At 41.3% G+C, this 72,089-nt stretch overlaps 1 protein-coding gene across 1 annotated transcript; it reads left to right on the top strand.

The window, feature by feature from the left end:
* Nucleotides 1-43,849: 43,849 nt before the first annotated feature.
* Nucleotides 43,850-45,873, top strand: LOC141148049 (posterior protein-like). Its single transcript, XM_073635202.1, has 2 exons — nt 43,850-45,292; nt 45,805-45,873. Exons 1-2 carry the CDS (start codon nt 44,012-44,014, stop codon nt 45,871-45,873), a joined length of 1,350 nt encoding a protein of 449 aa, XP_073491303.1. The 5' UTR covers nt 43,850-44,011.
* Nucleotides 45,874-72,089: the final 26,216 nt, after the last annotated feature.

The following is a 72,089-nucleotide window of genomic DNA, read 5'->3' as shown; positions in this document are numbered from 1 at the left end:
TAAGTGTCTGAGGCGTGGCTCAAGTGAAGTGTCCTGTTGTGAATGGAGTGAGGTGTGTGGAGTGTATGCAGTGTGTGGAATGTATGAAGTATTTTAATGGTTTCCTCTCCTGGTTGTTAATACCGTTCTGGACAATAAGCTCAAAAAAATTTTATTAAGCCTAGCCCAGAAGGTGGAACTTTGTATCATTGGTTCATGTGGCTAACTAGTAATTCCGTTATTTGATTAGGCATTGCCTCTCTTAGCCACCAAGTGTCATTCTAAGACCAGAGATATATTTGCTCTATATAACTTGTTGTAGGATTGTGCACTTTCTCATGATATAAGTCTGGCAATGTAATATTTCTAATATCTATATACAGTTGTGCTCATAAGTTTACATACCCTGGCAGAATTTCTGATTTCCTTGCCATTTTCAGAGAATATGAATGATAACACAAAAACTTTTCTTTCACTCATGGTTAGTGTTTGGCTGAAGCCATTTATTATCAATCAACAGTGTTTACTCTTTTGAAAACATAATGACAACAGAAATTACCTAAATGACCCCGATCAAAAATTAACATACCCTGGTGATTTTGGCCTGATAACATGCACACAAGTTAAAACAAAGGGGTTTGAATTGCTATTAAAGGTAACCATCCTCACATGTGATCTGTTTGCTTGTAATTAGTGTGTGTGTGTATAAAAAGGTCAATGAGTTTCTGGACTCCTGACAAACCATTGCATCTTTCATCCAGTGCTGCACTGACGTTTCTGGATTCTGAGTCATGAGGAAAGCAAAAGAATTGTCAAAGAACTGCGGAAAAGGGTAGTTGAACTGCATAAAACAGGAAAGGGATATAAAAAGATACCCAAGGAATTGAGAATGCCAATCAGCAGTGCTCCAACTCTAATCAAGAAGTGTAAAATGAGGGGTTCTGTTGAAACCAAATTTCGGTCAGGTAGACCAAATAAAATTTCAGCCACAACTGCCAGGAAAATTGTTTGAGATGCAAAGAAAAACCCAAAAATAACTTCAGGTGAAATATAGGACTCTCTGAAAACATGTGGTGTGGCTGTTTCAAGATGCAAAATAAGGAGGCACTTGAAGAAAGATGGGCTTATGGTCGAGTCACCAGAAGAAAGCCATTACTATGCAAATGCCACAAAGTATCCTGCTTACAATACACCAAACAGCACCAAGACAACCTTCAAACCTTCTGGCACAAAGTAATTTGGAGTGATGAGACCAAAATTGAGCTTTTTGCCACAACCATAAATGCTAAATTTGGAGAGGCATCAAAGGCACAGGAAATTTGGTCAAAATTGATGGCAAGATGGCAATCAAAGACTCCAGGCATGTAATAAATATTTTGTCTAATCACCCCTACTGCATCTACATGGTTGGTTACCGCAGACATAACATCCTTGTATACAATAATTCCTCATGATTTAGGCCTTTTTGCGGTTGAGTATTACCTCAGAAGAGATTCTGATTTGTTTGATGAGCAAATTAAATTTTATTATGGACCTTCTGAGGTATGCTGCTTCACATAACTATTTCTGGTTCGACAAGCAGTTCTACCACCAAGATCGCGGAGTGGCTATGGGGGCTAAATATGCCCCCAGCCTTGTGAACCTTTTTATGGCTCTGTGGGAGGAGGACGTCATCCATGTTTGCCGAAGGCCCCAACTCAAGTTGTGGGCCAGGTACATCGATGACGTCCTCCTCCTTTGGGACGGTTCTCGGAGTGACCTTGATCAATTTATGGAAGACCTTAACCACTTACCAACCGGCCCATAGCCGAATGACGGCTGCAGGGCGGTTGGATAACTCTGGGAGGACGTACTATGACGTCCTCCCAGAATTCCCCTCTCGCGCGCCCCCTGGGGCGCGCACCCGAACACATCCGTGACCGCTGGGTCCTCAGGACCCGGCGCATCACGGATCCCGGTAAATGGCCGCTGATCGCGGCCGTTTACCATGTGATCGCGCCGTCAAATGACGGCGCGATCACATGTAAACAGACCGGCGTCATCTGATGACGCCGGTTCCTCTCCTCCCCTCCTGTGTACCGATCGGTACACTGTGAGCGGAGAGGGGGATGGATGGATGGATGTCTGCAGCGCTGTGGGCTGGATGTGTAGTGCCCACAGCGCTGCACAGAGACATCCATCCATCCATGCTCAGCCATCCCTCACTACTATGCAATGCTGTGCAATACTCTGCAATACCCCCACAATACTCTGCAATGCTGTGCAATACTCTGCAATACCCCCACATTACTCTGCAATGCCCCCACAATACTCTGCAATGCCCCCACAATACTCTGCAATGCTGTGCAATACTCTGCAATGCCCCCACAATACTCTGCAATGCTGTGCAATACTCTGCAATGCCCCCACAATACTCTGCAATGCCCCCACAATACTCTGCAATGCTGTGCAATACTCTGCAATGCTGTGCAATACTCTGCAATGCCCCCACAATACTCTGCCATGCCCCCGCCATACTCTGCCATGCCCCCGCCATACCCCGCCATGCCCCCGCCATACCCCGCCATACTCCGCCATACCCCGCCATACTCTGCCATACCCTGCCATACCCCGCAATACCCCGCCATACCCTGCCATGCTGAGCCATGCTCAGCTGTACTCGCCCTCTGTATGTGGCCAGGCTGTGGAAGTCTCACACATGTGGTATCGCCGTACTCAGGAGGAGCAGGAGAATCTATTTTAGGGTGTCATTTTTGGTATGTACATGTTATGTGTTAGAAATATTGTATAAATGGACAACTTTGTGTTAAAAAAAAAAAGCGTTTTAACCACTTCCCGCCCGCCGGCCGTCATACAACGTCCTTGACTTTGTGCGGAGATATCTGAATGATGGTTGCAGCTACAGGCATCATTAAGATATCAGCTTTTTCAGCCAGCGATTCCCTACACCATGAGAATGATCATAGCAGCTGTTCCACTGTTTGATCGTTCTTACGGGAGGCGAGAGGGGATGTCCCCCCCCCCCATGCTTCTACCGACTCACCGCTACGATCGAAGCCAGGATCGTTGTTTTTTTTTTTTTTAATTTCAGGCTTCCCAGCCTAGAGGTGAGATGTGGGGTCTTATTGACCCCATATCTCACTGTAAAGAGGACCTGTCATGCCATATTCCTATTACAAGGATGTTTATATTCCTTGTAATAGGAATAAAAGTGGTCAAAAATTTTTTTTTTTTGGAAAAAAGCATCAAACTAAAATAAAGTAAAATGAACAATAAAGAAAAAAAAATGTTTTAAAGCGCCCCTGTCCCTGTGTGCTCGCATGCAGAAGTGAACGCATATGTAAGTCCCGCCCACATATGAAAACGGTGTTCAAACCACACATGTGAGGTATTGCTGCGATCGGTAGAGCGAGAGCAATAATTTTGGCTCTAGACCTCCTCTGTAACTCAAAACATGTAACCAGTAAAAAATTTTAAAGCGTCGCCTATGGGGATTTTTGAGTAGCAAAGTTTGGCGCCATTCCACAAGCGCGTGCAATTTTGAAAGGTGACATGTTGGGTATCTATTTACTCGGCGTAACTTCATCTTTCACATTATGCAAAAACATTAGGCTAACTTTACTGTTTTGGTTTTTGTAAAGCACAAAACAGTTTTTTTCCAAAAAAAACGCGTTAAAAAATTGCTGCGCAAATACTGTGCAAGATAAAAAGTTGCAACGACCGCCATTGTATTCTCTAGGGTCTTTGCTAAAAAAACATATATAATGTTTTGGGGTTCTATGTAATTTTCTAGCTAATAAATGATGATTTTTACATGTAGAAGAGAAATGTCAGAATTGGCCTGGGTGCTCCAGAACGCCTGAAGGTGCTCCCCTGCATGTTGGGCCTCTGTATGTGGCCACGCTGTGTAAAAGTCTCACACATGTGGTATCACCGTACTCGGGAGTAATAGCAGAATGTGTTTTGGGGTGTAATTTGTGGTATGCATATGCGGTGTGTGAGAAATAACCTGCTAATATGACAATTTTGTGGGAAAAAAAAAAAGTAAAAAAAAAACCTTGATTTTGCAAAGAATTGTGGGAAAAAATGACAACTTCAAAAAACTCACCATGCATCTTTCTAAATACCTTGGAATGTCTTCTTTCCAAAAAGGGGTCATTTGGGGGGTATTTGTACTTTTCTGGAATGTTAGGGTCTCAAGAAATTAGATAGGCCGTCAGTACTTCAGGTGTGATCAATTTTCAGATATTCGCACCATAGCTTTTGGACTCTATAACTTTCACAAAGACCAAATAATATCCACCAATTTGGGTTAATTTTACCAAAGATATGTAGTGGTATAAATTTTGGCCAAAATATATGAAGAAAAATTACTAATTTGCAAAATATTATAACAGAAATGAAGAAAAATGTATTTTTTTACAGATTTTTCGGTCTTTTTTCTTTTACGGCGCAAAAAATAAAGAACCCAGCGGTGATTAAATACCACCAAAAGAAAGCTCCATTTGTGTGAAAAAAAGGACAAAAATTTCATATAGATACAGTGTTGCATGACTGAGTAATTGTCATTCAAAATGTGAGAGCACCAAAAGCTGAAAATTGGTCTGGTTAGGAAGGGGGTTTAAGTGCCCAGTTGTCAAGTGGTTAATAAGAACGATAGAGGCATTGTTCTAAATTTTGAAGCTAGTCAGTCTGCCGTTAGTTTTTTGGATCTTAATATAGGTATCCGCCATAACCAGTTTAGTACCTCTACGTTTTTTAAAAGCACGGATCGAAACTCCTATATTTCTATGGATAGCTGTCACCATCAGGCCTGGCTTCGTTCTGTTCCTAAGAGCCAGTATATACGTTTGAGGCGTAATTGCTCTGACGTTACTGAGTTTTTGGAACAGGCGGATGTTCTCACTAAAAGATTTTTAGAGAAGGGTTATCCGCAAGATACTCTCAACTCCACTCTTCACTCAGTGGTAAATCTGGATAGGAGTGATTTGTTAAGGGACAGACCACCTCGTGAGCGGAATTCTGCTTTGGTCCCTTTCATCACTACCTATTCAGTACAGCATAACCAAATTAGGAATTTAGTGCAGAGACACTGGCATATTTTGAATAATGATCCTGTTCTCAGGTCCATTCTACCTGTTAGACCTCAAATGGTGTTTAGGGGAGCATCGTGTCTGAAAGACCGATTGGCCCCTAATGTTATTGACCCACCCATTACCAAATTAAGTTTTTTTGGTAATTTCACAGGATACTATAAGTGTGGCAGATGTAGGGTGTGCTCCATTAATAGGGGCATACAGAGACGTACCCATAAGTTTACTTCCCACACCACACAGAGGGAACATGTGATTGAGCCATTCATAACATGTTCGACGGAGGGGGTCGTCTACCTGCTACAGTGCCCCTGTGGGTTGCAGTATGTGGGCAGGACTAGGCGACCCCTTTCCATCAGATTGAATGAACATATCTCTAATATCAAGAATGGATTCCCAAAACACTCGGTCTCTAAACATTATTTGAATACTCACAACAAGGATCCCTCTAATATGATCTTTTTAGGGATAGATAAATACCGTCCCCATTGGAGGGGTAGTTCTCTGGTCAGGAGCATCTCCAGGCTTGAGATGCTATGGATCTATAAGGTCAAATGTTATACCCCCCATGGGTTAAACGTAGATGTAGATACTAATGCCTTCATAGATAACTCCTGAGAGTATGTATTTTTGTGGTTCTATTACTATTTTATTTCTAATGTTTTGGTTATCGAAGCTTTTTTTTTTTTTTTTTTTTTTTTTTTTGATTTGAGGTCTGTTTGGAATCTGACTCTTTGTGAACCTAAGGAAATCATCCCTATTTCACCTATAGTTTGATGATTGGGTACTTTATGTCAGGAAGGTTTCTGGTTATGATTAGGTGTAGAATATTTACCCCTACTTAAAGTGGGTGGATCCATTTTTGCTTGGAACGGCTGCACACTATTATATTAGGTATATGGTTCTCTGGTCTTTCCCAATTAATTGTTTTTTTTTTTTAACAATAAAAAAATTCTCTGTTCATTTTTATTTAATAAAAAATATTTTTTTAGATGTTGAGTAATGTTAGTTAAATTATTAATTTTTGTTTTAAGGCCTTAATTATTTATGTTCCACCATGATATAGGAGGCATAATTTGTCCCTTATTTATAGGTTGTGAGCATGGTGAGAACGTTTAATGTTCTTTTTTCTCATCTGGATATTTAGTTATGTATCCGGATCACTACATGGGATCCGTTTCCATTAGTTAAAATGGCCGCTATAGACTTCCGCTATATCGGGAGATGGAACGCGGATGATTTCCGGATCTGGTCTCACAACGAGGCTTGGTTTCTTTTAGTTTTCTATTTATACGCGACACGTCAATGCGTCGCCCGTGCCCAAGACGACGTCATTATATGATGAAACGCGCGTCGGGAGGAGCTGACGTGCTGACATCTCGCGTTTGTGTCCGAAGGGACGGGTGTTTGTACAAGCCGGCCGGCTGAACTGCTTTTAATTGCTACGATATACTGTAAGTGGCTTTCTTCTTTTATAATAAACTAAGTTTAAACGTGTTATGCTATGGTGATTCCTTTATATATTTTTGGAACGTCTGATCATCACCATAATTGATCTGGGAATGATCCTGGGTGACGAGTTTGGCGATCCCCTGCTGACCTCCTAGACGGGTTCTCCCTCAGACTTTTTGTGTCCTGATCTTGGAGAAAGGCCCTGGTCGGGTTTAGACCGCAAGCTCGAATTGCTTGCCATCTGGTAAGCGAGTATTCTTCTTATCACTGGAGGTGTGGTGGAGGTTGAATTCACTTACCGTGGACTATTACTACTTTTTTGCCAATTCTGTATGCACAGTTACATTGCTCCTTTATCATCAGTTGATGCTTGGCACTCTCTTTTTCACTGTGGAATTGAGAAGATGGACTTTAGTTTTGCTCTTGATCACAATTGATTTAATTAACGTTTATTTAATTTGTTATTTCTGTTTGATCTTCACTGTATTAATTTCTTAATTTTTGGGGGGTAGCGTTGCTCTGTATTGAAATTTATTAAAGATGAATGCAGTATGTTATCAAAAAATACTGGAGGAACATTTGCATTCATCAGCCAGGAAGCTGCGCATGGGATGTACTTGGACATTCCAGCATGACAATGATCCAAAACACAAGGCCAAGTAAACCTGTCACCAGAATAAAGTGAAGGTTCTGGAGTGACCATCTCAGTCTGCTGACCTCAATATCATTGAGCCACTCTGGGGAGATCTCAAAGGTGCAGTTCATGCAAGACAGCCCATGAATTTACAGGAACTGGAGGCTTTTTGCCAAAAGGAATGGGCAGATTTACCATCTGAGAAGATAAAGAGCCTCATCCACAAATACCACAAAAGACTTCAAGCTGTCATTGATGTTAAAGGGGGCAATACACGGTATTAAGAACTTTTAAACAGCGACATTTGGCTAGTTTCTGTTGCCATTATGATTTAAAAAGAGTAAACACAGTTGATTTATAATAAATGGCTTCAGCCAAACACTAACCATGAGTGAAAGAAAGGTTTTTGTGTTATAATTCATATTTTCTGAAAAATGGCCAAGAAATCATAAATTCTGCCAGGGTATGTAAACTTATGAGCACAACTGTATGTAATGTTAGAAGATCTGGTTAGAAGATCCCATAGATGAGTATACATTTCTAATGCAGTAATATTTCAAACACGATTATTTTGAATAAGAGATGTTTATAACTATATATATATATATATATATATATATATATATATATATATATATATATATATACACACACACAGTATCTCACAAAAGTGAGTACACCCTTCAGATTTTTGTAAATATTTTATTATATCTTTTCATGTGACAACACTGAAAAAATTACACTTTGCTACAATGTAAAGTAGTGAGTGTACAGCTTGTATAACAGTGTAAATCTGCTGGCCCCTCAAAATAACTCCACAGACAGCCATTAATTGCTTGCCGACCAGCCACGGTTGTCATACTGCAGCAGGTCGGCATGATCCCACAACCGTCGTAGCTGTACGTCGGTCCCTTTAAGCGGGATAGCAGGCATGTGCACGTGCCCGCTGCACTGTGGGGGTGCCGATTCGCCAGGCCGGCAGTTGCGAGGACCACCTGCCACACACGATCGTGGGCACGAGAGCCAGAACAGGGACATGTGTGTATGTACTGTAAACACACAAATCCCTGTTCTGTGAGGAGAGGAGAGACAAATTGTGAGTTCCTACTAGCTAGGAATAACAATCTGTCATTTCCTTCAGTCACTCCCATCCCCCTACAGTTAGAACACACACTAGGGAACACAGTTAACCCTTGATCGCCCCCTGGTGTTAACCCCTTCCCTACCAGTGACATTAATGCCGCGTACACACGACCGGACTTTACGGCATACTTGGTCCGGCGAACCAGAGTCCGTCGGACAATTCGATCATGTGTGGGCTCCAGTGGACTTTGTTTTCTCAAAAGTTTGACGGACCTAGAAATGAAACATGTTTCAAGTCTGTCCGAAGGACTCAGCTTTCTAGCGTACAAACTGGTCGTCTGTGTGCAAGTCCGATGGACCAAAACTGACGCATGCTCTGAAGCAAGTACAAGACGGAAGCGCTCGGTCTGGTAAAACTAGCCTTCGTATTAAAGCTAGCACATTCCTCTTCTGTGATCTTTTAATACAGCACATTCTTTTTTTCTTTATAATTCGAGAGGAATGAAGTTGTTTTGCTGCTTATATTCACACAGAGTTCTCACAAACTACTTTCTTCATGATTTATCCTCATGACATGACTAATATTATAGTTTTTAAAAGCCAGATCTCCAGAAATAATGTATAAAATAATTTTTTGGACTCATCTTTAGTATTTTTATATTTTTATAATTTCTCTTGCATATGATTGGATGATAAAATCAGCAGAGCTTCCCCTCATTTCAGATCTTCTCCTCAGACTTACAACGACTGCACTTCCAACAAGTGCACTTGCAGTTCAATTTATAAAGTGCACTTTGCACTTGTACTTTGCACTTGAATTGCAAAATGATTTAGCCTTTTGTAAATAACCCACATAGTCTTTTTGACATGTACCTGTCTACCCACAAACAAAATGTCCTTTTTGAATCAAAACACATTGGGGGTCATTTACTATAACTCCAGGAAGTACTGGGCACTATGGCAAATAATAGCGCCCATTTTAGCCAAATGGAAACAAAACAGGCGAATTTGTGCATGAAAATTAGCGATATAAGCGGGGAACAAATGTTTGTAAATTCTAAATTGCCACTAATTAGTGCTTCCGCGTATATACAAATGCCAATTCTTATCAAGTTGTTATATAGCACTGTACTGTAGCCATGATCCATGTATGTGAAAGAAACATTTTTATCAGAGATGTGCTCTAGTGCTCTATTGATTTATATTGCAATTAGTATTCCTAGGTTTTTTTTCCTTCTTTTGCTAACGAATGCAGTTCTGAATGATTATTACATAGTAATGTCTGCTATTCTGTAAATTTACATGTATTAATCATTTAGGTTACCTATTTGTATGTTGTTTTTTTCATGTTTTTGATTTATTATTTATTAATTTAGTTGACTATAAAGCAGTAATTATTTATGTTCATTCTTTAATAATACTACACTGTTATGCAGGTCTTGTACTTAGCACAATGGCTTAGTGGTCTGCTTGGATATCTCCACACCACTCATGGTATGAGTTCAAACAACAGCCAACCTACCATCCACCAGCTGTGTTTATTTTTTCAGTGCACAAGTGAATTAAAATAAACAAACAAAGAAATGTAAACTGCCCTTTAGCTAGTGTGTGGTGTTTGGAATGTCACATCATAATATAATTGAATACTTACATACCATTGCATGCATTTAAAGAGTTAATACAATAAAATCATTCACATTAAAGTGCATTGGCTATTTGGCAATTACCTATTTTCAGCATATATATATATATATATATATATATATATATATATATATATATATATATATATATATATATATATATTTGTGTTGCTTTGGCTAATTGGCATTCTCCTTTTCCCACCAATGCAATCTTTTAGGATTTTTCTGTGGGATTTGAACCCATGAGTCTTTCAATACCTGAAGGTTTGAAGGTAGAGGTGCTAACTGCTAGCCTATTGGGCTGAGCACAATTATACATACAAAATACTTTTACTAGTGTTTGATGTGTTATATACTATACAATAAAGTTTATCAAATGTAAATTGCTTGTTAGCTAGCGTGTGGTGTTAGGAGATTCACACCATATTAGTGAATACTTACATACCATTGCAAGCATTTGAAGAGTTAATACAATAATATCAACCACATTAAAGTGTATTGGCTACTTGGCATTCACTGTATGCTGCTTTGGCTAATTGGCTAACAGTAATTCTCCTTTTCTCCACCAATAGTAATCTTTTAGGATTCTTCTGTGGGATTTGAACCCATGAGTCTTTCAATACCTGAATTTTTGAAGGTAGAGGTGCCAACTGCTAGCCTATTGGGCTGAGCACAATTATATATACAAAATACTTTTACTAGTGTTTGATGGTTTATATACCATACAATAAAGTTTATCAAATGTAAACTGCTTGTTAGCTAGTGTATGGTGTTTTGGAGATTCACACCATAATATTAGCGAAGACTTATTTATTTTTATTTAAGGTACTTCTATAGTGCTGTCAATTTACGCAGTGCTTTACATATACATTATACACTCACATGGGCCCCTACCCTCAAGGAGCTTACAATCTAAGGTCCCTAACTCACATTCATATACTAGGGCCAATTTAGACAGAAGCCAATTAACCTACCAGCATGTCTTTGGAGTGTGGGAGGAAACCGGAGTACATGGAGGAAACCCACGCAGGCACAGGGAGAACATGCAAACTCCAGGCAGGTAGTCTTGTGGTGTGGTTGGGAATATGAACCAGGGACCCTTTTTACTGCTAGGTAGGGATGAGCCGAACACCCCCTGTTCGGTTCGCACCAGAACATGTGAACAGGAAAAAAGTTTGTTCGAGCACGCGAACACCGTTAAAGTCTATGGGGGTCATTTACTATAGCGCCAGGAAGTACTGGGCACTATGGTAAATAATAGCTCCCATTTTAGCCAAATAAAATTTCAACAGGCGAATGTGCGAATGAAAAATTAGCACTATTAGTGAGAAACACATGTTAGTAAATTCTAAGCTGGCGCTAATTAGCGCTTCCACGTATATGCAAATGCTAATTCCTACCAAGTTGTTATATAGTACTGCACTGTAACCATGATTCATGTATGTGAAAGAAATATTTTTATGTGAGATGTGCTCTATCTCGTGTGCATCTATTGATGTATGTTGCAATTAGAATTCCTAGTTTTTTCCTTCTTTTGCTAACTAATGCAGTTATGAATGATTATTACATAGTAATGTCTGCTATTCGGTAAAGTTACATGTATTAAACATTTAGGTTACCTATTTGTTGTATGTTGTTTTTTTATTTTTTATTTAGGTGACTATAAAGCGGTAATTATTTATATTCATTCTTTAATTATACTACACTATTATGCAAGTCTCCTACTTAGCACAATGGCTTAGTGGTCTGCTCAGATGTCTCCACAGTACTCACGGTACAAGTTCAAATACCAGCCAACCTACCATCCCCTAGCTGTATTTATTTTTTCAGTGCACAAGCGAATTAAAATAAACAAACAAAAAAATGTAATCTGCCCATTAGTTAGTGTGTGGTGTTTGGAATTTCACACCATAATAGTATTGAATACTTACATATCATTGCATGCATTTGAAGAGTTAATATAATAGAATCAGCCAAATTTAAAGTGCATTGGCTAATTGGCATTCACCATATGCTGCTTTGGCTAATTGGCCAATAGTCATTTGCTTTTTTTTTCACCAATTCAATCTTTTAGTATTTCTCTGTGGGATTTGAACGCATGAGTTCTTCAAGGTAGAAGTGCTGACCGCTAGCCTATTGGGTGTAGCACAGTCATACATAGAAAATACATAGAAAATACATTCACTAGTGTTTGATGTTTCTTCTCCCCGAGCTGTCTCTCCTGCTGCCACCATCTTCTCCCGCTGATGTGTTCTTCAGCGCAGCCAGTTACCCACTAATAAAAAAAAAAAACGCTCTTCTTGTGGCGGTCTTCTGTGGCCATCCGATAATGTCACCCGGAGAGTCAGCTCCTTGGCTATGTAAGAGACGCCACACAGCAGGTGACAACACAGCGGAGGAAGACCACCATGGAAGAAGAGCAGCTTTTTTTTTTATTAGCGGGTAACCAGTGGTGCAGAAGAACACAGCAGATGGAGAAGATGGCGGCGGCAGGAGAGACGGCTCTGGGAGAATACAGCTCGGGGAGAAGATGGAGGAGGGAGAGACAGCGTCTGGAGAAGATGGCTCAGGGAAGAAGACAGCTCGGAGCTATTTTACAATAAAGGACTTGTCAAAAACCGGCTATTGATTTTTTTACATTTCCCTGCTTTTTTTGGTGAATGGGTAGGGGTAAAATGTACTCCATACCTATTTACATAGGGGGCAGGATCTGGGAGCCCCCTTGTTAAAGGGGGCTTCCAGATTCTGATAAACCCCCTGCCCGCAGACCGACAACCACCGACCAGGGTTGTCGGGAAGAGGCCCTTGTCCCCATCAACACGGGGAAAAGGTTCTTTGGGGCATGTGGCCTGGTAAGGTTCAGAAGGGGAGGGTGCTCACTCGTCCCCCCCTATCCTGACCTCCAGGCTGCATGCTTGGATAAGGGTCTGGTATGGATTTTGGGGGGGCCCCAAATCAAATTTATTTTACATTGTGGTGTGGGGTTCCCCTTAAAGTCCATACCGAAGGGCCTGGTATGTACTGGGGGGACCCTACGACATTTTTTTCCTTGAATTTTGGAATTCCATACCATAATATTATTGAATAAGTACATACCATTGCATGCATTTGAAGAGTTAAAATATGGAATAAAGCAAGCTGATGTGCTTTGGCTAATTATGCTTCTGAGTACAATGCACACTTCTAGGAGGTGATGTTGTCAGTGGGATTTGAATTCATGGCTTGAACTTTTGGGGGCAGCAGGGTATACCACTATGCTACAGAGCTGAACACTTACCTACAGAGAAAATACATTTACAATGTTTGATTCTATACAATAATGTTTTGCATTTCAGGCATTAATATTATAGTAACAACCATGCTCATGCCGATGTGGCATTGGCTAATAGGCATTCGCCTCTTTCCAGCATATGCTGCTGAGTACAATGCAAGCTTTTAGTAGGTGATACCATCTGTGTGATTTTCAGCCATTTGAGCACAATTATATTGAGAACATACATTTACTAGTGTTTGATGGTGGAACTACTTTATATTCTAGGTATAAAATAGTACTCAGCACAGTGACTTAGGCACCTTTCACACTTGTGCGACCTGAAAGTTGCGAGATTTTAATGCGACTTTAATCAATGCCTGTGTAATCTTGAGGTCTATGGACGCAGGAGTCGCAGGGAAAGACACGCAACTTTCTCACGATTTTGCATCAGCGATTTTGCCGCAATTCCAGGGAATGCCTGTTTAAACTTGAGGTCTATGGACCTCAACTCGCATCAAAGTCAGACCAAAGTAGTACAGGGACTACGTTGAAGTCAGTGTTACTTGAAGTCGCACAGATATGAATGGTACACATTGAAAACCATGGGGTATGACTTGTAATGCGACTCTGATGTCCAAAGTTGCACAAGTGTGACTCAGCCCGACTTTGTCAGCGATTTCAGAGACATCAGTGCACTTTCCTGCACAGATGTCTAGTGAAATCACATAGGTCCCAACTGTTCTCCTTTAGGAAGGTGTCCAATGCCTACCTACTTTTGCTAATAGGGGTCCCTTATACCCTTCTCAAAAAGTTGGGAGGTAAGAAATCGCCCCCTGAAGTCACCCAAAGTAGTGCAGGAACTACTTTTGGGAATCGTTGTGGCGTCGCACCAATTCGGACAGTTCCATTGCCATCAATAGGCACCGATTTGGCCTACAATTTGACATGTCAATTCAGACCTATGTGAACATGGGTGAAGTTGCATAGATATTAGAGCTGCATGGCTCTGGCCAAAATGAGAATCACAATTTTTTTGCTTAGAATAAAAAGATCACGATTCGCGTGACGTAAAATCTTTAACATTATCCCACAAAAAATTGGGCTAACTTATCTTTTTTTTTTAATTTATTAAAGTAATTTTTTCCAAAAAAAATTGCATTTGAAAGGCGCAAATACAGTGTGACATAAAATATTGTAACAACTACCATTTTATTCTCTAGGGTCTCTACTAAAAAAATATATATAATGTTGGGGGGTTTTAAGTAATTTTCTAGCAAAAAAAATGATTTTAACCTGAAACCAACAAATGTCAGAAAAAGGTTTAGTGTTTAAGTGGTTAAACTTTCCTCACTTACACAGAAGTCTATTTCATTGAAAAATTGTTACAAGGTTTCTAGTTAAGTTCACTGATAAAGAATGTTCTAATTCTTGGCAGACTTCCTGGTTTTTCGGCTGTGGCTTCAGAAGAGCAGAAAGAGTTCTTTGCATAGCAAGAATCGTGAAACGCTTTTTTCAAGATCGTAAAGGGGAAAAAAAATCACGATGACGATTAATCGTGCAGCTCTAATAAATATGCATGGAAATCAAGGGGGACAACTTTTCATGTGACTCTGAGGTCCAAATCTCCATGAAAAGTCACCCAAGTGTGAAAGTAACCTAGTGCGATTAATTGATAACACCTTTGAATAAGGCCCCATTTGCACTTGTGCGACCTTAAAATTGCACAGCTTTGTCATGACTTGAAGCAATGTCTGTGTAATCTTGTGGTGTATGGACCTCAAATTGCATCAAAGTCAAACCAAGGTAGTGCAGGGATGAATTTGCTACACTTTCAGGATGCACAAGTGACAATAGGGCCAAATTCAAAAGGTGTTATCCTTGAATCTCATTCACACTGCTGCGACCTGAAAGTCACACTATTTTGCTGCCACTTTGCCACTGCAACTTGGCCCCAATTTCTGGGAATGCCTGTGTAATATTGTACCCGATATATCTCAAGTCACATGAAAGTCACACCAAAGTAGTACAGGGACTACTTTGAAGTTGGTGTGACTTAAAGTAGCACAGATATGAATGGTTATCATTGAGAATCATGGGGTACAACTTGTCATGCAACGCAGAGGTCCAAATTTGCTGGAAAATTCGCCCAGCTGTGAAACAAGTCATATATATTTTAATAAAAGGAGCTCTCATTTATACTTGCACAGTCCTTACTGATTTACATCAGCAGAACAAATGCAGGAAGTGATGTGTGAACATGGGACGGAAGTAAATGTGTGGTGATGCCAAACAAATCAATGAACCCTACCCACACCAAATCTAACTACCACATCCACCCCCGCATTGATTAAGTACAAGTACATATCCTACACTTACCCGGCCAATGAGCAGCACCTCCTCTTTGCTAAAGAGACCTCGCCATGTCCACCTAGATGGAGACCCTGACCAGCACAGGAACTTCCGGGTGCATACAATTACTAATTTCCAGGTCAGAAGGTGAAACCACGCCTTTGATTGCAGCTGCAAATATTTGATCTCAACCGTGATTAGTATTTTTTATTTTCAGATATGCAAATCTGTATTTCTACATATATTTGAAGGTAAACTTAAGGGAGTTTGATAAGAAATGGTGTCCCTGGGTTAGCAGCAGGTGAATTATAAAGACAAAAGGCCCAGTTTGAGCCCTGGTTCACACTGACAGAGGGAGGAAATTGTTCAGCTGAACTCCCACAATTTCATTCCTGCATGTCAGTCCCAACTGTGGGGGGAAACATCAGAGACATCGGTGCAGGTTTCTGCACCAATATCAATACAAATCGCACCAATTAGAACAGTGCAATTGCGACAGATTTGACATGTCAAATCACACCAATGTGAACCAGAGCTGACACATTCAAACACTGCCTATCCACCCAGCTGAATTCATTACCTGAAATTCTCCACAGCTGTTATATATAAAGATTCCACCTTTATCATTAACTTGCAGTTGTGCAGAAGCCTAGGTTTACATTGGAGCGATTGGTCATGCGATTTGAGAGATCAAATCGCATGACTATTGGCAATGGCACTGTTCCAATCGATGCAACATTTTTTTTGTGGCACCACACCAATTTGCTAAAGTAGTTCCTGCACTACTTTTGCCGATTTCAGGTGCAACTTCAATAGACATTTGTGTATGAAGCCACCTGAAATCACGCTGACCTTGCTACTTTGAAATCGTGCTACTTCAAGTGAAGTAGCGCAATTTCAAAGTAGCATCAATGTGAACCAGGGCAAAGAGATTAGTTTTTTGGTGCACAAATACATATTGAAATAAAAAATAAGAGATATTGCACTTTCCCAAAACCACCACTCACAAAAACTAAAGAGAAAGAAAAGTAGAAGAAAAAAAAAAAACACCACAACAAAAAGCTCAATAATGTACTTTTATTTTACCAGCAGAAAAAAAATAAATTTACATTCATTTACTAGCTTGGACAGGATATATGGTGCTACATTTAGCAATGGAATTTTAAGGGTCCTGCTCATAGGAGCTTACAATCTAAAATTAGACAAAACCTTAGAGTGGACACAGCTTTAATTTCAGTGTATAGCGGACAACACATCACATTATTATCTGCAAGATTATAGAAACATACTTAACAGTCATTCTTACAAAGCATTCCCACATAATATTACAAAAGACTTATTCAAAACACCCAACACCAGCCCACAATTCACACATACATACATTAGTGACCATGTTCTGCTGGAAGCTGCATTTCGGTGTACACGATTAAACAAGATCAAAAAGAGTAGGTCAGCAGATGCTTCCAAATGATGTTTGCATGATCAAACAGGAACAATACACACACAACATTGACAGCATGGCCACATAAAGCCACTTTTGATTGAAAAAATGCACAAGAGAAGGGGGGCAGGAGGCGGAGCCTAGCGGAGCAGACATGCATTGTTAGAGCTCCACACCGCTGAGGAGAGAAGAGAAGGACAAAGCGGAGCCTGCAGGCTCAAAAGGTATCCATTTGAACCTTTTTGCCCCTGGGAACAAACTGTGAAAGTTTGGGCAGGAAATATGGTACTGGGAGGAAACCGTGGCAGAAATAAAAATCATCTCACAAAGAGCTCACAGGCACTCACTGCAGCTGAAGCAGCTCCAGTCACCTCACAAGATACAGCATCAGGGCGCTCTCACAGACAGAAAATGTCACAGCAAGACTCTCAATTTGAGTCAGATACAGAACAAATCCTCTCACAAACTTCTCCACAAGCCTCCTCAGCATCCCCAGTAATATTATTACAATTTGAAAAGATGCTTCATAAGGCTTTAAAACAAACCTCAGACCAAATAACAAAAAGCCTAACCAAAGAAATAAGAGAGCTGGGAAACCGCACCGCAGCCCTAGAAATAAAAATGGATGAAATTGAAATTACAACCCAAGAAAATATAACAGAATTGGAACAATTAAAAAAAGAGAATTTAATACTTCAAACTAAGCTTGAAGATTACGAAAATAGAGCCAGACGTTCAAACTTGCGCATAAGGGGAATACCTGAAACTGTAACAGACCTGCAATCTACTATTACTGCTCTATTACAAGAACTATCCCTATTGAACGTTTAGAACTGGACAGAGTACACAGAGCCCTCACAGCCAAAAAGAAAGATGGACCCCCACGTGATATAATCACAAAATTTCATTATTACAGAACGAAAGAACAAATACTAATTGCTGCAAGAGAAAAAAAAGGAACTTAATTTTCAAGGACACAATTATCAAATTTTTGCTGACCTATCCCAACTTACTATTACTAAAAGACGATCCATGAAACCCCAACTAATGGAACTGCAATGCCACAACATTATGTATCAATGGGGCTTCCCCTTTTCAGTCAGATTTAACTACCAAGGTACAATTTACAGAAGCAGATCAGCAGATGAACTACAACAAACCCTTTTAAAATTAAATCTGACAGAACCCACAAGCAGCAACACTCCCACACGCAGAAGAATGGCATCATCTTCACCTTCAGGCAGCACCCAGAAAATTTCAGAACAAAATGGGAATCATCATTCTCACAAAAGAGGCCATTATGCCACATCATCCATGGACCAAGAAGATTCAATGGACTGACATCATAATTCCTGATATCTCTTCATTTATTATACTAAGAGATGGTTCTCTATAAAAAACCTATATTTATAACTGAATGTAACTGCATTCTGATAGTCACACACTGTGTGGGATCATGTTACATTCCAGTTATATTTCTTATTACTTCTGATTCATATAGCCTTAGAATATATAAGTGAAATAAGGAAATTCTTGTTCAGTTATATATTATCAGGTAATAACAATAGATTTATTACTTTTTAGGACAAATATGTTCAATAATCCAGAAGTAATGGAAGCTTTTTCTTTCTTTTCTTAAAACAAATATATTATTACCTAACTAGTTCCTAGAATTATGTTTTTGTTTATTCTAATCTGAAGCAATACAACCTCAATTTTATGAGTTAACATATCTAAACAGTTACATATGAATAAAATATGTAATTGTTTACTCTAAAAGGGTTAAAATCCCAAAATAATTCAAACTATCTTCATCAATACCAAAGTTATTAACAGTACCTTTCTAACTGAATTATTTAGCCTAGGGCAAGACTAACCATATACAACCACCCTGGAATAAATAATTTCAACAAAAACTATATTCTGCACTCCAATTAATGAAACATCATTTTGATGTCTTTTGACATAGCACTTCTCTCCTGTAAGCGGAAGATCCGTGTACCCCCATTAGCCCTCCTCATTCTCCCAACCATACTATGTGGGAGTGTGACGAAGGCACTTATTCCCCTGAGAGAGATATTTATTCTCTTTCACGGGTAAATTGTGATTATAAATAAATAATTTATACAATGTATCATCTAATCTCATATGTTTTTTGTTTACTCTTTACTCCAGAAATCACTGGTTTCTTTTCTATCTATTCATCTCTTCAGTCCACACAGGTTGATCTGCGCAGTCAGCTCTGCATAACAAAAAGTAAGTCAAAACTATTTGATCTGTTGCCATGGCACCACTGAATATACTTTCCCTGAATGTTCAGGGAATAAATGTCCCTCAAAAAAGGACCAAAGCCTTCCATACTTTCCATAACAAGAAGGCTCACATAGTATGCCTCCAAGAAACACACTTCACCAAAGATTCTACTCCAAAATATATTTCTCCTTTTTATCAACAAATTTACACGGCTTCTGCCTGTACCAAGCAAAGGGGAACTCTAATTGCATTTCAACGATCCACACCATTCACCTTATCATCAGAAATTAAAGACCCAGAAGGTAGATACCTGATACTCATGGGTTATATAATGGATACAGCAATCACAGTGATTTCCTACTACGCTCCTAACAAACAACCTACACCATTCCTCTCACGTATATTACAAGTGATTAATACACACAAAATAGGAACAGTGATAATGTGTGGGGATTCGAACCAGGTCCTCCTCCCATTTCTAGATAAATCACCTTTTACACCATCCAAAATAACCTCTAGATTACCTTTTTCTCAACTTCTTTCCAAATACAATCTGGTAGATTCGTGGAGAGAAAGTAACCCAATGAAAAAGAAATTCACTTATTTCTCGCACCCTCATCAAACCTTCACCAGAATAGATCATATTTTTCTAACAATAGGAATGATACCAGAAATTATTGCATCAGATATAATTCCGATTCCGTGGTCTGACCATAATGCAGTATACACTACTATAGCCTCAGCCATACCAAAAGCGCATGACCCAACGTGGTACTTACCGGACATAATGCTCAAACACCCACTACATCAGATGGCCATTGAACAAGCTTTAAAGGAATACATATCAATTAATAATACAACAGACATCTCCCCAATAACACTGTGGGAAGCTCATAAGCCTGTCTTGCGTGGTACAATACAAAGACAAATGGCACTATTTAAACGGGAACGCAAAAATCTAGCAAAAAAACTAGAACTCAATTTTAATGCAGCCTACATATCATTTCAAGATAATCCATCTCAGAGTACAAAATCTCATCTGGAAAAATCTAGATTGGAATACGATCTATTTCTCACTGAGTCAGTTGATAAATCCCTCAAACGCTCCAAACACAATTTCTACATGAATACAAACAAACCAGGTACATATTTGGCTCGGGCATTAAATTCAACTAACAAATCTTTCAAACCAATACGTTTGAAATTATCAAAAAATGTTTACACTTGTAATCCAGTTAAAATAGTCCATAAATTTCACTCACATCTCGCAACTTTATACAAGACAAACAATGAATTTAATCCTACAGAGGCTGAATCCTTCTTCTCAAAAATAACCTCACCTGAGTTATCTCAGAATCAAAAAAGCAGTTTGGATGAGCCTATAACTATAGATGAAGTTGCTAACGCCATAAAAGACCTCAAACTTAACAAAAGACCAGGCCCAGATGGCTACTCGGCTTTATACTATAAAACATTCTCAGAAATACTCTCTCCCATTCTCACTGAAACTTTTAACAAACTTCTAGATGGACATTCTTTTCGGCAAGAAACACTAATGGCAATTGTTTGTATGATCCCAAAACCCCTTTCTGATGATACTTCCTGTGTGAATTATCGGCATATCTCTCTGTTAAACCTCGATATTAAATTATTAGCAAAAATAATAGCAAAACGCCTTAATAGCATTATAGGAAAATTAATACATAGAGATCAAGTAGGCTTCATGCCAAATAGACAGGCAGGCGATAATATACGCAGGGCAGTGTTATTGGCACATATTGCTAAAAAACGGAAAATCCCTTTATGTTTTCTATCTCTCGATATTAAGAGGGCATTTGACACAGTATCCTGGCAATATATGCAATATTCATTACAAAAATGGGGTTTTGGACCCCACTTTTTAACATGGATCAAAGCATTATATAATAAACCCAAAGCCTATATAAAATATGCTGGATACAAATCTGAAGCCTTTAATATCGAAAGAGGTACCCGACAGGGTTGCCCATTATCTCCCTTATTATTTGCCCTTATACTCGAACCCATGGCCCAATACATCAGAACAAACCAAACTATAACTGGCATTGAAGTAGGAGGTATTACACACAAATTATGTATATTTGCAGACGATATATTACTTTTTCTATCATCACCACAGGTCTCTGGTCCTAACTTAATACCAGCTCTTGATGGATTTGCAGCCCTATCCAGCCTTATGATTAATCCTAAGAAATGCCTAATGCTTAATATCTCACTCACAAACATGGAATTGATCCCGGCTAGGGCTGCACTCCCATTCACATGGGCAGAAAAATCAATCCCATATCTTGGAATTCATTTAACAGCATCTCATTCTGAATTATTCTCAACCAATTATCCTCCTGTATTAAGACAGATCACAAATCTAATAAAACAATGGTCGCAACTTCCTTTATCCTGGATAGGGAAGATTAATGCAATCAAAATGACTATTCTACCCAAATTGCTTTATCTATTCAGAGTCCTCCCTATTCCAATTCCTTCCTATTTTTTGAGAATAGTACAAAAAAGAGCAACTTCGTTTATATGGGGCTCTTCTAAACCACGTATACCTATACACACACTACATCTTCCCAAAAATAAAGGAGGCCTGGGATACCCTAATTTTACTAACTACTACAGAGCAGCACATTTGGCCAGTCTGTCCAAATACCATGCAAAACAGGAAATCCCATTATGGGTATTTATAGAGGCTTCAGAAAATGATCCTCTATTAATATCAAATTTATTATGGCTTGATCCTAAAGACCGCTTTAAAATTCATAATCCCATAACTAAACACTTCTTATCTCTCTGGGATAAACTAAAAACCAAATATCAGTTACAATCTCCACACAATCCTCTCCTTTCTTTTATCAGAAATCCGGCCTTTTATCCAGCATGGATCTACTCAAATTCTTTTAAAGCTTGGACAACATCAGGCATTCAGACACTAAATGACTTCATAGCATCTAAATCATTCCTTTCATTCCCATCGCTTAGAGAAAAATATGATCTACCAAACTCTGAGATATTTAGATATCTCCAAATCAAAAATTTCTATACACCATTCCTAAAGGGGGATACACCATTATCCCAATTATCCATTTTTGAATCAATCTGTACAAAAGATCCATTTGCTAAAGGTACAATTTCATCACTTTATAATCAATTATATGGAGTAGCAAATCTTAATAGACCCTCTTATGTTCAGAGGTGGGAGGAGGACCTGGGACGAACTTTAGAAGACACGGACTGGTCTAACATATGGCTCACATCTAAGTCATCTTCACCCAACATCTTAGCACTGGAGACAAATTACCTTGTACCCGCTAGAGTGGCAAAATATTCACCTAATACCTCAGCTCTTTGTTTTCGAGGATGCCCAGAAATAGGCACATATTTACACATATGGTGGATGTGCCCAGTAATCCAAACCTTCTGGAAGGAAGTCTTCGTGATTGCATCTAAAATATTTAAAAAAATAATACAACCAGATCCATATTTAACTTTACTTAATCTAAAACCGGAATGGTTAACACTCTCTCAATTCAAACTTATGATCCAACTAATAACGGCTGCAAAACAAACAGTGGCCAAGGCATGGAAATCTCCTACATTGGTACTAGCAGAAACAATTCACAAAATGAATAATACAATGTCCCATGCTAAGATGGTAGCCATCGATCAAAATCAAATTCCAAAATTTGAAAAACTTTGGCATCCTTGGATAAAACAACAGTTCCTGTCAAACTTCAATGGCTCTGTCCTGTTGCCATGGTAACAGATTAAATGACTTACAGAGACACCCATTCTAAGGCTTCAAAGAGAACTAAAAAGAATAATAAACTGACGAGCGGGACAACCTTGTGGACCATACCTCTACCTTTCAACCCTTTTTCTTCTTTTTCTTTCCTTTTCTCCACCTTACGATTAAAGCTCATTATCAGAATTTATTTGACCTATATACACTATACTTGTAAACAATATGTATAGTAGGTATAAATCATTTAAATACCTACAAAAGTAACTAAGGAAATGATATATATCTTTAATTTAGGTTTACGTAAACCCAATGTTTAATATTTGAAATTTCATTATATTTACCTATATAAACCCTACTGTAAAACAATGAGCTTACTTTATAGATCCTTGTAAACTTACTTTATGTATCTTTATAACATTGTATACTCAATGAACTTCTTTTGACAAGGAAAAAATGCACAAGAATTTAATCAAATTTCCCAATTTCATTCCTTCTCCCACCACAATTTTTTTTTTGCCAATTCAGTAAATGGACAACACACATATACTGTCAGTACTTAGTGACTGTGTCCTTCACATCATATGACAAAACAAATTAATAATACAGAGCACATCTTAATAATCATGCAAATATATCAAAAGACATTCCACTTATCCCTCTTCCAATATCTCCCAGCTTCTTCCTCCCCCATCCCTTTCACATCAAAAAAATAAACAATATACATCCTAGCCAAAAATATCCTCACCGCATCTTCTACAGAAATTAACCTCTTCCTTCCTACCCATATATTCCGAACATACCACATTACTTCCTTATAGACGGCAGAAAAGCACTACGCCTTCCTGGCTGCATTTTTTTTCCAATCTCCACAAGCCCAGAACCACCATTTCCTCCCTTACAACCCCCCCCCCACCACCTCCCTCAGGAAGCTCTTCAACTTTCCCTGCACTTCTTTAGCGAAGACAGTTCCAAAACAAGTGGAACACGTCCTCCACTCCCCCACAGCCCTCCCTTGGACACAACTCCGATCTTACCAAATCCCTACTTTTCAGAAAACTCATGGTCGTCAGACACCCCATAAAGGTCATCCAGGATATGTCCCTTTGGCGGCTAGTCACTCCTCTTGTGCTCATACTCTTCCAGATTTGTACACTTTCCTTCTCTCTTAAGTACTGTATCCCATTAGGAAAAATCTCCCCAGCAATCCAAGCTTTAAGTTTCTTTTTATCACCAACCTCCCTCCCCAGACCCCCCAACCTCCATCCTTCCCAGATCTTGGTTAGGACCAAAAAATACTGAGGAACGACCCATGCCTGTGGCTTTTCCAGGGCCCGCCTGTAGAGTCCCCATCTTGTAAACAATCTTCCTCCAAGGTACTGCATCATCTCCTTCCCGATTCCGTTACCTCTTAGGGTCCTTATCAACGTCACCCAGTAATGCAGCATCAAAAAGTCCCCGATCTTTGGAAGTCCGAAGCCACCTTTGGCCCTTGGTTTAGTAATCTTCTCCCTTGCACACTTCTCCATCCTCCCTCCCCAAAACAACAAGAACAGTAGCCTCGTCATCTTCCTCACCCAATCATCAGGGGGCCGGAATATAACAGAGACATACAACATAATCGGAAGAATCACTGACTTGATGATCAGAACTTTCCCGGTGCAGGACAATTCACGCATCCGCCACATAGACAATTTTTCCTCCACTCGCTCAGTCACCTTCTGAAAACTGTGACTTCCCTCAACTCCCTGTCAAAACACACACCCAGCACCTGCATCCTCTCCACCTTCTGACTCCGTCCCTCATTCGTGTCCACATCACGGCCCACACTACACACCTGACACTTACTCCAATTCACACTCATCCCAGACACACTGCAGAACAGACTCAACTGCAATCTTCCACGCCGCACATCAGCCATTCCACCAGCCACCAACACAACATCATCCATGTACCCCAACACTTTCACACTCCTTCCACCACTGCGAGGCACAAACACACCCTTGAATGCCTTGTTCTTCTTCACTGCACTCAGTAATGGCTCCATCACGCAGATGAACATCAAAGGCGATAGGGGGCACCCCTGCCTAACACCAGACATCACAGGGATACTCCCCCCTAGGGTACCGTTGACCAAAACCTGACTTGAGACACCTTTGTATAGTCCTCTGATAACCTTCATCAGCTGGTCCGGAAACCCTAGGACCTCCAGAATCTGAAACAGAAACTGATGGAAGACTTTGTCATACGCCTTTTCAAGGTCAATCGACTCTAGAAGGCACAGCAAGTTGTTAGATTGTGCGTAGTATACGACATCTCTCAGTAACGATAGATTGTCGGAAATTCGTCAACCAGGAACCGCACACACCTGCTGCTCCCCAATCACTTCTCCAATCACAAGCTTGACTCGATCGGCAGTCAATCTTGCCACAATCTTGTAATCAACGTTCAACAGTGTAATTGGCCGCCAATTCCAAATGTCTCTCTTGTCACCCTTTTTATAGATGAGGGTAATCACCCCCTCCCTTAAGGACTTTGGCATCTCCCCCACTTCAAACACCAGCCTCACCAACTCACACACCTCATTCTTCATCACATCCACGCTTTACAAAAGAACTCAACAGTCAACCCATCCTTCCCAGGTGTCTTATTCCGGTTCATCCCATCTATCACTCGCCTCACTTCCTCCTCAGACACAACCACACACATACCAAACCTATCCTCCTCAGACAATCTTGCATCCACTTTCTCGCAATACTCTTGCATCTCCTCAGCACTTACTCCACGTCCGCCTGCAAACAAATCCGTATAAAACTCACTCACCGCCTCCATCACCTTCTCACCATTCACTTCCTGTCCCTGCACCATCACCGATTTCATCACATTGCATCTCCTCAAAAGTTTCTTGAAGAAGAACCGCGAACATGTCTCCTCTTCCTCCATGTCCTTCACTTTAGCTTGGAAGATTAGCTTCTTCCCTCTCATCACCCAAGCTTGCTTTATCTCCTCCCGAAGCTTTCCAGTTTCCTCTTCTAACTCCCAACCTCCCTGCCTTAATTTAAGCAGGAGTCTCAACCTATGCTGGAGAGCCCTCCCTTCTTGTTTCTCTTTCCTTGCCTTCTTTACACCTGCTTGAAGAAAGAAGAGCTTGATTCGCTCCTTCAGCCAGTCCCACCACTCGAAAAAGGATTCGAAATCTCCCTTCCTTCCCAACCACACTTTATATTGCAGAGCAAACTTTTGAAAAATCCCTTAATCTTCCAATAACAGATTATTTAATTTCCAGATTCCTCTCCCAGTCTTGACATCTTGATCAAATTTAAACTTTCCCACCAAAACCTGGTGGTCGGAGAAAGACACCTCCCATTGCTTCCACTCTGCGACCTTCAGTGCCCTGGAACCTAAAATAAAGTCAATTTGGGATTTCACACTTCCCTTATATGAAAAAAAGGTTGCTGGGGCTTTACCATTTCCATAGTAGCAAACCGCTCCATCCTGCAAACAAAAATCCTGCAAAATTGCATTAAAAGCTGTGCTGGTGACATCAGTCTGGCTTTCACCTTGGCCTACTCTATCTTCAGCAGTCCTAATAAGATTAAAGTCTCCAGCAACAATGGTCGTTCCTCTCCTCACAAGGTGGAGCGTCAAAATTTCCAACAAATCAATCCTGGCATTTTTTCGCACTGGTGCATAAACACATACCAACTTAAAGGATTCTTCCAGGTAGGTAAACATTACACTCAGAACTCTTCCTATCACCACTTCCTCCCATGATTCAACTTTAATTTCTGAGTTTTTAAAGAGCACCCCCACCCCTTCACTTCTATTTTCTGCAGCACAAGACCAAATCACTGGTCCTGCAGACCAGTCCCCATGGCCTGGAGCATACCACAAACCACACTCTAGCAAACACAAGACATCACACTCAATCTTAGCCAACTCAGACAAAACAGCTGCACGACAATAGACAGATCCAATCGAATGCACATTCACACTACATATAGACAAAGCCATGAGAAGGATCAAAAAAATCCTGCAGAACACACTAAACCCCTCCATCAGGAAGCTGTTTTTCACTTCTGTTCCCTGTACCTTTTACAAGAGGATCAACTGATTCACTCTCCAAATATTGCATGGCAGGAGAACCTACCAAGACCAATGGTGATGTTGCTCCACTTGAACCATCTGACACTTGTGAATCCATACTTAAACTTGGCAGTACACACCCACCATCTGGCTCAAACCCAGAGACAAGTCTCATTTAGGCTTATTTCTCCGTGCCTCACTCTCCTGCTCCACCTCAGGCCCTGGTCTTTGAGTAGCCATTAAAAGGTCTTTTGATCCTGACCCCTCCTTCCTCCTCACCTCCAGCACCTCCATATCCTCAGCCCATGCACCAAGCTCCTCATCTACATATTGACTCTTCTGTTCTGCCTCCACTCACCTCCCTCCCTCCCTCCATGCCTTCATCGGCCACAGCTTCTTCCGCCTCACCAACCTGCATCTCATTATCCCCCTCTGTCAGATTAATATTCACTCCACTTTTACCCATACTCCCTTGCAGTTCCTGTCCGACACCTTCCTTGGAGCTACTACCGGGGTTTTCAGCATCTGGGGGAGTCAGCGCCTTTCCACCTTCCATGCCGGGCACCTGCTCACCCCCGTCATCCGCCCGCTCAGTCTCCTGCTCCTCTGGTTCTCGGCTCACATTCTGCCCTGTAAATCGCCATCTCTGCACAGCCTCCGCAGATGAGAACATCTTCCTCCCCACTATTTTTGGACAGTTTCTGACCATATGCTCCCCTGAACCACACAGATCACATTTCTTTTCCTTGCACTCCGCTGCATTGTGTCCCGGCTTCAAGCACACTCTACAGCAAAGCTTAGAAGGGCAGTCCTCATGAATATGTCCATACTGAAAGCACCCCCTGCAGTAACGGGGTTGCCCAGAATAGAAAACTGTACACCGCTCCCCAGCAATGGTAAATGCCGGGGGAGGGTGACACACTCCACAAAAACCTGATGCATCCCTCTTCATGCGTACTTTAAAACGCAGTTTACCTCTATACATGCCATACTGGTTATAAAGCTTCTCTCCTCGATCAGCAACAAAAATTGTCTCACCAATTCCGGCTCCAAAAAAGGATTATAACAATGTACAGTCATGGTCTTCAATCCAGGAGCAAACAATAAACTGACGTCCATCTTCTTAGTTAGCAAATTTCCTCCCAGATCCGCCTTCACCCAATTCTCATATGCAGCTTGGCAGGTATCCTCAGTATGAAAAGAAACATCGTATTGACCACTGACCACAAAATCTTGGAGAGCAAATATATCACTGACCTGTGACCTGTAAATTCAGCAACTTCTGTAAAACATCCACAGCGATCGTCTTCAGACCCACTTCACCACAATATTCAGGCTTTACCTGGATTCTCAGAATTTAGCAAACGCATTGGACCTCGCGACATGGTGACATCCTTTTTTGGTTCTGCCTTTCTTTGGCCTCTCGTTTATCCGGGGGTCCCCCCCCAGAAGAGGGGCCCCCAGAACACCCCCAACTCAAAACCTAGGCAAATATGACACCTGATCTTAAGTTAGGAAGCCAAGCAGCACTCCGTAAGGAAGATTTTAGCCCTCCTCCCCACAAATCACAGCAAAAAACCTGACCTTCTCAGGCCAAACAAACCCTCCTACTGCAGGCCTTTATATAAGTGAGGTTGTATTGTTACCACACTGACACACCCAATAGAAGTACACGCCCACTAGAAGTACATGCCCAATAGAAGTACACACCCACCAGTATCTTTCAACCTGTCTCTTCATGTATGTCTAAAGTGATTGCACCTGATGAGCAGGAACACATAATAGTATTTGCAACTGTGTTAGCCTTGGCTATGTGCATCAAATCTCCAACTACAGGCCAAAGATCAAAGTCCATTTGCATCCACATAAACAAAGCAACAGTTTTCTAAGCATATGTACCCGTGCAGTGTAAACCCTAAAATTTGAAATGTCCAAGTCCCTGAGCATGATTAGTGCTAATAAACATTAACATCAATCCCTGGCTGCAATGAGCTTCCAATATAAAGTCCAAAATTAACTTTCTTACATTAGAACCTATTTCAACAGGAGACAAATAATATGCCAGTATGTCTTTGGATTGTGGTAAGAAACCCACACAGGGAGAACATATAAACTTCAACACAAGCATTAGCATGTTGGGGAATTGAACCAACATCCCAGGTGTTGCTAGTCAGAACTGCTACCCACTTAGCCACCAGGCAGCCTCACGCATGTTTTCTGCATCTCTGTGGTGTGAACCAGTCCTAAGTCCATAGCCATGCTCAGTGTCACAAGCAATATACAATATATTGGCTTAAGTATTGGGATGCCTGCCTTTAAATGCACATGAACTGTAATGGCATCCCAGTATTAGTATTGGGTTCGAAACTCATTTGGCCCACCCTTTGCAGCTATAACAGCTTCAACTCTTCTTGTCCACAAGGTTTAGGAGTGTGTCTATGGGAATGTTTGACCATTCTTCCAAGTGCAATTGTGAGGTCAGGCACTGATGTTGGAGAAGAAGGCCTGACCTACGGTCTCCTCTCTAATTCATCCCCAAGGTGTTCTGTTGTGTTGAGGTCAGGACTCTGTGCAGGCCAGTCAAGTTCCTCCACCCCAAAATCACTCATCCATGTCTTTATGGACCTTGCTTTATACACTGGTCCAAATGATTTGGTGGAGGGGGATTATGGTGTAGGGTTGTTTTTCAGGGGTTGGGCTTGGCCTCTTAGTTCCAGTTAAGGGAACTCTTAAGGCATCAGCATACCAAGACATTTTGGACAATTTCATGCTCCCAACTTTGTGGGAACAGTTTGGGGATGGTCCCTTCCTGTTCCAACATGACTGTACACCAGTGTACAAAGCAAGGTCCATAAAGACATGGATGAGCAAGTTTGGGGTGGAGAAACTTGACTGGCCTGCACAGAGTCCTGGCCTCAACCCGATAGAACACCCTTTGGCTGAATTAGAGTAGAGACTGCGAGCCAGGCCTTTTCATCCAACATCAGTGCCTGGCCTCACAAATGCACTTCTGGAAGAATGATCAAACATTCCCATTGACACACTAAACCTTGTGGACAGCCTTCCCAGAAGCTGTTCTAGCTGCAAAGGGTGGGACAAATCAAATTTTAACCCTACGGACTAAAACTGGGCTGCCATTAAAGTTCATGTGTGTGTAAAGGCAGGTGTCCCAATACTTTTGGCTAAATAGTGCATCTGGAAAAGACTTACAATGGTGGTGGGACCCTCCTACACATAACTACTACATTTAGACATAGTTATAGGACCTGGGAGATGAGACAACGTCTCTACATGCTGTAACATGGTTGGGATTTGAACCCAGACCCTCAGCGATACTAAGCAGAAGTTCTAACCTCTAAGCCATGGAGATGCCACATGTGGACCCTACTACACATAACTACACATAAAAACACATAAATACTGCATTTCTATGGACATACAGGTGATGGAATTACATTACTCAAGAGTTATTCTTCTTGATTTATTCTGTGATATTTGGTGTTTTTTTGTGGGTGAGAATAGAATATTACCCTCAATTTTTTGGGAATTACATTTTGATTTCTGATGTTTGTACACATATGTCATTTTTTGGGCTCAAATTATGAATATTTGGAAATAATAAAAAGCACAAAAAATTGTGATTCATTTTAAATTTGCATCAGCAATGGTATTGTTTGTAGATTATAAAGACACCTGTATGAGTTTGTTGTGAGATAGAGAGTAACAAGTGAAAGTGACAGAGAAAAATATATTTGACCAAAACATCAAAACATTCCACATTCTAGTATTCTTAAAATCAAAATATTTTAAGTAGAAGCAACAATGTTGCAAAGGAAAATGTAATTAACAGAAAGATACATTTCATCTCAACATTAAAAGGTTTTTTTTGTGAAAGTTAGAATTGTTCCATTAGAATCAATGACTGAAACTTCATTTGGACTAAAATAGAGCAGATTTTAACTCCCAAAAAGTGTTCTCTAATTAGCTCTCATTTTGGTATTTACTATAGCTCCGGGTAAAAAAGACACTTGAGTTAAAATGAGAGTTATTTTCAGATCTGAGCATGCTCAGTTGTGTTGGCACCTAGTTGTCCAAAACGGGGAATTTTTCACTTTTCAGACTTTTAAAGATATTTCAGTGTAGAAATCACCTTTTCACACAGTGTAAAAGCAGATTATCTTTAAATAATATACTGCATATTTCAGTACCATTTAGGCAATTATATCATGCTCTAAACATTATTTCCATGTGCAATTCTCTAGGTTTTAGCAGAGTAAGGGTTTGGGCACTATTTAGTTTCAGGGAGCTATAGTAAATTCGATTTTGGGAGAATTTTCTCACCAGCGCTATAATGAATACTGTTTTAGCACGAATTAGCACTATTAGCGCTAATTCGCGCTAAATTGCAGCGAATTAGCACTAATTCACGGCAATTTGCACGAATTAGCGCTGTGGCGCTATAGTAAATGACCCCCATAGTCAATAATGTAAGGTAAAGAAAATATCTATTTATTTTTTGAAAAACATAAATGAGGAAGGCAACACTGGAGACACTTTTGGAATGTGTGAAGCCTTTTGTCCCCCAGGACATCAAGTTCTTGGAAAATAAAATTGGTATCTTGCGACTAGGGAGCCCAATCTGCATCTTCTGTCAGACCACACAGAAGCCAGGCAATCACCTTTGACTCTTCCGTGGAGCCTTCACTGCACGCTGCCCTGCAGCCTTCCCTCCATGCTTCTCTGCAGCCTTCCTTGGAGGCTGTGCCTCTGGTGGTGTACTTGGGGCAGGAGGAGGAGGAGGAGTAGCAGGAGGAGTGGCTTCATCTGCAATATAGCTTGTTGGAGTAAGCTCCCCTCTCAACCCCTTCTGAAAGGCTTGAAAAATAAGCCCCTCACAGAGGAGGTGTTGCCCCTTTTCAAGTTCCAGCAACCTGGTGGCTATATACATTCCATAGGCCTCTTCAGCATTGGGTAGTGTGCTCAAGATTTGGCTGGCTTCCCGAATGAGGGCTAGTGTTCCTCTTTTGTTCGGGTGATCTTCCTGGGCCTTTTGGTGGTAATGCGGAGGGGAGGCACCTGACATTCCGCGAGGCTTCTACTGGGCCCAGCCACCTCCTGTCTGCCACTGGGCATGGCCTCCTCCTCTCTCCCACTGGGCAAGGCCTCCTCCTCTATACCACTGGGCATGGCCTCCTCCTGGCTGAGCTCATCCTGGGTAAAAAAAAGGGACATAGTTGTAGTTTTTGCTTCCTCAATCACACACAATTTTCTGCTCATGACTTTCAAATATAATTCTAAACAAATAGAAAAGGCTATCTTTTGGACCCCACCATTATTCTTGCTGATCACCAATATTTGAAGTACATTTTTTGGCCACTACTGTCTAGTGATATGTATACATATTAATAATTGTGATGAAATAATTTTTTGTGAAGCACTTAAAACATTTTTCAGTTTACATCATTAATATTTACAAAATCCCAAATTCACAGAAAAAGTATACCTGGCTGAAGCTGGGCGCATCCACTTCATCAAGAATGAAAGGGCCCAGTTCTTCCTGGGACGCCTCAGCTGGGGTGGAGGGAAGGGTGGAGGTGGAGGGAAGGCTGGAGGGAAGGGTCGAAAGTGATTGCCTTGCTTCTGTCTGGTCATCCAGAAATCGCAGTTTTTGGTAGTACCACAGCTTGGGGACATAAACCTGGTCTGCTGCTGCTCCTGATCTTAGGGAATCCTGGATCTTCTTGTGTTCCCGCCTGTGCATATTGCGCAAGATACCAATTTTATTGTCCACAAACTTAAGGTCTGCCTGGGGGACTCGAGTCTTGACAAATTCTAAAAGTGTCCCCAGTGTTGCCTTCCTTACATGTCTAATAAAATACAATGGGTGCTTGACCTCCCACAGGTTTCTGATCTCTTGATACAGATCAATAAAACATGACAAAAATTCTTCCTCCTTAAAGGGATTCATTTTTGCTGAAAGACAAGACACAAGATAAAAACCGTAATGTCAGTCCAAACTCCCGGTATTATTTTTTGCAGAATCTAGGGTACACACACACGCACACACACACACACACCAAACACATTCACCAAACACACACCCACGTTTAAATCTTACCTTCATTTCTGACGCTCGCTATTTCCGCATGGACATACGTAGGCCAGCGTAATAGCTTTATATACACTGCGCATGTGTCATGCTAAGCATGCGTCGCCCGCCTCGATGTTCTTTAGTACGATTTGTCCCCGCCCCTTCACTCTTCATTGCGCAGTGGCAGTATATAGAGAAAGATGGTGGAGAGATTATCTGGAACTAGCACGGAGGAAAGCCCGGAGCCACAACCATCCAGATCCAGGGGAGATATAAGGCCACCAACATGGCATTTGAAGAGATGGTGAAGATGGTGTCCATATTGAGAAGGGAGGACTATGATGTCAAAAAAGGACCGTACACCCGACCCAATATGCGGAAGGACAAAATAATGTCCTCAGTTGTCACCGTTCTTGAACAAAAATTTGGCATAAAACGGGCTAAAGAACAATTGAGGAAGCGGTGGTCTGACCTCAAAACTAGGGAGCCTGAACAATATTGGTGAATCAAGAAGCTGATTAAAAAAAGTAAATACTTGTTGTGTGTTTCTATTGAGATACTTAACTTGCATGCTGATCCATATGCTTTTCGTTTATACAGCATCGTTTGTAAAGACCGTTCTTTTGAAACTACATATGATAATAAGAAAATGACATTTGTTTTGCTAGAAATAGGATGGTACAGGGTTCTACATACATTTAGGTCTTGATAATTTGTCATATTCCAAAAATGTGGGGATGTTGTGTAGATGTGTTTGAAACTAGAATGCTTCTTAAAAAATTATTCAGTGTAATGTAAGGACAGGACACAGCAGCTGTTTCCACATCTGGACTCAGGAGCACTAGTGTACTATGTGACACCAGAGAAAATTTTTGAGGGTAATACACATAGGGGCTCCAGGGGATAGTTGAGGTGTCTGCATCTGTGAAACTTGCATGCAAATGTGTATTGTTTTGTATTTTTGGTCAGAGTGAATTTTAATCCTGTCTTCAAAAATTTTGGGGGAACAAAATGACAATTGTCCCCAACTTCTAAGCAACGTTTCATATTCCTTTTTCAGGACTGAAATATCACTGTGATTTAAGTATACCTTTTGTTTAATTCTCATAGGGGAGAAAAGACTCAGACAACAGTCCGAGGATCCCAGGACCCCCCCAAGTCACCAGCCTGAAGCAGGAATTACCCCAAACCCAAGACCACGCCCACCCGATGAGCTTGAGGAAGGAGAGGTGGAGGAAGTGTGCAATATTTGCACCCCACCAAGTGAGTGACCGACACCCCAGCTTAAGTTAATCTATTTAGGCGTGCATATTTTTCTAAAATTTGTTATCCACACATTTTAGGTGATGTTCTGGTTGTGGAAGGGCAAGCGGCAGAGCCATTTAGCACAGACAGTGCACAAAGACTGATTGGGCAGATAATGGTGTGGAATGGACAAATTGATCGAATGCCTGAAAAAATTGATAGCATGAGAAATCGGCTGGACAGCATGCAACAGCAAATGAAGAACATGATTGCTGTTTTGGGCAGAATCTAATAACTTTTTGCCTAAAAACATCAATCATGTTCTTCATTTCATTGTCAAGTTTTTCATTTTTCAAATTTTTGAAGTTGTGAAATAGTAATATAAAAATTTACCAGATGCACACAGTGTGTCATCATGTGCTATCTTCCATCAGGGGATATCAATGTACTTGTTTTGTGTTTGCAACCCCTTCATCAGAATATTGTTAGTTTGTGAGAGGAACAAAGGGATTGCACACACAAAACACGTCTATTGCTCCCCCATGATGGGAGATAGCACATGTTGACTTCAACCTTTTTTACTCCCAATTTGTGTGCATCTGCTAAATTTTGTTTTTACATGGGTGACATCACCAGCACCGTTTTTGACATGTTGAACTTTGTAAGTTCCTGTTATTTTTTTGTATTATGTTTTTAAAAACCCTGTTGTCAGCCTAATTTTGTAAACAAAATATATTTTTAAACAAATATGCCTAAACTAAAAAAACAAACAAAAAAATATTGTTCCTAAAAAAAAAAAAACCTAAACACGTTAAAACAAAATGCACCTTTCAATGTGCGCACAGTAAAATGTTTTTACTACTATAATGTGTGTGGCTTATTATTTATCAATAACAGTTTCTTCATTTTTTGTGTGTTTACAGTGACAAAGGGCCTTATTAACTAAAGGGAAATGCACTTGCCACTACAAGTGCACTAGGAGACAGACAAAACTAAATGCAAACAAGAATAAAAACAAGAGATTTTTGCTACAATAATTTGTGTTTATTTTTTAAAAGATTAAAGTTGTCGTTGCATTGCAATGGCCCCCCGACCATTAAAATAATTGACATATCTGTCACGCACTTGACGGACGGTTTGGGGGGCCAAGCCAGTATGGCCAGTATCCAGGCCTGTGAGTGGATCTTCACCACTATGTCCGGCCTTAGGCCCAACTGAGGTAATATATGTAGCTGAATGTTGTCTCAAATAATTATGAAGAATGCAGCAAGTCATTATTACATGATTTATCTTGTATTCCGCCAGATTTATGGCCGAGAGGAACAAACGGAACCGGGTGGCCAGAATCCCGAAGGCATTCTCCACAACTCTTCTTGCTCTGGCCAGCCGGTAATTAAATACCCTCCTCTCAGGGGTGAGGAACCTTTGGGGGAATGGCCTCATCAAGTGCTCGCCAAGAGCAAACGCTTCATCAGCGATGAAAACTGAGGGGAGTCCATTAACGTTCTGGTCATCAGGTGGCAATCCTAGGCCACCAGTCTGGAGACGCTGGCACAACTGTGCAAAGACTCCTCCATTTGACATCTGGTCATTCTTCCCCACATCCAGGAACAGACCACCGCCATCAATACTACACTATGAAACTCCTTATAGTTATAGTAGTAAGACCCCGAATGGGGTGGTGGCACAATATGGACATGCTTCCCATCAATCGCCCCGACACAGTTGGGAAAGTCCCAATGGTCAGCGAACAGGGAGGCCACAGTCTGCCATTCCTGTGCATTTGAAGGAAACTGTGGAGTCAAACAAGAAAAAAAATATAAGTACATTTAAACATAACTTTGCTAGCAGATTACCCACAAACATTCTTGAACAACAGCAGTCGAACATTTTTAATATGTGTTATTTCCAAAAAAACCCCATAAGGCTCACTTATAAGATTTATATAAGAGGGGTTCTAATTTGGGAGAAGAACACACCTGACATTTTGAAACATTTGAGGGGGTGGGGGAGGGGTTCTAATTTGGGAGAAGAACACATCTGACATTTTGAAACATTTGAGGGGGTGGGGGAGGGGTTCTAATTTGGGAGAAGAACACACCTGACATTTTGAAACATTTGAGGGGGTGGGGGAGGGGAAAGCAGTACAATGGAGCTGACAATTAGGGATGAGCTTCGAGTTCGAGTCGAACTCATGTTCGACTCGAACATTGGCTGTTCACAAGTTCGCCGAACAGCGAACAATTTGGGGTGTTCGTGGCAAATTCGAATGCCTTGGAACACCCTTTAAAAGTCTATGGGAGAAATCAAAAGTGCTAATTTTAAAGGCTAATATGCAAGTTATTGTCATAAAAAGTGTTTGGGGACCTGGGTCCTGCCCCAGGGGACATGGATCAATGCAAAAAAAAGTTTTAAAAACGGCCGTTTTTTCAGGAGCAGTGATTTTAATAATGCTTAAAGTCAATCAATAAAAGTGTAATATCCCTTTAAATTTCATACCTGGGGGGTGTCTATAGTATGCCTGTAAAGGGGCGCATGTTTCCTGTGTTTAGAACAATCTGACAGCAAAATGACATTTCGAAGGAAAAAACTCATTTAAAACTACCCGCGGCTATTGCATTGCCGACAATACACATAGAAGTTCATTGATAAAAACGGCATGGGAATTCCCCAAAGGGGAACCCCGAACCAAAATTAAAAAAAAAAAAAATGACGTGGGAGTCCCCCTAAATTCCATACCAGGCCCTTCAGGTCTGATATGGATATTAAGGGGAACCCCGGCCAAAATTAAAAAAAAAAAATGACGTGGGGTTCCCCCTAAATTCCATACCAGACCCTTCAGGTCTGGTATGGATTTTAAGGGGAACCCCGCGCCAAAAAAAAAAAAAAAACGGCGTGGGGTCCCCCCAAAAATCCATACCAGACCCTTATCCGAGCACGCAACCTGGCAGGCCGCAGGAAAAGAGGGGGGGATGAGAGTGCGGCCCCCCTCCCTCCTGAACCGTACCAGGCCACATGCCCTCAACATTGGGAGGGTGCTTTGGGGTAGCCCCCAAAACACCTTGTCCCCATGTTGATGAGGACAAGGGCCTCATCCCCACAACCCTGGCCGGTGGTTGTGGGGGTCTGCGGGCGGGGGGCTTATCGGAATCTGGAAGCCCCCTTTAACAAGGTGACCCCCAGATCCCGGCCCCCCCCTGTGTGAAATGGTAAGGGGGTACTTATACCCCTACCATTTCACGAAAAAAGTGTCAAAAATGTTAAAAATGACAAGAGACAGTTTTTGACAATTCCTTTATTTAAATGCTTCTTCTTTCTTCTATCTTCCTTCATCTTCTGGTTCTTCTGGCTCTTCTGGTTCTTCCTCCGGCGTTCTCGTCCAGCATCTCCTCCGCGGCGTCTTCTATCTTCTTCTCCTCGGGCCGCTCCGCACCCATGGCATGGGGGGGAGGCTCCCGCTCTTCTCTTCTTCTTTTCTTCTCTTCTTCTCTTCTTCATTTTCTTCTCCGGGCCGCTCCGCAATCCATGCTGGCATGGAGGGAGGCTCCCGCTGTGTGACGGCGCTCCTCGTCTGACAGTTCTTAAATAACGGGGGGCGGGGCCACCCGGTGACTCCGCCCCCCTCTGACGCACGGGACATGACGGGACTTCCCTGTGGCATTCCCCGTGACGTCACAGGGAAGTCCCGTCAAGTCACCGTGCGTCAGAGTGGGGCGGGGTCACCGGGTGGCCCCGCCCCCCGTTATTTAAGAACTGTCAAACGAGGAGCGCCGTCACACAGCGGGAGCCTCCCTCCATGCCAGCATGGATTGCGGAGCGGCCCGGAGAAGAAAATGAAGAAGAGAAGAAGAGAAGAAAAGAAGAATAGAAGAGCGGGAGCCTCCCCCCCATGCCATGGGTGCGGAGCGGCCCGAGGAGAAGAAGATAGAAGACGCCGCGGAGGAGATGCTGGACGAGAACGCCGGAGGAAGAACCAGAAGAGCCAGAAGAACCAGAAGAACCAGAAGATGAAGGAAGATAGAAGAAAGAAGAAGCATTTAAATAAAGGAATTGTCAAAAACTGTTTCTTGTCATTTTTAACATTTTTGACACTTTTTTCGTGAAATGGTAGGGGTACTTATGTACCCCCTTACCATTTCACACAGGGGGGGGGCCGGGATCTGGGGGTCACCTTGTTAAAGGGGACTTCCAGATTCCGATAAGCCCCCCGCCCGCAGACCCCCACAACCACCGGCCAGGGTTGTGGGGATGAGGCCCTTGTCCTCATCAACATGGGGACAAGGTGTTTTGGGGGGCTACCCCAAAGCACCCTCCCAATGTTGAGGGCATGTGGCCTGGTACGGTTCAGGAGGGAGGGGGGCCGCACTCTCGTCCCCCCCTCTTTTCCTGCGGCCTGCCAGGTTGCGTGCTCGGATAAGGGTCTGGTATGGATTTTTGGGGGGACCCCACGCCGTTTTTTTTTTTTTTTTTGGCGCGGGGTTCCCCTTAAAATCCATACCAGACCTGAAGGGTCTGGTATGGAATTTAGGGGGAACCCCACGTCATTTTTTTTTTAAATTTTGGCCGGGGTTCCCCTTAATATCCATACCAGACCTGAAGGGCCTGGTATGGAATTTAGGAGGACTCCCACGTCATTTTTTTTTTTTTTTAATTTTGGTTTGGGGTTCCCCTTTGGGGAATTCCCATGCCGTTTTTATCAATGAACTTCTATGTGTATTGTCGGCAATGCAATAGCCGCGGGTAGTTTTAAATAAGTTTTTTCCTTCAAAATGTCATTTTGCTGTCAGACTGTTCTAAACACAGGAAACATGCGCCCCTTTACAGGCATACTATAGACACCCCCCAGGTACGAAATTTAAAGGGATATTACACTTTTATTGTTTGACTTTAAGCATTATTAAAATCACTGCTCCTGAAAAAACGGCCGTTTTTAAAACTTTTTTTTGCATTGATCCATGTCCCCTGGGGCAGGACCCAGGTCCCCAAACACTTTTTATGACAATAACTTGCATATAAGCCTTTAAAATTAGCACTTTTGTTTATTCATGTTCGTGTCCCATAGACTTTAATGGTGTTCGCGTGTTCGAACGAACTTTTTTCCTGTTCGCATGTTCTGGTGCGAACCGAACAGGGGGGTGTTCGGCTCATCCTGACAATATACATTGTTAAAGGGACTATAGGCTAGAGGTATAAATGGACCCAGGATTGCATGGTGAGGAGGTTATTGAAGGTAAATATGCATGTAGGGCAAAAAATGATTAATTGAAAAAAACAGGCATGCGTGAAGATAAAGGGGACATTCACAGCATATTCCAAGCATGGTAATTATGTAATGAGGACATTTAGGCAATACATTAGCAAACATTAAATACATATCATGTAATGTTAAAGGATAACAAACTTACCTTCATATAGTCCTTCTGCAGGACCTGAATTATAGCAGAACAGGTCTCTGGGATTATGATCCCCAGAGCCTGGGGGGAGATGCCATTCGAGAACCTCAAGTCCTGAAGACTTCTCCCAGTCGCCAAGTAACATAAAGTGGCAACTAGCCTCTGCTCCGCAGTGATGGCTTGCCTCATGCAGGTATCCTGCCTGCAGATATAAGGGGATATAAGGGGTCAGCATAGCCAGCAGACGTTCAAAAATGGGGTCCGTCATCCTGAGATAATTCCTGAAATCCTCAGGATTATTCTCATGGATCTCACGGAGCAAAGGCATGTGCGAGAATTGGTCATGCTGGCGCAACCAATTCTTTGTCCATGAACTCCTCCTCGCCCTGTTCATGGACTGGACTCGGGTCAAAGTATTAACCCCAACACCAAGTCCCCACGCAGCACAAACTTGAGAACAAGTACGTCCACGCATCATGGCTTCAAAATGGTCGGCTGGTCAAACAAACTTAGAACAAACGCACTGAAGAACAGCAAGGCCTATGAAGAGCGACCTGAAGATCAGGAATGAGCGGACCAGAACGGTCTGCTAGGCAGGCTACGAACTGACCAACACGCATTGAAAACCAAATACAAACCTCACAAGCACAAACTGAACCGCAGAAAATGATCGAAATAAGCTGAAGTGTGAAAAGCACAAATCGTCTCTAACCAAACTTCTACTAACATGAGATAAACACGAGATTAGCAGAAGGAGCCCAAAGGGTGGCATAGTGGGGCTTGAACTTTCTTTTTCTAGTCCCATTGTACGTGCTGTACGTCACCGCGTTCAAAACCAGCGGACTTTTGGAGTGATCATGTGTGTCCAAGTCCGTCCGTTTGTAAGTCCGGTGCACCTACACTACAAAGTCCGTTGGAAAGATCGCCAGACCAAGTATGCCATAAAGTCCACTGGTGTGTATGCAGCATTACACAGTAATCAGTGCATTTTTATAGCACTGATCGCTGTATAATTGTCAATGGTCCCAAAAATGTGTCAAAAGTGTCCGATCTGTGCGCCATGATGTCACAGTCCCGATAAAAATCGCTGATCGCCGTCATTACTAGTTAAAAAATATATAATAATAAAAATGCCATAAATCTTTCCCCTATTTTATAGACGCTATAACTTTTGCGCAAACCAATCAATATAAGCTTTTTGAGATTTTTATTACCAAAAATATGTAGAAGAATACATATCAGCCTAAACTGAGGAAAAAAATAGCTTTTTTAAAGAAAAATGGGGATATTTATTGTAGCAAAAAGTACAAAATATTGTGTTTTTTTTTCAAAATTGACGCTCTTTTTTTGTTTATAGTGCAAAAAATAAAAACTGCAGAGATTATCAAATACCACCAAAAGAAAGCTCGATTTGTGGGGAAATAAGTATGTAAATTTTGTTTTGGTACAGCATTGCACGATCGCGCAATTGTCAGTTAAAATGACGCAGTGCCGTATCGCAAAAAATGGCCTGGTCATTGAGTTGCCAAATCTTCCGGTGCTGAAGTGGTTAATGTCTAAACCGCTGGCAACAAAAGTGAGTATACCCCTAAGTGAAAATGTCCAAATTGGGCCCAATTAGCCATTTTCTCTCCCCTGTGTCATGTGACTTGTTAGTGTTACAAGGTCTGAGGTGTGAATGTTAAGCAAGTGTGTTAAATTTGGTGCTATCGCTCTCACTCTCTCATACTGGTCACTGGAAGTTAGACATGGCACCTCATGGCAAAGAACTCTCTGAGGATCTGAAAAAAAGAATTGTTGCTCTACATAAAGATGGCCTAGGCTATAAGAGGATTGCCAAGACCCTGAAACTGAGCTGTAGCATGGTGGCCAAGACCATACAGTGGTTTAACAGGACAGGTTCCACTCAGAACAGGCAACGCCATAGTCGACCAAAGAAGTTGAGTGCACGTGCTCAGCGTCATATCCAGAGATTGTCTTTGGAAATTAGACGTATGAGTGCTGCCAGCATTGCTGCAAAGGTTGAAGTGGTGGGGGGGTCAGCCTGTCAATGCTCAGACAATATGTCGCACACTGGATCAAATTGGTCTGCATGGTTATCATCCCTGAAGGAAGCCTCTTCTAAAGATGATGCACAAGAAAGCCCGCAAACCGTTTGCTGAAAACAAGCAGACTAAGAACATGGATTACTGGAACCATGTCCTGTGGTCTGATGAGACCAAGATAAACTTATTTGGTTCAGATGGTGTCAAGTGTGTGTGGCGGCAACCAGGTGAGAAGTACAAAGACAAGTGTGTCTTGCCTACAGTCAAGCATGGTGGTGGGAGTGTCATGGTCTGGGGCTGCATGAGTGCTGCCGACACTGGGGAGCTGTTGGATAGCGACATGGTTTAATATCTTACCTCTGGTATTTCACTTCCTGTTTGACACAGCCAGGTAGGAATGAAACACATCAAAGCTTTGTGATCAGAAGAACAATGCCTTGGCTCAAGCCCACCTGCTGTGACATGTGTGATTACAAGTTTCAAAGAGACCACTGCTGCCAAGATGTCTATTGAGATTTGACACAGGGATAATAGAGACGCTGGCCCTGGTGGACAATATAGCATGCTTCCTGGAGAATGGGCAGACATTTGAAGGGACACCTCTCGGCAATTTATATTGGATAAAAGGCAAATGGGGGTGGCTACGAGTGGGCGTGTATGTTTGAATGAAAGGGACACAGGCTTTTGCTCTTTCTTTTTGTTGCTAAAAGCCTGCCATGAGGGTGTCCCTCTGCCATCTTGGGACCTCGCTGTGACTGAGGGCTTGGGCCTATATTCCATGTGGCCCAGACACCTTTTATCATCCAGAACCAGCAGAGGAAACCATGCGTGATAAGTATCTTTGATATTTCATTGTTGTTATATGTTGTAGAGATATGCTGTTAGTATAGTGTGTTCTGATTGTAAGCTATGTAACATTGTAATACCCTTTTAGTACTGTTATGATAATTTCCTAATTCCTTGGGAAATAAAATAAGATATTGTTTTACTAGCAGTACCGTGTGTTTGGTTTCATAGCTAACCTGGTATTATTGTGATATTAACAATAACATGTGCTCAGAGTTTAATAGACCAACTAATTATAGGGACTAGACAAATTAATACACAGATATAATATTAATAATTATATCGATTACTTCATTTGGCACCCAGAGAGAGTGTGAATTTTATTTTTACACAGAATCCACAAAAACCTAATGTATCTTTTGTCTTGAGTCTCTCTAAGCATAAATCCTCAACTACACCCAGAACTCAAAATCATCTCTAGTGTGGACAAGATTGGCAATGGCTCGCGAATTCTGAAACCACGCTTGGATGGTCATGAAGATTCTGTGAAATATTTCATCAGGGAAACGTAGAACCTGGTGAGATCTTTGGCTGATATATGTATATATGTTAAACGTGTGTATCATTACTATGCTTTAGGCCTGTAACCAGTCAAAGGTGCTGGCGAGTAAAAGGGCTGATCACCCTTGGTTAGAGATTGACAGGAATTACCATACATCTTTGAGGAAAAAGTGGGAGAAATATAGATTGTTATTTTAAATTTTTTATTTTTTTAAGTTTTTTATTTATTTTTTTTTACCCACGTGAGAGTGAAATAGCTTTGTTCCAATAGGAGATTAATGTGGCCTGCAACCTAATGGGAAGGCATTGATTGAGAGTCTGCCTTGTGTCTTAGAATGTGCCTTGCGTCTGGTAGGCTGTAGAACTACTGTTAGTTACTGTTAGTCACTGTTAGGTTTAAATGGCTTTGTTTTATTTTTTTTTTTTTGTTTGTTTGTCTATGCATGGTAAGCAACTCTGGTAAAAACAGGTTAGATGAGCTTCAGTGTAGACTAAGATGCAAATTAGCATATCAATGGATATTCCCCAGAAAGCGTGTGTGGCAATCATAAAAGCCATATAGAAACTACAGGACAGAAGTGCTCAGATACAAGGCAGCCGATAATGCCACAGTAAGTGTGGTGGGTCTTTTCTATGGATATTCAAAAGTTTAATTGTTTTTGAAGGATATCAGGTAAAAGTGGTAATGAATGAAGAATATTGAATGCTAGAAGAGCGATTCAGTTTTTTTTTTTTCGTGAGTTGTAAGAGCTAACGATAATTGAGTTTGGTTTATTACTCAGTGCAGTGTTGGAACGTTAGTACAAATAGAATTGTGTATTGTGTGGATTGTATGGTTGTGAAATGGAACTGGTGTATATATATGTTAAAAAGTACGCTTCTGCCAATTATCATTCATGTGCAGATGAACCTCTTAAAAGCCAGTGTAATGTACTATTGTCTCAGTGTCACCAACATAATAGCAGATTATTGGGTAAACAGCTAAAAAAGAAAGTTAAAAAAGAAAGGTTGGCAAATGAAATTGCAGTGTTGCTCAGAATTAAATTTATATCTAAACAAATGGAGGGGAAGTGGGAAGCAGAGAGGAGACGTCTCGGGGAGGACATAGAGAAAATCAGTGAAAACCTTCTAAAGATTGCAACAGCCTCCAGAAGTGAGATGGATGAATTGCGGGCTACAGCAGGCAATTTGTCAGAAAGAAACAGTGAGCTACAAGAACAGCTTCAGAGGTGCAGCATGGACTGTGATATGAAGAGCAAACTTTTAGAGTCATTGCGAATAAAGTTGTCAGAGATGGAAGAGTTGATTATGTCTTTAAAAAGAAAGTTAGCAAATGCACACTCCCAGCTTCTTACTAAAGAGCAATGTATAGTATCGCTCAATGAGCACAAAGGAACATGCCAATTGGCCAATATCTGCACAGTCAATGAGGAGAAGGGCTGTGCTGAAACACAGTCTGCTATTGCACCCATAGCTTCGAAGCAGGATAACAGTTTGATTACAATCCAAGAGAGACTTACTTTGTGCCAGATTCTGGGTGAATTTAATGCCCTGGAATCACCAGTGAGTCTGTCCAATAAATTTGAGGCTCTAGTCCTTAAATTTCATTTGAGTAATGAGGATGCATGTTCTCTTCTGAGAGCATGGCTACCAGGACCTTTGGCAGGCCAGTTATTTGCACAGGTTAATGATAACTTAGCAGATGCAGAGGTGCGGAGGAAAGAGTTGCAGCGTATTGTGGGCAGTCGTGATAATGGCATTAATGATTTACAACGAATGAGATTTAGGAGAGGAAATTACCCAATTTTGTTCTGCAGTGAGTATCTTGCATTGTATACGAAAGTGTTCAACTGTCCTGACTTATTGGAGGATGATACAAGTTTCATATACTCAATGGCCAATAAGTGTTATGTAAGCTATCCCACTAGAATGGCTCTGAGGAATGCTAGATCCTACCAAAATTTTGTCAATATCCTGCGAGACTTCTGTCAAGAGTCCAGTGATAGGGAATATGGGTCAAAGGCAGGTGTATCCATAATAAGCAGAGGTACAGGAAGGCAGAGAGAGTTCAGACTTTCTAAATGGAATAGGCATGGACATAGATTTTGTAAAGCCCTTAACATTGCTAGCATGGAGCAGGAAACCCCAGAATTACAGGGTACACAGGCAGCCATAACGGAGTTATCCTCCAAACATGCAAAAGCTGAATATGCAATGGTGGAGGTAACCTCCGCACATGCGCAGTGCTCAGCAAAGATAGAAGTGAAGCATGCAGAAAAACCAGACGCTCTTATTGCTGCAAGTGATGTTGCTATGACAGAAATCAATGGTGGAGATGTAAATAAAAATGTGATAACTGTGCTTGAAAGTGATTCAGGAGTTGAAACTTCTGATGACTCCTCAGACGATGAAAGTGTAAAGTCTGGTTATTCCAAGCATAGTAATCATAGTAATAATGTCCAGCAATGTGAGTTTCCAATGCCGTATGCGCAAGAAAGGGCCTATACAGAGAGACCAGCCCTCAAATGTTTTTTGTGTAAAAGGGGGGGGTCACATCACTAAGTATTGTTGGGCGGTGAATAATGATATCAAAAGAAGATCGCAGTACCCCAAAACGACCCCAAGGCATTATGAAGTATATTCTGCCCGATGGGGTAGCAACCCAAAGCATGGAGGCCATAGTAAACAAACCCATTTCCCTTTAAAGACCCAAATGCGGAGACTACAGACTGAAAATCATCAGTATGGAGAACAGTTACGTAAAGTCAAAATGGAGGTAGCCGCATGGTTATTCAAATGTAGCACTGGGGGAAACAATGTTAGCAGCACTTAGTGAGCTGCATGGATGCTCCTTGCCATATTTTATTTAAATACGATGCTCACATCTAAACCTTATACATAGCAAATGTTCCCCTACATTACAATTAATGGGAAAAGGCTTGGGGGACTTAAAAAGTCAATTGTCATGATAATTGTGTGTAATCACAGTCTTTGTGTTGCTTTTTCAGAGACCTTGGAAGAAGATAAAACTGGATACTAATGTCTGTGTTTGTTTACAGGTTCTTCAAAGAGAGAACAACAGTGGGCACATTTAGCAAAACAGGGGTTAGGTTATGGTAAAGGCATAATCGATTATCAAATGGTACCATGAGCTCATTAATTAGTAATTGTTTGCAAACAATGAAAAAATAAGATAAACAATAGTCAGGCATTAAGGGTTTCAAGTGTTACAAGTGAAGTTACAAATGTTGTGATGAGGTACAGATGTTTTGTTTTTTTTGTTTTTCCCATTAACTAATTGTCTTTCAGATGGAAATGAGCACTTACTCTTCTCAGGAGGAAAATCCATGGATGTCTTTAGTTAAAAGTTGAGTGTTTGTCATTGTCTTATGGTGGTTGTCTTGTCATGTTGTTTTTGTGTAATAATGGCCAGAATTTTAATTTCTTTTGTTATTAAGTTTTTTAATATTTTTTTTGTTTGTTCAGGTGGAGAAATTATTGTTTAGTCCACCTGAAAGGGGGGTAATTGGCTATTCCGTCAATTAGCAGCTGAATAGATGGTCATGGGATATGTCCTGCAGCTGAATACATTTTGTTGATTTAAGACAAGAGTTGTTGATAGGAAGCCATTCTAGCTTCTGGAGTTCGTTTTTTTTCTCTTTGTTTTATGTTCATTCAGGTGGAAAAGTTACAAGGTGTACGCTTTGTCCACCTGAAAGGGGGGTTAGTGTATAGGTCTGAAAGTACAGATAAGGCATTGTCTTTTTGAGGCTTGAAATTTTGAATTTTTGAGAAGCAACGTTCACGTTCATTTTTTTTTTTAATTTTGATCACACCATGGGGATCCATTTTAGAGTGGGTTCAGCATAAAGAGGTCATGGTTGTTTTGATAGTTTGGTCAGAGTTGCAGAAGCCAGGAATACTCAGTTCCTGGGTTCTAAGGAAGGAACTGTAAATAAACGTAGCAAGCGAGCAGATATTATGGATAAGAATTAGATTCTGCTCTTGTGTTTCAATTCCAGAGTCCTGGTGGAGCGAAATTGGAGAGGTCTCTGGAACATGGATGACAGATGTCCATCTGGTTGGCAGTTTGTTTGTGCCATACTACACCGCAAATTTGTTCTGATAACCATCAGGAGAGAAGAGACAAATGAAAATATTCAGTTTAATACTTGTTTTTGCTTATGGACAATTTAGGGCTAATGCTAAATCTGAAGGACTGTGCCCATCAACAAGACTTGTGAAACATTTTTGCCGGAGTCTCTCCTGAAGAATGCAAACATGCTATTAATACATGTGCAATGGGTTGGAGGTTGGGGAAGGAATATACACATCCAATCCGTCAGAACATGAAATGTGAAATATATGTTTTTTGTTGGAGGGAGGAATTGAAAGAAGAAAAGGTTTTTAATGTATGACATGTATTGACGTAACGGAAGTAATATGGTGCAGGTACCCAGGAGACTGGCGCTTATACATAATAAGGTGTCGGTTGGCCAGACTAGAGGTTGGCCAGATGGCACATCAATGGGGTGAAAATTTCCTTGTATGGGGAGATACGCCGGGTTGATGTCTCACCTGAGAGGGTGAAACCCGTCACAGGGAAGGCCAGTGAATACACACAGGAGCATGCTCCGTTAGATAAAGGGAACAAACACTGGCTACCAGGGTACATGCCTTCACCACATGGCGCTGCAACATCTCACAGTGGTTGATAAAAACCTATTACCCTATATGTGCTGAGTATACACTGAATCAAGTGCAATCATTGTACCAGTAACTTGCTCCCAGAGATGTGTGGACACAGAATGAGGTTCATGCAGGGCGCATATGTCTGAGGAGTAACCGGAAGAGGAGGGATGTATTCAGCACTATATTGGGGGAATAGGAGCTGGGATGGGTGTTGTTAATGGGGTGGACATCGGCCTCCTGAGGAACAAACTCGCAGCTATAGCTTCAGACAGTAAGCAGGGCTTTGTTGCTCAGAGAGAGATTAATGACATTCTTGATATTATTCAACAACGTCACATAAATACCCAGGTAAAAGTAGCTCAAGATTTTATCCGCCATTTTAAGAGGTTGGTAGATAGTGTGGTGACACAGGGCAAAAATATGTCGTTGGCTCTGGCGTGCACGCAGTGGCAGGTGGAAGTGTCAACCAGCATTGAGCTGATTGTACAGTCTCCATATGAGGGACAGAGGCCTTATGAGTTAGCATCACTGCTCAGTAAGACGTTACCAAAGCACATCTCTTACACTAATCCAAGTTGGTGGTTGTATGCCTGGATGGGCTGTACTAATTTGGATTATGAGAGATGTTATGCTTCCTCATTGATCCCATATATAGAAGTGCAGACTCAATCTGTGTATTCGGTGATATCAATGGGCTTACTGACGGGGGATTCTATCTTGTTACGTTTGAGGCTAATTGCCCACATATGATCAAAGAAGCTGGAAGCTGGAGTTGATACTTCCCTCGGTCAGAAGCATGACCATGATGTCCTTTGTATGCCAGGTCAATACATGGTGGTGAACGAAAAATGTTGGGAAGATATTTAATTCTGTATTCGGGATAGAGGGATCATTGCTGGGAAGAAGGCACCTGGGTATTATTTGGGACATAGGCGAGTTTGTTTCTTTGTCCTAAAGAATACCAAATGTAAGGTTAGTCATGGAACTAGAGGGCTCCTTGAACATAACCATAGGTAGAGGTGCATGGTATACCCTGGGCATGGTCTCTGAAATCTAGGCACAGGGATGGAATTGTGTGGGTTTTGTCATAGTTGCAGATTTATATGTGTTGTTAGACTTGATATTTATATAGAAGGGTCGCCCAGTTATCTATGTAAGCTGGGGGACGAAGTGGCGGTAGGGTCTCTGCGTACAAGTTAGAGACTTTGCTGCCAAGTCAGAGCCCTGCAATAACGCTGAGATGCCAGAATTGCGGTAGGAAAGGCCATTGTGAGCGAACCTGCCTAATCCCGGCCCGTATCTACACTGAGGAGTTATAGGAGGTTGGGAGCGGGATGAGTAATCTGATGGGTCATAGGTATATATGTATATATTATGGTAATGAGTTGATTCATGTTATGGTATAGTGTGATAAAGGTGTATTTTAGGCCAGTAATATTGGCAGAAGGCCCTCCTCGAGACTCTATATCTGAAAGCTGGTTAAGATGCTGTTCTGGATGTGTGCTGGTGAATGGTGAGTGTATGGACACCCCTTGCCTGTTTTATACCCCTTCATGAAGATGTTAGAAAGAAGAAGATACAGAATGGTGACATGGGAGCTGTCACGGAAGAATGATGTTGGTGTGTCACCCAGTAGCAAAGCGGCACGTGTTGGGAAACACAGCACATTAGGACCGTTATGGACTGTTCCACAGGAGCTGGTTCTGAGGCCTATGTTGAGAGGCGCAACATGCGTTAAGACATTTAAGGACTGTTCCATAGGGGCTGTTTCTGCACATGTTGAAAAACATAACACGTTAAGACAGTTAAAGACTGTTCTATAGGTACTGGCTTCGAAACACATGTTAGGGAGAAAACAATTATGGACTGTTCAATAGGAGCCGTGTCTGAAGAAGGGTGGTATGTGCCCTTTAGGCACAAAACGGCATATGTTGGATAGCGACATGGTTTAATATCTTTCTTCTGGTATTTCACTTCCTGTTTGACACAGCCAGGTAGGAATGAAACACATCAAAGCTTTGTGATCAGAAGAACAATGCCTTGGCTCAAGCCCACCTGCTGTGACATGTGTGATTACAAGTTTCAAAGAGACCACTGCTGCCAAGATGTCTATTGAGATTTGACACAGGGCTAATAGAGACGCTGGCCCTGGTGGACAATATAGCATGCTTCCTGGAGAATGGGCAGACATTTGAAGGGACACCTCTCGGCAATTTATATTGGATAAAAGGCAAATGGGGGTGGCTACGAGTGGGCGTGTATGTTTGAATGAAAGGGACACAGGCTTTTGCTCTTTCTTTTTGTTGCTAAAAGCCTGCCATGAGGGTGTCCCGCTGCCATCTTGGGACCTCGCTGTGACTGAGGGCTTGGGCCTATATTCCATGTGGCCCAGACTCCTTTTATCATCCAGAACCAGCAGAGGAAACCAAGCGTGATAAGTATCTTTGATATTTCATTGTTGTTATATGTTGTAGAGATATGCTGTTAGTATAGTGTGTTCTGAATGTAAGCTATGTAACATTGTAATACCCTTTTAGTACTGTTATGATAAATTCCTAATTCCTTGGGAAATAAAATAAGATATTGTTTTACTAGCAGCACCGTGTGTTTGGTTTCATAGCTAACCTGGTATTATTGTGATATTAACAATAACATGTGCTCAGAGTTTAATAGACCAGCTAATTATAGGGACTAGACAAATTAATACACAGATATAATATTAATTATTATATCGTTTACTTCAGGAGCTATAGTTCATTGAGGGAACCATGAATGCCAACATGTACTGTGACATACTGAAGCAGAGCATGATCCCCTCCCTTTGGAGACTGGGCCGCAGGGCAGTATTCCAACATGATAACGACCCCAAACACACCTCCAAGATTACCATTACCTTGCTAAAGAAGCCGAGGGTAAAGGTGATGGACTGGCCAAGCATGTCTCCAGATCTAAACCCTATTGAGCATCTGTGGGGCATCCTCAAACAGAAGGTGGAGGAGCGCAAGGTCTCTAACACCCACCAGCTCCATGATGTCGTCATGGAGGAGTGGGAGAGGACTCCAGTGGCAACCTGTGAAGCTCTGGTGAACTCCATGCCCAAGAGGGTTAAGGCAGTGCTGGAAAATAATGGTGGCCACACAAAATATTGACACTTTGGGCCCAATTTGGACATTTTTATTTAGGGGTGTACTCACTTTTGTTGTCAGCGGTTTAGACATTAATGCCTGTGTGTTGAGTTATTTTGAGGGGACAGCAAATTTACACTGTTATACAAGCTGTACACTCACTACTTTACATTGTAGCAAAGTGTCATTTCTTCAGTGTTGTTACATGAAAAGATATAATAAAATATTTACAAAAATGTGAGGGGTGTACTCACTTTTGTGAGATACTGTATATATATATATATATATATATATATATATATATATATATATATATATATATATATATATATATATATATATATATAGTTATAGTATATATCTCTAAACACAATCATTTGTATATTTAAACCATTACTATTATGGGATATAATACATGAAGTTATAGTCTTATAATCATACACATTTAGATATACGCAGTTACGATGTGGTTATCATAAATACATAAACATAAATAAACAAAAATTCAATAAGTTCCCTTTTGGCATATTATGAGCCATGGAGGTTGTACATCAATAGTTATGCTAATATTTATAGTGTGATCTTTGTTTGTATAGTGTCCACATTTTATAAATGATGTCTGAGATGCATAAAATCTTTACAAGAGATAGAAAAAAAAAACAGTTCTTTCCATGAGGGGATTTTGTTCTGTGTTTCTTTTTCTCAGAGCTGGGACAATATAGCTGGTCATTGGATAACTAGCCTTGTTTATTCTTTCTGTCCATAAGCCTACTTGAATATACATAGGGCCTTGGAAAGTCAGTTGAGGTTTACTTTTTTTTTAGGGTTTTATCACTGGTGCAAGGATCCTCAAATAAATTCTATTTGGCAACCATAAAATATATTTATCCTTCGCTTTTATATTCCCAGTTCTGCAAACAGCCTGTTTATATACCTCCAACAGAGAGAGAAAAACACAGGATATCTTTTAGTTGAGGCTTAGGTGATGTGTCCTGAATCAGACCTTTGTTCTAGGGCTTATTCAATCTTAAACCTCCATATGAAGTTTATTAAAATGTATTTATTTCTTCACAATAGTTCTGACAATTGCAAAAGTTCAGATTCAAACCACAAACCCTATTAAAGTCAATGGCACCCGAACTTGAAAAATCAAAAGTGCCCATTTTGAAGGCGTTAATGCAAGTTATTGGTCATAAATAGGGTATAGGGGCCCGGGTACTGCCCCAGGGGACATGTATCAGTGCAAATATTTTTTTTATTTAAAAAAAGATCGTTTTTACAGGAGCAGTGATTTCAATGATGCTTAACCGCTTGCCGAGCAGCCCATGACGATGTACATCGGCACAATGGCATGGCTGCACAAATGAGCGTACCTGTACGTCCCTTTAAGAGGCGGCATTGTTGGCCTGCGCACGCTCGCTGCATACTGCGAGAGAGTGCCCGTGGGTCCCGTGGACTCGATGTCCACTGGGGGCCTGCAATCGTGACATGGAGTGGCAGAACAAGGCATTTCCCTGTTCTGCCTAGCAACATGACAGGGAGCTACTGCTCCCTGCCATCGGGAGCAGTGATCTCTGTCATGTTTTAGTGAGCCTACCCCCCCACAGTAAGACCACTCCCTAGGACACACTTAACCCCTTGATCGCTCCCTAGTGTTTAACCCCTTCCCTGCAAGTGTCATTTACACAGTAACAAAGAAACAATGCAGCGCTAAATTAATAAGATGAATAATAATGTGAAAAATCACAAAAAGAAAAACTAAAGCAGTTATCAAAAAATTGAAAATTATATAAAGATTCTATACTTTACATAAATGAATACCTAGTATAAAAAACATCAAATCATAATATAAGTGCCACAAAAATAATTATGTATTGATTCACCAGAAAAAATTCAAGTGTTAATTAGTGAAATCAATTGAAAAAAAACACTGAATAACATCCAAGTGCTATTAATCACCGTAGATGAAAAACAGATGTGTAAAAAGTCCCATAACAAACAGTGCAAATGATTAAGAGAAAAAATAGTCCATAAACATAGTGGGGAAGCTAATCCAAAGGATGTGGTAAGAATAGATCCAGTCTCCCAAATATTAAACACACCCGAGTGAGTAATGGGGCTCCTTACCGACTCAAGTGACCACACAGGTGGTCTCACCAAGCACAGGGAATGTTAAGGTTTCCCAACAACCTATACCGGCATCTGTGGTAGTGGCTAGATCGGCATTGCTCGGGAAATACAAACAAGAAATGCTCCCATAGTGTAATCGTTCCAAACAAGGGATTTATTATATAAAAAGAATGCACTTACAAGAAGATCCAGTCAATAAGGCATGAATGAAATGCAGTTAAATGTCATTTACACAGTAATCAGTGCATTTTTATAGCACTGATCGCTGTATAAATGTCATTGGTCCCAAAATAGTGTCAAAAGTGTCCGATGTGTTCACTGCAATGTCGCAGTCATGATAAAAATCTCAGATCGCCGCCATTACTAATAAAAAAAAAATAATAATAAAAATGCCATAAGTCTATCCCCTATTTTGTAGACGCTATAACGTTTGTGCAAACCAATCAATATACACTTATTGCAATTTTTTTACCAAAAATATGTAGAAGAATACATATTGGCCTAAACTGAGAAAAACATTTGTTTTTTATATATTTTTTGGAGATATTTATTATAGTAAAAAATATTGCTTTTTTTTCAAAGTCGTGGCTCTTTTTTTGTTTATAGCGCAAAAAATAAAAACCACAGAGGTGATCAAATACCACCAAAAGAAAGCTCTATTTGTTAGAAAAAAACAACATAAATTTTGTTTGGGTGCAATGTTGCACGACTGCGCAATTGTCAGTTAAATCGACACAGTGCCGTATCGCAAAAAGTGCTCTGGTCAGGAAGGGGGTAAATTCTTTTGGGGCTGGTGTAGTTAAAGTGAAACAATAAAAAAGGGAACAATTCCTTTAAATATAGTGCCTGGGGGGGGGATCCCCTAGTCTGCCTGTACTCTGCTCTCATCTGTGCTGTGAATAGAACCTGCTGCAGCAAAACTGACATATACAGTATCTCACAAAAGTGAGTACACCCATCTCATTTTAGTAAATATTTTATTATATCTTTTGAATTGATAACACTGAAGAAATTACACTTTGCTACCATATAAAGTAGTGAGTGTACAGCTTGTATAACAGTGTACATTTGCTGTCCCCTCAAAATAACTCAACACACAGCTAATAATGTCTTAAACCGCTGGTAACAAAAGTGAGTACACCCCTAAGTCACTCAACTAGAAACACTAAAACGAGACATCAACTCTATGGCTTGTCGTCCCAACACTTTTGGCACGGAACTACAGAGTACCACACTTTTAACAACCAACTATTAACTATGTCTAATGATTTACCAACAACCACAGATCACCCCCCCAAATTATGTCTCAACCTCTCTCAGTGTATGCATACACAAGCGCATTGCCCTGTAAGACCGTACACTGCGTCGCCAGACGAATCTACACAGAGCACTTTTGCCTGCTTTTTTTTTTTTACACAACACTGCAGCTTCTCTCTGTACCTAGATATTACAGCAATAACATGGATGCCTCCTGTTTGCTCTCTACCCAAAACTGTATTACAGTATAAACCTTAATATAATAAAAATTAAAAATGATTTTGTCTTTCCAAACACAAGTCAAAAGACCCCAAGCCCCTCCCACCAACTTCCTGTTGCACACCTGAGTAGGAAGAGGGAGAGGGAGGGGAAGCCTTGAATAGCTTCATATTTTGTCTATCAAGACAAATCTATGGCTAACATCAACAAATAAAAACTTTTTTTCAGGAGTGGGTGGAGTAAGCCCCCATATTGCAAATGGGAGGGAATCCCCCTTGAGTCACATATCCCCTGGGAAGTCAAACCACAAGTTTTGAGACAGAAATACCACACAACAGTGCAACAAAAGCCAAAAACTGAAACTCCTGCAAAAAGACGGCTGAAGGAGTTCAACCAAAGTCTTTTCCCTTCCACTGCAGCCACAAACAAAATGGTGCCATTAACACATGAAATTTAGTTGTTGATCCCGCCAAAATCGAGATTTCTTCACTAGAAACATAAACTTCTTTAAAACAATTGGAATTAAATTTAAAACACTTTCAAACACCAGTATTTTCCCACTGTCCTTCCAAGCACAAGTCTCATTTGCTTGTGTGATACTCCAAGCTCCCCCAACCAACTTCCTGTTGATACGTAAAATGCTGCATGCCCAGCTCTAAAACCCCTCAAACTGGTTTATTTACATATCAATGTACAGGAAAAGGGAGGGGAGGGATACTGCAGGCTAAAAAAACAGTTTACATTCTTTCTAACCAGGTGACTGGGTCATTGTAAAGAAGCTTGGGGGATGAGACCACGCCAGCCACTGCAAGAAGCAGATCAACTACACCAAAAGGATGAGGAGTATCTTTGTTTATTTATATTTTTAAAGTGTATTACCCCAACTAGCTAAGAAAGAGAACAGGACACTTGGTCGGGTATTAGTGCACCAGCGATGATGGCGGTACATGCTATATGTGACGTTCATATTGGTGTGAGGAGTTTTGACAGACTAGTAAAATCTAAACAGACACCTGCCAATGGAACTTAACAAAACATTTCTAGAGGGTAAAATTAATTATAATTTTAAGAACAGCTCTGGTTCTTGCCAGCTTTGGTATCGGGATAACTAGGTAGCCCACAAGTGTGCTTCAACTGTAGTTTGGTATTAATGCGGATCTGCAGCTTATAAGGCTATTCCCCTAAGGCAAGAGGTTCATGCGTGCTGGTGAAACTTGTCCCAGCATCTTTTGTCGCGGCTGATCGTGAGGATCTGATGGCGTGAGAGAAGGTAAGAATGGTATGGACAGCTGGAAAGGAATTGCTTTTACACAGTGGGGGCTTGAGCTTATGAAACGCTTGAACAATTTCTCATCCATTGAGCATGGGATGTTTCATGTAACTGTTGAAGCTACAAGGAAGTTCCCACAGTCCAAGGGGGTTTCTGGGAATTCATAAGTAAAGATTGTTATATCTGGATCGGGGATAGTAGTGACAAAGTTCAGGCCCATATGGATAAGGTTTAGGTCCCTACAAGGCAATTGGGGATTTAATAATTTTATTTTGCAGCGGATCAAAATGAAGGAAATAGGGGTATATATACTCATCTTGTTTTTGTTTCTATTCCTTCTATATGCCATGATGAGGTGCTCCTGTTGCCTGATTGGACGCGTGACCAGAGCCTGAGCAGATGACCACATCTTCCCTGATGAGATGCCCCGAAGCCTGACCCACGTACAAGATACAGAGGATCCCAAACCGTCGATTACTACAGCTCACCATGCCGTGTCCTCCCTAGAAGTCATTCCTCCTGAAGAGCAGAGTTGCCGTGTTTTCCTTTTTATGGACTCATATGGACTGTAAGGACTGATACATTTCCAGGTGTAAGAAGAAGATCAAGACTCATTGGGAGGATATGACAAAGAGGAGGAGCTGTTGTGGAAAATGTTATTAATGTATATTGTCAGATGCCCCCCAGTGTCAGTTTTGCTGCAATACTTTCACGTAAGCGTATTCGCACATGCAGATGCTGGAGGAAGACCATTGGATGCGGAAACCTTCCTGCGGACATGGCAGATCTGTTGCTCTTTTAGGGATGTTAGATTATGCATTCGTCAGGAGCTTGGCCACCTCATGGCGACTGCATTCATGACTCAGAGCATACATGTCTGCGTACATGGGAACTATAGCATAACTATATGAAAATTATGGATCACTGAACCATAATTTTTGTATGGTTCACATCACTGGTAACAGTGGGAGTGTGCACACGGTTGTGTTCAAAGCCATGTGCTTGCCACATGGTTTTGGCACACCACCGTCTGCACAAGTCACTACTGTATTCATATTTTGAATGTATACATGTCTTGGATTGGTTCTGTTTTTGACCCTGTTGGAAGGGTTTCTGTGTTCTCACATCCTGTTACATCCTTATATGGTCATTCACATCCTGTTTTTAGTTCCCGTGAGGTCACTTGCAATGTAAGAAGTGATTGGCTGTTGGAACCATCACTTCCTGTTTGTAAAAGCTTTTGAGGTAATAAAAGGGCATGTGAGCTGGAGAAAGGCAGTCATGCTGAGCTGATAATGTGAGAAGGAGCAGATGGCTGTTTACTTGGAATGCATGGGTTTTTAGGTAAGATGCATTTATTTCATTAGACAAAATTGGTATTATATCATAAGATGGAAATGGGTGCTTATTAGCACAGGATATATGGCTGTGTGCATAGCTTACAGCCAAATTTCCATATCACCCACAGATGCTTAACAGGGTTTAGGTCTGGAGACATGCTTGGCCAGTCCATCACCTTTACCCTCAGCTTCCTTAGCAATGCAGTGGTCGTCTTGGAGGTGTGTTTGGAGTCGTTATGTTAGAATACTGCCCTGCAGCCCAGTCTCCGAAGGGAGGGGATCATGCTTTGCTTCAGTATGTCACAGTACATGTTGGCATTCATGGTTCCCTCAATGAACTGTGGCTCCCCAGTGCCGGCAGCACTCATGCAGCCCCAGACAATGACACTCCCACCACCATGCTTGGCTGTAGGCAAGACACACTTGTCTTTGTACTCCTCACCTGGTTGCCAACACACACGCTTGACACCATCTGAACCAAATAAGTTTATCTTGGTATCATCAGACCACAGGACTTGGTTCCAGCAATCCATGTCCTTAGTCTGCTTGTTTTCAGCAAATGGTTTGAGGGTAGGGATGAGCCAAACACCGGTTCGGTTCGCAGCAGAACATGCGAACAGGCAAAAAATGTGTTTGAACACGCAAACACCGTTAAAGTCTATTGGACACGAACATGAAAAATCAAAAATGCTCATTTTAAAGGCTAATATGCAAGTTGTTGCCATAAAAAGTGTTTTGGGTCCCGGGTCCTGCCCCAGGGGACATGTATCAATGCAAAACAAAGTTTTAAAAATGGACGCTTTTCGGGAGCAGTTATTTTAATAATGCTTAAAGTGAAACAATAATAATAATAATAATATAATATTCCTTTAAATATCGTGCCTGGGGGGTGTCCTTAGTATGCCTGTAGAGTAGCGCATATTTCCCATGTTTATAACAGTGCCACAGCAAAATGACATTTCTAAAGGAAAAAATGTAATTTAAAACTGCTCGTGGCTGTAATGTATTGTCGGATCCCAGCAATAAAGATAAAAATACCGAAAAAAAAATGGCGAGGATGTCCCTCCATAAAATCCATACCAGGTCCTTCAGGTCTGGTATGAATATTAACGGGGTCCCCATGCCAAATTTTTTAAAAAATGCCGTGGGGGTCCCCCAGGCACTATATACTCTGAACAGCAGTATATATATATCACATAGCCTGACCTATATACTCTGCAGAAAATTGGGTCTTAGGTGTTGGTGGTACCATAACAATGTAAGCCCTCACAGTTACTCTTGTTGGGAACAGGAATGGGCCCTTCTGTGAAATATTATATCAAGAATTTGTAATTACATGCCTGTTAAACAGGGGCAGAAAATTGGGCCTGTGGTGGTGGTGGTGGAGCCACAACACTGTAACCCATGTGGGGCGCAGGAACAGGCCCTGCTGTGAAACATTACTGCCAATTTCTTGTCCTTCTGTGGAACCCTCTCTCTCTAGGCTCATGTTACTTAACCTGGGAACCAACATCGGAGCCTTCAAATCACTGCGCATCCTTCAGCAGCATATAACCGACACTGATGGCCTTCTCGGTCGACCAGAAGACCACCCCCTGCAAATTGACCGCGCTCACCGAGCCCTTCGACCACGCAATCTTTCCTCTGATGTCCCGAGAGACATAATTTGAAGAGTCCACCACTACCCTGAAAAAGAATTAATCATGAAAAAGGCCAGGGAATCTTCCTCACTAGATTTTGACGGTGCTAGCCTTTCTTTCTTTCCGGACCCAGCTTGGGAGACCCTTGAGAGACGCCGGGCCCTGCGTCCCCTCACTGAAAAACTTAAAGATGCCTCCATTAATTACAGATGGGGCTTCCCAGCCACCCTCATTGCTAGCAGGGATGGTAAAACGGCTGTCCTTCGATTCCCAGAGGACCTGGAAAAGTTTTGCCTGGACATGAACATATCAATACCAGATCTCCCGGGCTGGCAGGAAGGCATCCCGCCCTTGCCACCTAATTCTGAACCAAAATGGCAGAAAGTAGGCCGCAAACAGCGCACATCTTTAACCGGATCCTCTCCACAACTTGCATAGATACCCTGTTTGTAGTAACACTGCTCAGTTTTACATATGCTGGCTTTGGAAGGCAAGACTTAACAATCCCATCCGCACTAATCTACCTACGTAATGGTTTGTTAAAATGGAGCAAATACCTTTCAGTTACTAACTTTATTTTATTGCCTTCAGTTTGGCACACATTGCTTAATACTCCAGGTTGCAAATAATGGCTAGGTATCTTATATTTGCAAGTTAAAGTTTCATACAACTTCCTGTTTAAAGTGGTATTACCCTTGTAAAAGGTTCACAAATTGATGTTGTTACTTTTTATGACGCGGAGTGTCGGCGCCGGGGCATTCGGATGTTACACACCGTAACTTAGGTGTCTGTATCTGAATGCTAGAGCGTCCCTACCCTTTTTTGTGCGGGAGTCGTGGCGCCCTGTGCCCATGCACCCGTACCTCTAGGTGGGGTGCGGGTGTGGGGGTGCTGGGCCTCATGCACTTCCTGTTTTTGCACGGCAGTATTCTGCGTGCACTAGTACTCACCACCCTAGTGGTGAAAGGTGAATATTGTCCTGTTCATATTATTGTTTTTTCCTTTTCTCTCCTCACTATCCTCACCGCTCTCCCTACCGCATCCCTTTATTCTCTGTCTCAGGTCCACCTCCTCAGGATATATGTACACATGTATGGCCTATCTCGGCACCCATGGCTAAGGTAAATTTAATTTCTATTAATGTACGGGGTTATATGCTCCTGGGAAGAGACATGACCTATACAGAGAGCTGGGTCGTTTGCAGGGGGATGTGATTTTCCTGCAGGAGACCCATCTTACGCTTACCACGAAGGTTAAGCTATGTTCACATCACTATCCCACGTGGTATTATAGTCTTTCGGATGTACACAAGGCAAAAGGTGTGGCCATTGGGTTCCGTAGAGGCTTTGCATTTACATTAGATTCCATGCTAAGTGACCCACTAGGTCGATACTTGTTTCTTAAAGGCACCCTGGGCAGTATGCCCTGTACTTTGGCAACTCTATATTCACCTAACCATAATCAGGCCGGTTTTATTTCATCCACACTTAAGAAATTGAGGGACTTTTCTCATGAATGCATTCTCCTTGCAGGGGACTTTAACACACCCCTGGAACCTATCATTGACACTTCCAGGGGGAGCTCTAGCATTCCCCATACGCGTCTTCGGTTTATTCGGAAAAACCTACATGATGCACAATTAATGGACACCTGGAGGATCATGCATCCTAGGGTAAGAGACTTCACACACTACTCTCAGGTTTATCAGACCTATTCTAGAATAGATTTGTTTTTTATCGACCATTATCATTTACCCTTACTAATGGGGTCCTCAATTGAAACCTCCCCCCTCTCAGATCATTCTCCAATTAAGATCACTATCAAAATCCCATCCCTTCCCTTTAGATCCACTAATTGGAAACTTAATGAAGAGCTTCTCGCTGAGGAAATAGATAAACAAGCTATTGGTAAGGAACTAACCCTGTACTTTCAAGAGAACGCTCAACCTGACATATCTAGAGGGATACTTTGGGAGGTGCACAAAGCCCACATACGAGGCAAACTAATAGAATTGGGAGCCAGGAAAAAAAAGAAACGTACATTTCAACAGAACAAATTACTTAGTGAAATCAAAATACTCGAACAACAACATAAAGCCAGTCAATCGATATCTGTTTTTCACACATTGACCACAAAGAGAGAGGAACTGAAATCACTTTTTCACCCAGAACATAAACAAAAGACACGCATAATGGCGCAATGTTTCCACGAGTGAGGAGATAGGCCGGGCCGTCTGCTAGCTAGGTCACTGCAAATGAAAAAGGCTACCTCTTTCATAGCCAAAATTAAAAACTCTTCATCCACTTTATACCATGACACCCCGAGTATAGCGAGGGAATTTAGAGAGTTCTATCAGAACTTATATCGGGTTCAACCCCTGATTAAAGATAAGGAGGAGAGGAAGAGACTTATTGCAGATTACTTACACAGGGCTAACTTACCTAGACTATCTCCTGACATTCTTAATTCATTGGAGGGGGAAATCACCACCTCGGAACTCCGTGTTGCCCTAAAATCCATGGCTATGGGTAAGGCACCGGGTCCGGATGGATTTACGGTAGCCTATTACCACTCTTTTACAGACATATTGTTACCTCACCTAGCAGCTTATGCTAGCGTGATATCCGTAGGTGGTGACCTCCGACCAGAGACCACTCATGCACACATCACAGTTATCCCCAAACCAGGTAAAGACCCCACTAACTGCGGAAGTTACCGCCCCATTTCATTACTCAATATTGACGCTAAATTATACGCTAAGGCCATTGCCAATAGACTTCTCCCTCTATTACCTGTAGTGATCGGGTCTATTAATATATACTGGGTGATATGATGTAGAGTGGGTATGATAATTAATATTTAGGTATTATTATAATGATGATGTAAGTACTCTTCCGCAGCAACCCAATTCTTCCAGAGAGATGCACTTTATTGACTTCCAACACAGAACAAAGTCCAAAGTCCACAGATGACAAAAAGATCCGACAGAGTAGATATAATTCAGAACCCCATGTCTTAGGTCCGAGTATGCATACACAGACAAGCCTCACTCCCATACACAGACGAGCCTCACTCCCCAAACCTATAGACTGAATGCCGTGTTATATTCACTAAATATTGAATGGCTGAGCACTTTGATTGGCCGTTTCAATTTAGGACTTTGATTAGCTTTAGTCTTTCAAACAGACAACAACCCCCAGCCGTGAACAGCCGTGAACCACCCCAATTTGCACTCCGGCATATCAACATCAACAAGTCCCCTTTAGATATGTGTAATTATATTAACAGATACCACCTGAATACCCTTTGAGATGTTCAAATAGACTTGCATAAGATTAACACATCAAAGAGTCTTCAGCTGTTAAAATTCAGTTGGACAAATCAACCATTCTGTCATTGTCATTCTGGCTTGGTCAACATTGACTGCATGTGTACATACACACAACAATGTCCCACATAAATCGGTGAACATATTACAACATATACAACATATACCCCCACTTGGGTCGGTTCCAACTACTAGAACTGACCCATAAATCAAACAACAAAAAATATCATTACGATTTAAGGTACTGGATGCTTTACAATGGCTCATATAAAATATGAAGTTGAAACTGGTTACATCTCTCTTCGCCAGCCTCTAAAATATCCCCATGAAACAGTTATTAGATAATATAACTTTTAGACCATGACTGGAAAAGGATTTGGTAAACATCAGTGGCCCATATAGCTGTTAGGCCTTATATCACATCAAGATCTTAAATATTGCGCAAAGACAAGCTGATGTCACAGTCCATTCTTTGGTCTGACTTCATCACATCTCTCATCATCTCACTGAAAGTAAACTTGGTATGCTCTGGGAACTCCAATCCACATAAATCCAGGATTTTTTTTTTTTCCATCTCCAGGCTCAAGCTTTCCATTTTTAAAGATGCTTTCACGCAAACACTCTACTTTCATCTTTATAGTAAGAAGAACTATCAATGTACCAGCACTCACTTTCAAGGTCAAAAGGTTTGGATATGGCATTAAAAACTGTGCTTCAAACTATTTTCTTGCACTTGACATTCATGAGTCCATCTTGCAAGCATTTTACAATCCACATCTACTTCTTTCCATTTCCACAATTTGAACAAAGATGACCGGGTTGTGTACCTGTCAAGTACCAGAATTTGTTGATTGCCAGCCACAATTTGCTTTTGTAATTTGCTGTAGGCCGACCCCTCATTGTCTTCAATAGAGCAGTTACTTGGATCAATCAGTCCACAATTACACCTGAATGGTATACCAACATATACATATACCCCCACACGATGGTTCAGATAGAATCAGCTTGACATCAGTATTTGTCAGATCTTCTATCCAGACAAAGCGGCAGTGGAAATTCTTGCCAGTATCTTCACCATGAAAGGTAGAAAGGTCTTTTTCATCCATATATGTCATAGCCTTTAGCATATTATAAACAACTGAATCAACAAAGTTTCAAATCATGACTAGAGTGATGAATTTCACTCACCCCTCTTATAAATTTAGGAAAACCACCCAACATACTAAAATTTATGCTATGCCAAGCCATTGTGCAGCATCTCACCTTAGATGTCAAATATATTGATCAATACGCATTATGTAATATGTACAGATGTTATGAAAATTATTTTAGGTTAAAATGCTTCTCTTTGGTTTTAAGATAAAGTTCAGGAAATAAAACATAAAGAAAATAAAAAAAATGAAAAGCAAAATATATCAGGAAAAGGGAGAAAAATTAAAAATTAGGGCGTTGAAGAAAAAAAGAAAAAAAAAAAAAAAGGTCCATTGCATGATGAATTTCGAGAGAGTCCATGAATGCTTTATAATTCCATGTATAGTGATATATTGTCTATTCAGCATTTCTCCCATAATTCTCCCCCACTATTCAATTTCAGACTGTGCTTCTGCTATTCACATGCAAGCATCTTCAGACGTCCCTGAAAGACAAAACTCTCCAACAAAACTACCGTATTTATCGGCGTATAACACGCACCAGCGTATAACACGCACCTCAATTTAGGAGGGAATTTTAAGGAAAAAAAACTTTTAGGAGGGAAGTTGAAGGGAAAAAAACTTACATTTAAATGCCCATCATTGCAGCCTTCTCAGTGCAGCCTTGCCCCAGTCCAGCCTTGCCCAGTGCAGCCTTGTCAGTGCAGCCTTGTCAGTGCAGCCTTGTCAGTGCAGCCTTGCCAGTGCAGCCATGTCAGTGCAGCCTTGCCAGTGCAGCCTTGCCAGTGCAGCCATGTCAGTGCAGCCTTGCTAGTGCAGCCATGTCAGTGCAGCCATGTCAGTGCAGCCTTGCTAGTGCAGCCATGTCAGTGCAGCCATGTCAGTGCAGCCTTGCTAGTGCAGCCATGTCAGTGCAGCCATGTCAGTGCAGCCTTGCTAGTGCAGCCATGTCAGTGCAGCCATGTCAGTGCAGCCATGTCAGTGCAGCCTTCCCCAGTGTCCAGTCCAGCCTTGCCCCAGTCCAGCCTTGCCCCAGTCCAGCCTTGCCCCAGTCCAGCCTTGCTGAAGCCTGTGAGCTTCAAAATCGCCGACCGCGATTTGAAAATGGCGCCGCCGGCGCCGAAATACACAGAGCCGGTCCTCGGCTCTTCTCGGCGGCTCTCGTTTACTTTTGGTTCCACTCGGACGGTGAGCGGAGCTATCCGAAACTAGCCGAGTATACTCGGCTAGGTTCGGGCGGCGCTCGAGTGAAACCGAAAGCCGCCGAGAAGAGCCGAGGACCGGCACTGTGTATTTCGGCACCGGCGGCGCCATTTTCAAATCACGGTCAGCGATTTTTTAATTCTGACAGGTCAGGATCGCAGGGGATCGGCGTATAACACGCACCCGCGATTTTCCCCTGATTTTAAGGGGAAAAAAGTGCGTGTTATACGCCGATAAATACGGTAATTAGCAAGGTCCTTAAACATTGTTTGAAGTTAAAACAAAACACTATTTACACGTTTACAGTTTGGAGCTAATTCACCCCCACTGCTAGAGAAGTGTCATCTGCATTCAAAAACAGATCTGGAGAATATACATCTTGTACATTCAGGACGCCCTGTACCCCCTTCAACTGCTCTAATAATGTATCACGATCCCCTCTCATCTTGTCATACTCAATTTTCAGCTGGTCATATTTCTGTTTTAACTGAGAAAACGGTATCCAAGTCTTGGACCTTTTCTTATTATTATTTTGTTCAGCTCTGTTTTTCATATTAATATCACCTATGTTTGACCCGGAGTGTCCTCTCTGGGTGTTATCATAGGATATTATCTTCTGATCTTTATGCTCAGTATTTGTCCTAAACAATGTGGCTAAATCAATTTTGACAGCCTGCTCATTTGACTTTCTCCATAAATGGTCTGCTCTCAACAATATGTCTTTTAAATCATGAGGATTTGGGGTAACTAATAAAATATTTTGTTTGATATCTTCATGCAACGCATCTAGAAACATACTCATATGTATCAAGCCCCCACGCTCAAATGCAAGATTATTACCGACCAATAATTCCATAATAGTTGCTATCCTGTGTGACAATTCATAGGGAGATTCATTTTGCATTTGTTGGATCTTTCCATGAATAGTAACATCAGAACGTACACTATACAAAACACATAATAATTCCAGTAATATGTCCCTTGTCCTCAGAGGCTGAATACAGATTTGTTTAATTCTCATCCAAAGACCACTTCCTACAGAATGTTGCAAAACTCTTTCTAAGTCAGATAGGTTGAGATTGTACATATCTCTGACTTGCTGCACGTCACAAAACCATTTTAAAAGTCTGTTTAAATCATGGTATGGAACCATTCCTATTTCTTTGAGAATTGCGTCTAATAATTTTGATTTCAAAGGCTTCATTACAAGCTGAACTTCACCTGTATTATTATTATTGTTATAAACTGTGGTAGCCACAGTGGGGGCAGCTGGTAATGAATTATCAGATTTAATATGAGGTTCTGTTTCATTTGATAGAGAGTCTGTGTCTGTATTTTGCTGCAGATAGCTGAATCCAAGATTTGATGCATATCTACATTCCTGAGATCTCGTCTCTAATTCCATAATTCTTAATTTTAATCTCTCATTTTCCTCTAATAATTCATCACAACGTTTAGATTTCTCAATTAAGGCTTCACCAATGGTAACCGCATGCAACTTTAAATTTACTGTCTCAGTGTCTGATTGGTTTTGTAACCTCTCACAAACATTGTTGCTATTATCAACTGCCTTCTGTAACTGCGCTATTTCCTCAATCTTACCATTCAAAGAACTTTCCATTGTTAAACAGCAAGATAACAAGCCCTGTATAATACAAATGTGTGGTGCAGAGAGGCTGCTGTGAAGATCCTGATGTTCTGATATAGGACTCCCGAGATTATACATCATTTAGATCCTACCCATTCTGCTATGTGTTGGCGGTGTGGGTTGGAGACGGGATCACATTTTCATATCTTCTGCTTATGTCCTCTTATACAGACATTCTGGTCAGATGTAATGCTAGTACTTCAGAATGTGGTGGGCCTACCATTTCCTTTGAATCCCATTGGTTATTTACTGGGGCTCCCCTTCCTGGGTATAGCTAAACCAGTTAAACGGTTGATTTCATATATCCTTTTGGCTACTAAAAGAGCTACACCATTTTGCTGGTTGTCAAATACTCCTCCTTCTTAATTGCAATTATTACAACTTATAGCTGAAATTAGGAGGATGGAATATCTTACAGCAACAGTACACGAAGCAACATTCCCCAGTTCAATAAAATTTGGGTTCTTTGGGATCAATCTGAATATGGAGATCATTCATCTTAATCCCACTATTTGTGGTTTCCATTTGTCGATCTGACTTTTCTTATAGCCTTTTTTTTTTATGATCATACAGCTCTTATTATGCTCTTCTGTATGTAATTCCATAATTAGATGCTAATCTATTCTATTTACCCATTACTATGTACTTTCTACAATATATACACTATATACTATGTGTTATATGCGCTGAACATTTGATATTCTGTATGTTCTTGACTAGGGATGAGCCAAACAGCCCCCAGGTTCGGTTCGCACCAGAACATATGAACAGGCAAAAAGTTTGAGCTAACATGCAAACCCTATTCAAATCTATGGGACACGAACATTAATAAAATCAAAAGTGCTAATTTTAAAGGCTTATACGCAAGTTATTGCCATAAAAAGTGTATGGGGACCCGCATACTTCCCTAGGGGACATGCATCAATGCAAAAAAAGTTTTTAAAACAGCAGTTTTTTCAAGAGCAGTGATTTTAATAATGCTTAAAGTGAAACAATAAAAATCAAATATTTCTTTAAATATTGTGCTTGGGGGTTCCCCTTAGTCTGCCTGTAAAGTGGCACTATGCAATGTGTAGAACAGTGCCACAGCAAAATGACATTTCTAAAGGAAAAAATGTAATTTAAACTTGCTCGCAGCTGTAATGTATTGCTGGGGCTGAAAAATCAATGAAAAAATTGATGTGGGTTCCCCTGCCAGTCCATACCAGGCCCTTCAGGACTGGTATGGATTTTAAAGGGAACTCCACTCCAAAATAAAAAAAACAGTGTGTGGTCCCTCCAAAATCCATACCAGGCCCTTTAGGTCTGGCATAGATTTAAAGGAACCCCACGCTCAAATAAAAAAAAAAAAACTGGCATGGGACCCCCATAAAATCTATACCAGACCCTTATCCAAGCAAGCAGCCTGGCAGGCCAGGAAAGGGGGGGAAGAGCGAGCGCCCCCTTCCTCCTGAACCATACAAGGCTGCTTGCCCTCAAAATGGGGAGGGTGCTTTGGGGGACCCCCCAAAACACCTTGTCCCCAAGTTGATGGGGACAAGGGCCTCATCCTGACAACCCTGGCCATTGGTTGTCAGGGTTTGCAGGTTTAGGGCTTATTGGAATCTGGAAGCCCCCTTTAATAAGGGGGCCCCCAGATCCCACCCCCCCCACCTATGACAACAAAAAAAAGTGTCCTGCAATGTCCATCCATCGTCAATCTTGCCGCCTGCCGGACCCGAGAAATAGAAAAAAAACCTGAAAAACCCCAGACTCCATGGGAGGCCTCTCGGCGACTGCTGTCTTTTGGCTTTGACAGCTGTTATATAGGCAAGGGTGGGGCCACCCGCTGATGTAACCGGATGACCCCAAGCCATCTGACGTCACTTTTTTTCTATTTTTTGGGTCCGTCGGGTGGCATGATTGAAGATGGATGGTCATCGCGGGACACTTTTTTTTTTAATAAAGGAATTGTCAAAAACTGTCTATTGTGGTTTTTACATTTGAAACTTTTTTCGGTGAATGGGTAGGGGCACAATGTACCCGATACCCATTCACATAAAAGGGGCTTCCAGATTACGATTTTCCCCCCACCCACAGACCCTGACAACCAATGGCCATTGTCAGGAAGAGGCCCCTGTCCCCATCAAAGCACCCTCCCCATGTTGAGGGCAAGCGGCCTGGTACAGTTCAGGAGGGGGTGGCTGCTCACTCGTCCCCCCTTTCCTGGCCTGCCAGGCTGCTTGCTTGGATAAGGGCCTGGTATGGATTTTGGGGGGACCCCATGCTATTTTTTTTTAAATTTTGGCGGGGAGTGCCTGGTATGGATTTTGGGGGGATCCATGCTGTTTTTTCTGAATTCTGTCATAGGGTTCCCCTTAACCACTTCAATGCACTGTATACATATACATATGCCTGCACTGTATGTATAGTCTACACTGAATGCACTATATATATATATATCTATATATATATAGATATATATATATATAGATATATATATATATATTTAAACTGCCTGCACGCCACTAACTAACCTGCCTAATCTAGTTTAACTTCTCTCAATCTCGTTCACGTTATCACACTACATATGGCTGCCGTGTAAGCAGCCTTATATAGTGTGGGGCATGGACTTAGCCCCCTAAGCCATGATTGGCCAAGGGCACCCTGCCTTTGGCCAATCATGGCTCTCCCAGCAGATTGCGCTGTGATTGGCCAAAGCATGCATTATGGGGCGCTCCATGGTTCTCAAATTTGCCATGAACGCCCCATATGTTCCGTTCATTTGCAGAAAAACTAACACCAGATGTTCGAGTCGAATTTATGTTCGATTCAAACATCAGGACCATCCCTATTCTTGATAATGATTCATGTTTTTCTGTTTGTATGCCTCCGGCATTTTGAGATTTACATTTTGTATACTGCTGTATTTCTGTTTTCATTTTGAACTAATAAAAAAATACAATTACAAAAAATGAAAGAAAATATTGAAATTAAAGCACTAGGGAACATTAGCTACTATCTGCAAATCCAAACAGAGAGAGAAGAAGATGGAAGTTATCTTCTCAACCAATCTCAGAAAATCTCCAAAATCTTGGAACAATTCCATATGCAAGTTGCAAAGGAGGTGAAAACTCCTATGGAACCAGGCTAGCAAAAAACTTGCTACCCAAGAATGACATGTATCGCAGAGCAATTAGTAAGCTGCTATATGTTTTCACTGTGACAAGACCAGACATACCCGCAGGAAAGTCTCTGCTCCCTGTCAGCGTGACTGGAACACAGTAAAAAAATAATACAATACCTCAAAGGAACAATTCAGATGAAATTACGGTTACCAGCAACATCCAATTCATAACTGGTCGGGTATATGGATGTTGATTGGGCCGGGGACTGTACAGACCGCAAATTCACAAGGGGATTCATCTTCCAGTATGGGAAAGGGACCATAAGTTGGTCTAGTCAAAAGCAGCAACTGTCGCCCTATCTTCAACTGAAGCAGAGTACATTGCAGCAGCACACGCATATCTAGAAGTGATATGGATTCATCAACTTTTTGTGAACATTGGGATAGACATGTCAAAACCAGTTTCCATTTTAGAAGACAACCAGGGATGTATAAAGCTTACCCAATCAGAAAGGGTCAATGCTAGGAGGGACAATCAAGAGCAAGGTGTTATTGACATTCAATACTGCCCATCAGAGGTGATGTCTGCTGATGCACTCACCAAACCTTTGTTGAAGAAACATCATAGTTATATTCAGAAGAAACTGAATGTAATTTGACAAAGCACATGCTGTTGAGAAGGGGTGTTGGGAGAACAACATCAATCTGCTTTCATATAAACTAACTATATACTGTATGCATTATATTTATCTATGCAGCAGATGGTGCTGTAGTATTATAGTGTATAGTTCATGTATTCTATGATATGAGGTAATCAGAGGAAGTACCATCCTTATTGTGTTAAACGCAGTTGTTTGTGTTCTTTTCCTCTTCCATAATAAAGATATCCTCCATAAAAATACAGTCATTCTCTGCAAACAACAAGCTTCCCATGCATAATTTCAATACTCAGCTAACAAAAACAAAGGTCTTTTTTTTTTTTATTTGTTATTAGAATTGGGTGAATGGTTCAGCCTAAACATCATTTCGGGCCGAACATTGGCTGTTTGCCCCATTCGGGGAACACCCGAACTCGGTGGGTGTTCACCCCGCTAAATGCCCTGCAATGCACTGTGTGCTGCACAGTGCGTTCTGTGCCCTGATTGGGCAAAGCTTTACCCAATCATTGAGCAGTAAAAGCTGGTTTTAAAGGAGCGGAGCCTGGAAGCCAGCAGCAGCATCCTTAACAACTGCAGCTGTCAATGTGCTTCCCCACTGACAGTTGAGTAAAAAAAATTGCAGGTAAAATTAAAGTAAAAAATAAAAAAGTGCTTGCTCCCCCCCGTCCCTTTCCTGACCTACCTGGCTGCTTGTCAGGATAAGGCACTGGTATGGATTGCCGTTTCTTTCTTTCTTTTTTTAATAGCCAGGTGCCAGCAATTGCAACCACGAGTCATTTTAAATGTGATTTGACTAGTTTTTCATTTTTGCTACAGCATGTTCTATGCATGCTACAGATGCGCTACTTTACAGACAGACTAATAGGCCCCTCCGGGCACTATATTTAAAGGCATTTTTCATTTTTATTGTTGCATGTAAGCATCATTAAAATCACTGCTGCTGAAAAAACTATTGTTTTTAAAACATTTTTTGCATTGATGTTCCCCAAGGCAGTACCCAGACCCCATACCCCTTTTATTGCCAATTACTTGCATAAAAGCCTTCAAAATGTGCACTTTTGATTTTTCCTGTTCAGTTCCCATTGACTTTAATGGGATTCGATGTTCGGTATAGAAGTTTTCCCCTGTACAGATGTTCTGCAGAGAACTGAACAGTGGGGAGTTCACCCATTTCTATTTGTTATCAGCCATTTTAACAATTGCAACAGCATTTTCTAACCATAAAACAGTGGTCTTCAAACAGCAGTTATTTGTATTATATTTAAAGGAACTTTGTGGCCATATTTCAGATGCTGACATGCTCGGAAAGGGCACTCTTTCACCCCTGGAAACACCCACACATATGGGTACTATTCCACCTATGGACACCTACACAAATGGTTACTATTCAACCCCTGGGTATCCACAAAAATGGGCACTATTCCTCCCAAGAAGACCCGCATAAATTGGGCACTGTTCCTACCAAATAGACCTACAACAAGGGGGCACTATTCCACCCACAGAAAACCTACAAAAATGGGCAAAATTCTACCCACAGAAAAGGGTCACAATTCTACCCACAGAAGACCCACAAAAAGGGGCACTATTCTACCTACAGAAGACCCACTGAAAGGGCTACTATTCAATACACAGAAGACCCACAGAAAGGGCCCCTATTTCACCCACAGAAAGGGGCACAATTCTACCCACAAAAGGCCCACAGAAAGGGGCACTATTGCACCCACAGAAGACCTACAGAAATGGGGAAAATTCTACCCACAGATAGGGGCACAATTCTATCCACAGAAGACCCACAGAAAGTGGCACAATTCTACCCACATAACACCCACAGAAAGGGGCACTTTTCCACCCTCAGAAGACCCACAGAAAGAGGCACAATTCCACCCACAGAAAGGGGCACAATTCTACCTACAGAAGTCACACAGAAAGGAGCACAATTGTACCCACAAAAAGGGGCATTATTCCACACACAGAAGGCCCACAGAAAAAGCCAATATTTCGCCCACAGAAAGGGGCACTATTCCACCCACAGAAGACCCACAAAAAGGGGCACTATTCCACCCACTGAAGACCCACAGACAGGGATACTATTCCACCCACAGAAGACCCACAGAAATGGACAAAAAATTCTACCCACAGAAAGGGGCACAATT

This window comes from Aquarana catesbeiana, linkage group LG06 (genome assembly GCF_042186555.1).
Source record: "Aquarana catesbeiana isolate 2022-GZ linkage group LG06, ASM4218655v1, whole genome shotgun sequence".
Classification (NCBI taxonomy): Eukaryota; Metazoa; Chordata; class Amphibia; order Anura; family Ranidae; genus Aquarana; species Aquarana catesbeiana.
Note: the sequence above shows the minus strand (reverse complement) of the source record. Positions and strands in the feature narration are given on the sequence as shown.

What these genes read in the sequence shown, in the direction of transcription:
- LOC141148049 (XM_073635202.1), top strand. Translation starts at nt 44,012, where the DNA reads ATGGAACTGGTGTATATATATGTTAAAAAGTACGCTTCTGCCAATTAT. An exon ending in TTTGTAAAGCCCTTAACATT is followed by an intron (nt 45,293 to 45,804) that starts GCTAGCATGGAG and finishes GGCATTATGAAG; the next exon opens with TATATTCTGCCCGATGGGGT.